Below are 71415 nucleotides of genomic sequence, written 5' to 3'. Positions count from 1 at the left end.
GAAATTAGGAACCGAGAGTGGTCTCCCTGCTGTAAAGAGCAGGACTAAGTAAACATCACATATCTCGTCTCTGGAGAAGCATCTAAAGCTAGACTATCACGCCCATAGCTGGGTGTTTTCTCCTTCACTTAGGATGACATCATTTCCTCCGTGATGAAAAGTAATCAATGCAAAAACATCCAGAAAGATGCTCAAGCTCGCTAATAATAAAAGATGCATATTAAAATATCAAGAGACCATTTTTCACATAACACGCTGGCAGAGATTCAAAAGAGAGATGATGTTCAGTGTTGGTGAGGGAAACAGGCTTCTTATATATAAACACTGTGGGTGGAAATATTAATTGATACAATATTTCTAGAAGACAATATGGCAAGACAGACCAAAAATTATATACATGTATACGTATATACACACACATACAGTATATATATATAGGAAATAATTCATACTTACAGAATACTGTACAAAAATGTTTATTGCTGCACTCCTTAAAATGGATAAAAATTGGGAATAGCCTAAACGTTCTTTAACTGGAGGCCGGCTAAATAAATAATGCCATGTCCATTTATTAGGATATAGGCAGTCATTACAAAACATGAAATAGAGCTACATGCAGTCTCGTGGAAAGATGTTTGGATTAAATTACTAAGTGATAAACAGAAAATTATTGGACGGTAGTAACTATGGTACATTCCCATTGTGGCAAAAAAATGAAAAGAGTTTATAGCTACCTGTCACAAGTCTGATAGAAAATATGCTAGATTCACCGGTTATCTACAAGAAAGAGACTAAGGGTTGGGGAAGAAAAGATTTTCAATTTATATCTAGAAGTGCATTATATTTTTTAAGATTTTATTGTTAAGTAGTCTCTACACTCAATGTGGGGCTCGAACTCACAACCCCGAGATCAAGAGTCTCATGCTCCACCGACTAAGCCAGCCAGTAGAGGTGCATTATGTTTAGAGATACATTCCACCTGAATTCTGAGAGGTCAAGGGTTAAAATTCAGTCAAAAAGGAGGCCAAACCCTATACATAATTTTCTATTAAAACTTTATCACAATTTTGGGGCGTCTGGGTAGCTCAGACAGTTAAGCGCCTGACTCTTGATCTCAGCTCAGGTCTTGATCTCCAGGTCATGAGTTTGGGCACCACATTGGGCTCGGCGCTGGGCATGGAGCCTACTTAATTAAAAAAAAAAAAATTATTAAACCAGAGTGAAATTTCGAGGGCTGCCATTGCGTGCAGAAACCCTTCTTCTGGACCATCAGCTCAGAGGGATGCCCACTGCCCCATCACTGGCCATTCATGTCGCTGAGATGGTCACTTTCAACCAAGGTAGGAGAGAAGCAGCATAGTCTGAAGGGAGTGTCTGATTTTTCTCTTTTTCTTTGTTCTCGTATTCTCTGTCATGTCTGAGTCAAGGATCATTTATCGTAGATGCTGTATGTGATTCTGGAGCGTTTCCTCCTTTTTGAAACGCTAAGGTGGTAAAGTTGACATCCTGTCTTTTGTTCATCCTCACAAGATGTGAAGCCTTCTCAGATGAGGCTTTTTCTTGAAAGACTCGTGGCCTAAATAGAAGTAAACATTTCAAAGTTAAAACCCGCTCTGAAAGATTGTTTTGTTTAATGTCATGAATGTTATTACAACAAATAATTCTGAAAAATGAGACTTAATGACAATCTAATTATCGTCATCAACTGCTATCACAAATTACCATAGACTTAAACAACAAACGTTTCTTTCTCACGTTCTGGAGACTGGAAGTCCAAGAGCAAGATGCCAGAAGATTCCACGTCTTGTAAGTCCCTCTTCCTGGCTTGCAGAAAGTGCCTTCTTGCTGTGTCCTCACTCAGCAGAAGGCGAGAGCTGGGTCGCTGGTCTCTTACAAGGGTAGTCATCCCAACATGGGGCCCCACCCTCATGACCCTAGGGACCCCCAAAGACCTAACCTGTAAATACCATCACATCGGGGCTGAGGGCCTCAAAGTGGGGGAATACAAACATTCAGGTCATAGCATTATTCTACTTTTTTGGTCTTGTTATTTTTCAGGATTCCATCAAACTGTTGATTCCTGAAAAGGATGTAGGGATATAATGTTTTCTTCCCAAAGTTGTCTAGCCAGCATAATGTTTCCCACCATTCATATTGTCAGCTAGCCCCCTATTTATTTAACAATTCCAAAGTTCATAAATGTGCGCTTAGAATGAACGGCTTTCATTCTCGTGGTTCCATAGCACATCGCTCTTACGATAATAAATGCACATTTGTACTTCAGCTGATTGATAACATTTTCAACATATAAACCACAACAGGGATTCCTGCTCCAAGTTACATCTAGAGGGCTTGCCTCTATTTCAAAATGGATGTTTAGCTATTAATAAATGTGAATGCCATGTCTTGTGCAGATCACCGCCATCGCTGTGATCGGATTCGATGCAATCCCACCACCGTGGATCACACACAGGTTCAGGGATGCCAGAAATGATGTTGAAGTCGGCATCGACTATCTGGCCTTCCAAAGGCCAAGCCCAAAGCTGAAGCAAAATATCAGATTTGCGCCAAATACCAAGGCCGAAGTTGGCCTTCAGCGCATCTCAAACTTATTCTAATCTACATTGTTTGATTTCCTTACACACACCAAAAAAACGAGCGCCCCATCCCTGAAAAAAAAAAAAAGTATGAGTAGGAACCCTGCATTGGACCTCTCAAGAGTTCCCAACCTCTTTGAATAGCGGTTGTTTGATTATTATTTGGTTGTGGGTACGATCTTAGGGTTCACAGCCTCCTCTGAGATCACCATGACCCAATGTGCCTCCCACTCAAAAGTCCCTCGCCGGGGCAGCTCTTTGCCCATCACCACTGTCCCTCACTCCCACACGCTGCAGAGGCAGCTGGCTCAACACAGATCCGACTACATCCAGCCCACGCAAAACTTTCTAGGACTTCTTTCACTGACAGAGTGGAACCTACTCCTTAGGGTGACAGCATCTCCCAAAAGATGACCCCACCTTACCTTTTCCAGGCCACCCTTCCCTCACAAACCATGTCCTGTTCTCTTCCCCTCAGTACTGTCTCTGGTGAATTTTTACTTGACCTTCAAGATCCAGTGTCATCATCACCCCACCCATGAAGTCCTTTTCTGCCTTCTGCCAGCAGAACCCGTCTGTCGTAGCTGCCAGCGTGGACAGAGTGCCCGCGCCACTAGTCTGAAAACAGGGGCCACATCATGGCCACCTTCAAGCCCCAGCCTCCTGCAGAACTGGAGCAAATAAGTCCTTCCAGCAAATAGAAGGATCTCAGCAAATGGGGAGAGAAAGGATGAATGAATAAGCACATAAAATTAGTCCCAAATCTTTCTGTGAATTTTACACCCACTCCTTCATATTAATGTGAATGTTCTGAAGAGATTGCCAAAGCCAGAGTTGGAAATCACTGGACCGTGGATTTTTAGACCTCATTCTCTAGAGACCTCAAGTTCACAGCAGAGATTAAGGGCCACTGTGGTTTCAGGAGAAGCAGGTGCCCTACTCATCCCCACTGTGCACAGAGCAGAACCTCTGGGCTCGGTACATCCAGGTTCCCAGTGACGATGTGTTGGCAAGGGGGGGGGGGGGTGGAATTTTGTGCTACCAGAAAGGGGCTGAGAACCACTCCGGTGAGCAGGCCCAGTCTGAGAAGTTCACCTATAACATGAGAATGTCATCGAAATAAAAGGTATTGGCTTGACAGTGGAACTGGACAGTGAAACCGACTGTGTGCCCTTGGATAAGCTTCTGCCTCAGTCTCCCCACCTATAAAGCAAGGCTCTGAAGCAATGCCTGGCTGTGTGCAACTGTGAGTGGGGGTCAGGGGGAAATGTCGAGGTATTACAAATACGAAGTTTGTAAACTGCACTAACCTTAAACTTACAGTGATGGATTTTACTTATGCATATGCCGTGTAATCTCCACTCAAATCAAGGTATAGAGCCATTCATTTCTAGCACACTGCAGGACTCCCGTGTTCTTTTCCGCTATGTCTACACACACACACACACACACACTCTGACAAAGGTAAGCACTATTCCAACTTCTTTCCCCATAGATCAGTTTCGCCTGCATTTTTTTTAATGTTTATTATTTCTAAGAGAGCGCAAGTGGGGGAGGGGCAGACAGAGGGGGACGGAGGATCTGCAGCATACTCTGCGTTGACAAGCTGACAGCAGCGAGCCCCATGCAGGGCTCGAACTCACGACCCGCTGGATCATGACCTGAGCGGAAGTCAGACGCTCAACCGACTGAGCCACCCGGGCGCCCCACGGTTTTGCCTGTTTTGAAACTTCATGGAAGTTGAATCCTATGGCATGTATTCTTTTGTGTCTGTCTCCTTTTATTTAACATAGTATCTGGAGTTTGAATCCATGCAGTTGTAGGTTTTCTTTAGTTGTCGAAGCAGCCAAATAAAATAGCAAAGGAGAAAAGAATTTAGGAAGCATAAAATACAAAAATATGCAAAGTGTAGTATTATTAGCTGAGTTTCAGACAGTCTGTAGACTGTAAGCTCCTTGAGAGTGAAAATGTCTTCTCCACTGTTTATACTTCCAGCCTTTAAAATTATGCCCAGCTCATAACAGGGGCCGGATAAATTTTGCTTGAATTGAAAATTGTTATTATTGCATGGACCATCTGGCCTTTTATATGCTGTGGGTTTTTTTACCCACAGCCCAATCCACTCCCCTCACTGGACTCTGCCTTTCGTCTTTCCTCTGTGGCCTGTGTGCAGAGTATGTCCTGTTTTCGGTTCAGTTGCTTTCCTCTCCAGACACTAGCATGAGTCACCGCGTGGAGAGAGAGAGCTGGGTGGGAGTGGGGATAAGTGGCTGAAAGATCTAGACAGAAAACTGTCAGGAGACGCTCTCTGGCCAGGCCAGGAACAGAGCTGGAAGCACAAGCCTGCATGCGGTGGTCAGACAGGAGACAGAGGCAGACCCAGAGGGGCCCCAGCCTGAGCTCGAGCCCCCGGAGCCTCGGAGGCCCCTGGTCTCCCTCTGAGGCCCACGACCTTCTCTCCTCCATGTGCGCACCGTGGCCAAGTTCAGAGCTCACCCCAGCTGTCGGGGCACACTGTCACTCCAGCTGTTACTGAGCAATGGATTCCTGTTGCCAAGATATGGATTTGGTTTTAATAACAGTTAGTGCAAACACTGTAAATTTACTGCTGCGAGAGAGAGTTTTTGAAAACGTCCACTCTGGCTATAATTTTTCAGCCGCCCAGCTGTTTGTGCTCAGCTCATACCTGACATGGTGCTTTGAAATAGCAATCACTGTATTTATAAGAAGGCAAGGACTCATAAATATGTCACAAGTGGAATATACAACGCCATATTTCACCATTTTCTATTTTAAAATTGTGAGTTATGGCTGCAGAAATGCACACCCATTAAAGGTGATATGATGTATTTTCTGCCCTGTTCAGGAGTCCATCCATCATCGAGACAATAAAGAAAACCGCACTTACTTTTTTCCTGTCGTCTGTAATTTATGATCCCCAAAAAGCTGTAACCTTTTGGCAGGCTTTGCAGAAACCACTGCACTGTTAGCAACTAAATAACCTTTTATAAGGTTTTAAATGTGTTGCTACAGTCTCAATGCACTTGCTGTATTGATCCAGAAGATCTTGGGGAAAGAAAAAAAAAAAGAAAGAAAGGTAGGGGAGGGATGGAAGATGATCTATAACAAGATCGATAACGGCATATAGATTGTTGAAAGATGCTTCTAATGATTTTTGCCAGCCATCATCTTTCAGCACGCCACGCCCTATCTCTTAGGCTTTGGTCTTGACTAGAATTGATTGACCTTGCTTTCCCGCTGCCTCCTCCCTCCCTCCCTTCTGTCGAGCAGCCAGACGGGGAGAAACAGAATGTATTGGCCACCACAGGCTATTTGCAGAAAAGCTCTGAGAATCACAGAGCTGGAAGGTGCCGGCAAGACTACCTCAGTGCACAGATGAGAAAACTGAGGCCCAGCAAGCATCTGTGACTTGCCCAAGGTCAAAAGGCAATTTGGGGGCAGTGCTCAGACTCAGATTCCTGGTTTTCGGTGCGCACCGTCCCCCAGTCTACCGCTCCACATCCCATGTTTGCCCCGAAGGAAGAGGGTATGCACCAACCCAGTGGATGCATTTCTGATGAGCTTTGCAGACCCAATAAATCTGCCTTGCAGTGAGGCGTGGCGGGAAGATGACAAGCTTGGGAATCAGATGGAACGACGCTGAATCTGGACCTCCCCCTTCCCACCCCCGTGGGCAGTAACTAACCTGTCTGGATCTCTGCTACTTCACCTGTAAGATGGCTATCATAATCCACCTTGTAAGGTGAAGAAGATTAGATCTGGTGTCTGGGTGACACAAAGTGCAGAGAGCAATAGGCTGCCATTCCGCCCCATTGCTAGCATTTTCTGGATTCTTCCTTGCCCTTTGCCTTCCCCTCCTGCCCCCTACCCTCCAGGACAACAGCAGTGGGAACTTTCAGCAAGAGCCAGCTATGGAGGAAAGTAGGACAGTGTTTTCAGCCACAAAATCTTTGGTGCAGAAGGCAGCTAAGGTGGATACAATTATTTCCCTTTCTGGACGCACAGGCTGAGCCAAGCTCTGGGAGGTGTAGAGACCAGGCCAGTGCAATTCCCTTTGGGAGTGCCCACAGGAGGCCATGGCTAATTGAGCTTTTAACACTATATTCTTGTTAGGGAAAATTTGCAGGTAAAAAAAAAAAAAATGTCCTTGTGAAACAACCAGACTGTGGTTCCGTGGATGTGTCTCGGGGGACTTTCCTCCCAGACAGCCCTCCGTACTTAAATTCAGTGCTCTTAGCCCTGGGAACATGCCGCTTTGAGGCAGGAGTTGACAAGTTACGACCTGCCGGACAAACCCAGCCACAGCCTGTGTTTGTAAATAAAGTTTCGTTAGAACATAGCCACACCCACTCGATTGTGTACCGTCAGTGGCTGCCTTCAGCTACACCTGCACAGGTGAGTCTTTCTGACAGAGACCGTGAGGCGCGCCAAGCCTAAAATCATTACTAACCGGCCCTTTCCCAAAAAAGTCACAAACCCCTTCTCTAGAGTCTACCCAACAACGCCACGTGCCAGAGAGGACTTCTCGGTAGAAAGCCATCAATAATTATGATATGTATGACAGCTCGTAGTGCACAAAATCTTTCACAAACATGACCTTGGGTACATCACCCAGCCAATCCTGTGAGATGGAGAGTCTGATTTGCCCAGTGATCCAGAGGAGCATCCTGAGACTCAGAGAAGCAAACTAATTTGCCCAGGGTCACACAGTCAGAGACAGGGCTGGGAACGGAGCCCAGGCTGGACAGATCTAAGAGGCCAAGCTTCCCCACAATCCCACCCTGAAGTGGGAGTGCTATGCCCCCACCCCCGTGCTATAGCTCACCAGCCGGTCACCTGGGAAGGTCACCTGGCCCCTCTGAACTTCTTTTTCTCCTATCCAGAATGAGGAGTCACTAAAACACTCATTTGGAAAGACGCTAAGGGACTTTCCAGCAACACAGGTGCCCTATAAAACATTTCCTGGGGGCAAAACCACTGTTTCCTTCCCCCAACCTGGCACCCATTCCACCCACGGACAGGCCATAGGAAATGCTAGGGAGGCGCGTCTGAGGTGGGAAGGAGGAGGAGCCTACTGTGTGAACGGGCCCTCCTAGAGCCCACCAAATGCCCCGGGAGCCCACATGCCACTTCAGAGCGTGGAGACAGTGACAGCAGGCCCAGAGAGACTGCCCGACACATGTGGGACTCCTCTCTGGCTCCTGGCCATTCGGCCCCCAGAGAAAGAACAGTGGGCAAGCCCAAAAAAGCCGCGCTGCCTGGGGTGGGGATTGGCGGGGCGTGGGGGGGGGTTACCCTTCACACCTGTTAGGTGGGTGGGCAGGGGCAGGATAATAGGGCTGAGAGCAGTCATCCCTCAGCCCCATGTCATGTCCTGCCATCTCTGTGTCAAAGTCCCTTTCTCTCTCTCTCGATCTCTCCCTCTCTTTCCTGCACTCTCCCAGAGCACCCCCCCCAATCATTATTAACATTATAAATAACAACGAGAGGCAAGTTATTAAATGTAAAATATGCAGTTCCTCCCAGAACTCGCCGGGCAGTTCATAAACGTGACGGCTTAATTTTGCTGCTGATCCAGGCAGCTGATGAAGCATCTGCAGCTCATGGGCTAATTGAAGCTGTTAACGAGGTGGAGGCAACAGGGAGAGTGGGTGGCTTCTGTCCTGCCTCCCGGGGATCAGAAGAGCGGCCGTGGACGCAGATGGAGCCCACAGCCTCCACCGTGTCACAGCCATCCACACCAGGGACCTAGGAATTCCCGACAGGGGAGCCCGCTCACTGCATTCACACCTCTGCTCCTCAACTGAGCTCTCAGAATCTCCACCTAGCCCGGGTTAAGAGCCAAGGGGAGTTCTTCCTTCTCACCTAGAGAAAAGTCTTTTCAAATAGAGACTGGGATAGGAGCCAGATAAGGTTGCTTATTCGAGCAACCAGAGTGATTCTGGCTCTAGGGGCCCTTGCCCTCAAAACCCAGGCTGAGCGGCAACCATCCAAATGGCCATCAACAGACAAATGGATGAATAAATTGTGGTATATCCATACAATGGAATATTATTCAGGCATAAAAAGGAATAAAATACTGACACATACTACAACACGGATAATTTGAAAACATTGTGCTAAATGAATGAAGCCCAACATGAAGTCACATACTGTGTGACTTCACGTACATGAAAAATCCAGAAGTAAATCCATAGAGTCAGAAAGGAGATATATACAGGTTTTATTTGAGAGTGATGAAAACGTTTTGGAATTAGATAGAAGTGGTAATTGCACAATACTGTGAATTCCTAAATGCTGTAGAATTGGGAGTTTTTAAAAGATTGATGTTGGGGCGCCTGGGTGGCGCAGTCGGTTAAGCGTCCGACTTCAGCCAGGTCACGATCTCGCGCTCCATGAGTTCGAGCCCCGCGTCGGGCTCTGGGCTGATGGCTCAGAGCCTGGAGCCTGTTTCCAATTCTGTGTCTCCCTCTCTCTCTGCCCCTCCCCCGTTCATGCTCTGTCTCTCTCTGTCCCAAAAATAAATAAATGTTGAAAAAAATAAATAAATAAAAGATTGATGTTATGGTATACGAATTTTACCTCAATTTTAAAAATGGGGGAGGGAGGGGCGCCTGGGTGGCTCAGTCGGTTAGGCAACCAACTCTTGATTTCAGCTCCCCAAGTCAGGCTCAGGGCACAGCCTGCTTGGGATTCTTTCTCTCTGCCTTTCCCCCGCTCATGCTCACTTGCACTCTCTCTCTGAGTAAATAAACTTCAAAACTAAACTAAACTAAACTAAACTAAAATAAAATAAAATAAAATAAAATAAAATAAAATAAAAATGGAAAAAGAAAGCAAACTCAGGCTGAGTTTAACTGGATGGTTCGACATCATGAAATTGGCTCCTCTCCATGGGTTTCAGATTTTCAAATCCAGAAACTGAGTCAAGACCCAGCTCCACGATCCTGGCTCCCTGTATGAAAAGGGTGAGCAGAAGGCCTCGGGGTTCCAGCTCTTCAACCCACCCAAGCATCAAAATCAACAGTCACCCTTTTGTCCCAGGAAGGCCTTGTAGGGCAGGAGCAAGGGAGCCTATGGGAGAAAGAGCTTGGTATAGCAGACAGGACCAAGAGTCTGAAGTCAAAAAACTTTACCACAGTTCTGATTCTGCCGTGGCCTCGCTTGAACACCCTTAAATTCCCTGACCCTCCACTTCCTCATCTATAAAACAGGGCTGATGATGTGGGCCTTGCCTTCTCCACAGAGCTGTTGTGAGCATCCCATGAGATAGTTTGTATTATTATTGGTAACTCCTTAAAAACCAATGTATCAACGAACAAAGTATGTATTAAACAACTCCCAGACTCCCAGCAGTGAGCTAAGTAATGTGCAAGAAACAGGGGAAGTGAGTTGGGCGGGAACCAGATGGGGTAGAGAACAGGTGCAAGAAACAGCCCCCGCCCTCCATGTAGGAAGGCCAAACCAACACAAATGACAACCTTGGAAAGCAAAGAACAGCGATACACAATCATTAGATCATCCCCGAAGGAAACATTGAGAGCCCGGAGCCCTCATTTCTAGGCACGCTCTGCTTCCGACCCTTTGGGCCATTGGAGAATCACTTACATATTTTGGTTTTCGTTTCCTAGTTTTTAAGATGAGAATTAAAACCCTCAAAGATATGGCTTTCGAGTTCTGATACTAAGCAAAATTAAAGACAAAACACACACAAGAAATATACTTTTAGTACCTATGTCAGAAGATGGATGCTCTTAATATGTAAAGGGGCTTTAAAAAATCAATAAGAAAAGATGAATACCCCAAAAGGAAAAACAAAAAATAAGCAAATAACACGCAACTTTGTACAGAGATTTTCCCGTTAATTATAACGGAGAAAAATTGGAAACAGTCTAAATCCAAAGCAATTATGACTAGTTTTCATTTTAATCGTGGTACAGTCATATTATAAGTCACTGGTAATCATATTTTTCATAATATATGATGATAAAGTATTCAAAATAAAAGAGGAAAAAAGAATTAAGCTCTCAGGATGCCAATTTAATGTTTTGTTTTTTCCAGGAAAAAAAAAAAAGACACTTGTAGATAGATGACAAATAGGCTAGAAGAGCATACACCAAAAGGGTAATGGTAGTTATCTCTGAGTATAGGTTAATAATTTTATTTCTCCTTTATACTTTTATGTTTTTCTGAATTTCTATAATGAGCACATTATTTTCTAATTTCAAAAAAATACGTTTAATCTATGATGCAACAGAATAGCAAATTCAGGGGTTTATATTCAGCTCCATTAAAATTTTATTCTAGCACCAACGTGATAAAACCTTCACTAAAATAAATTTTCAAAGGTTAATAAAAACGGCCTTTATTATTCTGCGACTGTTTTTCTGTAACAGCATCTATCTTACTTAATTGTTGATTAACCTACCTATATTCTCCACTATTCATAAAATTTCTTGAGGACAGAAACCTAGTCAAATTTATTCATAGCACCAAATACTATATTAGGTGCTCAATAAATGTGTGTTGAATAAAGACTAAGAAAAATTGAGAGCTCATTGGTCTGGAAGAAATCGGGCAAGAGGCAACAGTAAGTGAGGTGGGACTTAAAGAATGGAAACAAGATTATTTATAAATCTGTCCATCTATTCAGTGAGCCCGCTGGGCCCCAAGTACTGTGCTGGACACAGAGCGTCTCTGGAAGGAACTCACAGCTTAGGAATAGAGGCAGATGCATGAAACAAAAAAAAAAAAAAAAGATGGCAATAAAAATAATAAAGTTAGAACAGGAGGCACAAAGGAAGAAGCTGTCCATGCTGCTGGTGCTGAAGGACAGGGGGAGAAGAGACAAGGCTGTGAGGACAGTGTTTGAGGGACAGGGAGAAGGAGGACAGCCATCAAGACCAAGGCTGGGATGCTGGGGACAGGAGCATGTGTGAGAGACAGCACACTTCAGAACACCTCCTAATTCCGCATCCTCCCCTCACCCATGTCCACACGAAGTTCACAGGTGGGAAGCCAAGGCATTAGACACACGCACACCTTCTCAGGAGGGCTTGCCCACGTATCTGGACCCGGGGTGGTGTCCCAGGGACCCAACCCAGCGAGCTCTTCCTGTGACTAACTCTGCAGGAATCCTGTTTCCCCACATGCTGGTCTAGGGATATGGGTCCAACTCTATGTGGAAAATGATTTTAACTTTGAGAAGGGGCAGTCTTTAAACCGGGGAGCCCATAGCCACACTGTTTGCATCACAATGCCATCACTTTATGGAGGGAGAAAGGAGGGTAGAAGGATCTTCCTTTCATGGCTGGCTCCCTGGTCCTAAATGGGTTTACCCAACCAGGTGAGCTGGAGGAACAGTCCCCTGCACACAGGAAGGCAGGTTCTTCCAGCCAGGACATGCCTACCTCAGTGTCTGATCTGAGGCTGTATCTGTAATGCATGGTCTGAACACAGGCAAATGGAAATTAATGTAGTCTTCAAGCTGGGCTTCTCAGCAAGGTAACAAAATGTTGACATCAGCCTGAAAGTCAAATTAGGCTTTGCATTATGTGGTGTGACCTGAGGTGTTGACACCCTGGCCGTCTGCCTTCCGTGCTTCAGGAAGGCATGTGATCGGGAACAGAGCTCATGACTTCAACTGCTTCCCAGAATGCCCCTAGACGGTGAAGAATCCTTGGTGAGCAAACCTGTGATGTTGCTTCAGCCTCTTCCAGGAAATGTGCATCATGCATTTGGTCATTCTTCACACCATTAGGGAATGTCTACTATGTGTCTGATACTGTGATAGGTACTGGGGGGCAGCACATGACCTCCAGAGGTAGAACAGATATAGATCCAGCCCACAAAATCTTCCCAGGACCATGATGCTCTCTAGCCACCACCCCATAGCTCTCCTCCCTTTCCTGGCCAAGTTGGTTTTCCCATGTGTCCTCCCGGCCCCACCCCCAACCACCCTTCCGTCCACCTCGGGCTGCCTGTGCCCCCACCTGTCCGTGAAAACTGCTCCCACTAAAGACATCATAAATCTCCTCACTGTCACACCCACTGATGGGACTCTTTCCTCGGGTCACCCGACCTCTTTTGAATGTTCACTGTTGACACACCACGCCTTTTTGAAATTCTTCCCTCTCTTGTCTTGTGTGTCACTGCTCCCTTATGGTTTTCCTACGACCCTTCGGACATAATTCTCCTTAAGCCCTCGAAACTCTCCCCATCTCCTACAGCTATAGAACCCATGCTTGGTGGTAGAATACCTCTTGTGCTCCAGCTGCTGTCGGCTTCTCCAGACTCGTCTCCACCTTGCTCACCCTTTTTCCCCATCCCCAATGCTACAGCAACCCAAGACCACACATGATAGCCCTCCCAGCCTCATGCTGCCTCCTGCTGCATGTAGGATGAGTGCCTCCCGCCCCGGGGAAGTCTTTCTCCTCCCCACGTAGCCATCCACCCAAGGAACCTGGGCCGTTCTTCAGACCCTAACCATTGACCACTTCCTCGGTGAGGTCTTCCCTGACCAGCCCCCACCCCCATTTGCTCAAGAAAGAGTCAACTACCCCCTCTCTGGACCACCTCAGCTCCCCTGCACTCATTTCCACTATTGTGCTTGTCCCGTTGTATTGTCACTGTTTCCGTGTGTGTCTTACCCACGGTTTCCAAAGTTCCTGAGGGTAGAGATTATATCTCACTCCTCTCTGCCTCTCTAGTTCCTTGCACACTGCCTGGCATTTAATTGAATTTTGAGAAATATTCATGGAGCAACTTTAAGGAGCTTTTTGTATAAGGGAAAAGATGCCCTTAGAGCTGCATTTTTGAAGGATTTGGATTTTAGACATGAAGGAAATGGGGGATCCAAGTGCTGTAGCCAGAGAGAAAAACAAGGAGAAAAGTACAGAGGCTTGAGGTCCTGAGAACAGATGGATGTGGGCTAGTCAGCTTCTCTCTGGTGTGGAGGGTGCAGGGAGTGTGTGGCAAACAGAAGAGAGCACTTCCTTGTTCCCAGGCTCCTCAGCCCCTCCCCAGCTGAGGGTGCATCCCATTCCTCAGAAAGGCTGGCCCTTCCCCAGCCCCCACTCTCATCCCATAACCAGACTCTGATTTTCTCCCATGAATTCACTCCCTCTTCAGCACCGCGAGCCCCTGGATGGAGGTTGGCATTTATAGCCTGGCTGCTCAGACAAGGCTTACCCACAGGAAATAATTAGAGAACACAAGACAATACACAGTATAAGAGCTAACTGGCATATCACTGAGTGCCAAATGTATATTTTAAGTAATAACTGCAATAGGAGACCAATGAAAGGCATCACTGTTGGCTGTTTTTTCAGGGCAAGTTTATAGAGGAGGTGAGACTCCAGGGGTGCTCTGAAGAAGGGGAAAGCTTCAGAAACAGGCAGAAGGCATCCAAGCAGGGGATCCACATGGACCAAGGGACAGAGGAGGAAGAGGCTCAGCACCATAGTCCCTTCAGGTGTGTAAGTAGATGGAGTGTGGTTTCCTCAGCCAGGAAAGTCCCTCCAACACCTCCCGCTGTTGAAACGGATGCTACTGTCATTCCTTCAGCTTCTGCCTAGAAGCAATGGTGTGAGATCTCTTGCTAAACCCACTTAGAACTCTTGCTGTTGGCAATGTCTGGAGGTGAAGAGGAAAACCTGAAATAGAAATGATATCTACCTTCCATGGAGCCCGTTAGGCAAAATGAAGACTGTGGGAAAGCATCTCTTCTGAGCTGTGGGCAGCCACCTCTGTGATGCTAATCCACTTGGAGCATGTTCCTCTGTTTCAGTGCGGGAAGCACCACAGTCAGGGGAGAGGCCCGATCACCGGCACTCAAGTGGCCCTTCCCATCTCTGCTCAGATGCCAAAACAGGAAACAAACCAGAGGACCACACCACGGCATGTCTAGGGAGCACTCAGGATTTCTTCCTCTGGTCTTGTGTCTCAGCCTATTTGGAGAGGACAAAGGGGGACCCTGAGGTCCAAGAAAAAAGTACAATTACCCAGGAAGTGAGTTAGTTGATGAGCAAGGAGTCCATCCCAAGCCCTAAAATATCTGAGCAGAAATGGGGAGTATGGGTTACAGATTTCTTTGGCATGGCGGTCATAGGTCCTTGCACAAGATGGAAGGCCAAACGTTGGTCAAGTTATAACAAAGAATGCATAGTTTGTCTTCATTTCTATTTTCTATCTTGATGAAAATTTTGTTTGTTCGTTTGGTTTTTTACTCTGTCACAAGCTAAACAGAGCCATAGGGGCACCTGGGTGGCTCATTGGATTAAGTGTCCAACTCTTGACTTCAGCTCAGGTCATGATCTCACTGTCTGTGAGATCGAACCTCGGGTTGGGCTCTGTGCTGACAGCTCAGAGCCTGCTTGGGATTCTCTCTCTCCCTCTCTCTCTGCCCCTTCCCTGTGCATGCTGCTGCTCTCTCTCTCTCTCCCTGTCTCTCTCTGTCAAAGGTAATTAAATAAACTTTAAAAAAGATAACTAGAACCATGACTCATATTTCACAACTTGTACAGTGATTTTATGTGCATTTGAGAGTTGGCGCATGTATCCTGTGGCTGTAATTTTTTTCCCATCTGGAAAGATGGCGGGGGTTTGTGTTCATGCACCCTGCAATGGTGGCTCCCCAATGTAATGTCTATGCCATGCTTGCTCTCCCACCCACCTCCCAGCCCACTAAAGGACATAAATCTTAGAGGCTAAGCACCATTTTCACGTCAGTCCCTGTCCATTCCCTTGGGGCGGGAACCATTAAGAAATAAAACCAGCTGTGCTCAAAAGCCCCCATGTACGGAAGGATGAACCCTCTTGCCTTGGTCACACTAACGCATCCTTTTTCAAACCTCCTTGAAAGGGTAAAACCTTGAGCTCTGCAAAGAGGCCAGATAAGTCGAGACATGAAGAAGGGCTTCTCAAAAGTGGCATGGGAAGTGGGGGTGGGTGGAGGGGAAGTGTAAGAGCCCAGTGCATAATGTTATGTTTTAAACCACATGCCTTTTTCCGGACTGGGTTATTAAATTAATTCAGAACTTATGCTCACACTTAAAAGATTTCTGTCATATTTTATGAACACGATGATCTCAGAGTAATTTGCACTGGAAATGTGTCATATTAAATCAGGGGCACTAATAAACTTTATTACTGAAACTCCACACGGATCAGACGTGGCAGATAAACCATCCTACTTTTGCACTCATATTCATGCCATTGAAATATGGCTCTTCCTATGGGAAAACATAAATAAAGTTGATAATATTCTCTCTGCTGCACCATAAATGTACCTATTCTAACCAGAGGGGTCATTGGCCAGTCTCGCCCTCCCACACGGGAGCTTATTCTAGGAGTGGGACAGATTGACCCAGGTGGAGATATTTCTTTGGGATTTTAAAACACTTTGACTTCTGCGACTTTATCACCTTCCATTCACACTGGCATGGCCCTTATGCCGGACCGTGTATAACTGCTAAGAATTGTTTTACAGGTACAAGTGCGGTATAAAAAGTATGGAGTGGTGACTTATGACACCTGAGTTCTTCTGGGTCTGCTACCAGCCGGCTCCACAATCTGAGCACACATCAGAGAGGGCGGTGTAATAGGGAGAGCTTAGGCACTGGGACCGGAGCTTTATGTCCATTCTACAGATGCTTTTTGAAAGCTTAACGTGATCCAGGCCCTGTATAAGGCACCAGAGATGCAAGAATGAATAGGAATTCACTTAGAATCCCAACAGGATTATTTGAGAAACCAAATTAAATTATTATAAAATATGTACAGGTTTGTACAACTCTGTAGGAAGACTGATTTTTCTAAAAATCCCTATAAAACAATTAACATCTAGGAATAGCCAAGTAAATTCAGAAGGGTGGGAGAAAGCTCGCCACACCAGACAATACAAAGCCAAAATGTTCAAAATGATGTGGCGTTGGCCAACTCGTGTGCAAACTTTCAATGAACAAAGCCATGGATGTCAGAATCAGGGTGGAAAGAAGGGACGCAATTGGAAGTCTGTGTCGGGAGGATATGGACAAGTGGTGAAACATCTAGCTTCCCTACTACTGGGAAACCAGAAGTCTTTCCTCTGAAAAAAAAAAAAATTAACCAACTAGGTCTGAAATCGGGCAGATGAGGCCATCATAGGACAGGAGCTAGGGACAGAGTAAAAATAGGGAAATTCAGTGATGGTCTACTCTTTACATGGTAAGGCATAAGACCTTCCACCCGCCCTATTTCTAGACCGTAAGTGGCCAAGTACACCCTCACACGCATCAACAGAATTTTGAAGCGGGACACTGGATGACACTTCTCGAGTAGGGGGAAAAAGACCTCCCAAATACTGACCCTAGAGGGATGAGGTGCCAAGGGTCACTGCAACCTGATCTGCACCCGCCCGGGTGCAGCCCCTCCCCCTACCCACAAACAGCCTCCACTTAAGTGCGAACAGAGAGCCAAAGATCATCAGACCCTTAAGGAAGTCCTTTTCATGGAAGATACGATCAAACACAAACATGAAAAAAAAGAATTTCGAAGAAAAGCAGACCAAACGATAATATCCACAGGAGAGAAGATGATTTTCCAACCATAAAGCAAGAGTCAAATGCTATTCAAAACACTCAACCTGAAAATAAGAAAGAGGGACCCCTGGGTAGCTCAGTTGGTAAAGCGTGAGACTTCAGTTCAAGTCATGATCTCACGGTTCATGAGTTCAAGCCCTGCATCAGTCTCTCTGCTCCAGCACAGAATCCAAATCCTCTGTCTCCGTCTCTCTCTGCCTCTACCCTGCTCACGCACACACCCTCTCTCTCAAAAATAAATAAACATTTTAAAAGATGATGGTGGATCAAGGTCTTAAAAGTTAGAAGGGGAATACAAAAATCAGTTGGATCTCCATACTCTAACAACAAAAACTCCAAACAAGAAACTAAGAAAATAATTTTATTTACAATGACATTAAAAAGAGTAAAATACTGGGGCGCCTGGGTGGCTCAGTCGGTTGGGCGTCCGACTTCGGCTCAGGTCATGATTTCGTGGTCCGTGAGTTCAAGCCCCGCATCGGGCTCTGTGCTGACCGCTCAGAGCCTGGAGCCTGTTTCAGATTCTGTGTCTCCCTCTGTCTCTGACCCTCCCCCGTTCGTGCTCTGTCTCTGTCTCAAAAATAAATAAAGGTTAAAAAAATTTAAAAAAAAAAGAAAAGAAAAAAAAAGAGTAAAATACTTAAGAATAAATTTAACCAAGGAGGCAAAAGACTTATACACAGAAAGCTACAAAACGTTGCTAAAAGAAAGTAGAGACAAGGGCACCTGGCTGGCTCAGTCAGTAAAGCATGCAACTCTTGATCTCAGGGTTGTGAGTTCAAGCTCCACATTAAGTGCAGAGATTACTTATTTAAAAAAAAATGTTTAAGGGGCGCCTGGGTGGCTCAGTCAATTAAGTGTCCAACTTCGGCTAAGGTCATGATCTCACAGTCTGTGAGTTTGAGCCCCATGTCGGGCTCTGTGCTGACAGCTCAGAGCCTGGAGCCTGCTTCAGATTCTGTCTACATAATCTACACCCTCTCTCTACACCCCTACCCTGCTAGCACTCTGTCTCTCTCTCAAAGATAAATAATAAACATAAAAAAATTAACTCAAAATATATTAATGACCTAAAGAAAAGATCTAAAACTATAAAACTCTGAGAAGAAAACATAGAGGGAAAGCTTTATGACACTGGATTTGGCAATTATTCTTGGCTATGACACCAAAAATAGGCAACAAAAGAAAAAATAGATAAGTTTAATTCATCAGAATTAAAGCTTTGTGCATCAATAGACACTATTAAAAGAGTGAAAAGAGAACCTACAGAATGGGAGAAAACATTAGCAAATCTTATATTTGATAAGAGATTGATATTCAAAATATATGTAAAGAACTCTGACAACTCAACAACAAATCCAGTTCAAAATGAGCAAAGGACTTGAATAGACATTTCTCCATAGAAGATCTACAAAGAGTCAATAAGCACATGAAAAAATGCCCGACATCACTCATCAGTAGAGAAATTCAAATCAAACACAATGAGATACCACTTTACACCCATTTGGGTCGCTATTATTTTTTTTTAAGTTTTTGAAAAAACAGACAACAGCAAGTGTTAGCAAGGACAGAGGGCAATCAGAACCTTTGTGCACTGCTGTAGAAAATGGTACAGCAATTCCTCAAAAACATTAAACACATAATCACCACGTGAGCCATCAATTCCACTTCTAAGTATATACCCCAAAGAAGTGAGAGCAGGCACTCAAACAGACATTTGTACACCCAGGTTCACTGCAGCATTATTGACTGTAGCCCGAAGGCAGAAGAAAGCCAACTGTCCATCAACAAATGAATGGAGAAACAAAACATGGTACAGCCATATAATGGAATAGTCTTATTCAGCAATAAAAAGGAACAAACTCCTGTTACCTGAAACAATATGGATGAATCTCAAAAAAGTCAGGCTAAATTAAAGAAGCCAGCCATAAGAGAGTAAATAGTGTATGATCCCCTTTATGTGGTATTTCTAATGAGGGAAAATCTGTAGAAACAAAGTCGAGCAGCAATTGATGGGACTAAAAGTGGCAACGGAGACTGACTTTCACTGGGCACCAGGAGACTTTGGGGGTGATGGACATGTTCTAAAACTGAGTGTGGGGATGGTTGTACAACTGTATAAGTTTACTGAACTCATTAAACTGTACAATGAAAATGGACGCATTTTATGGTATAGAAATTGTGTCTCAATAAATTTGTTTTTGAAAAAAAGTAGTGTTATTCTTCCCAATGCTTACTGTATTAGCTAACAAGCTTTGTTCTGAAATTCTGAAAGTGAGCAGGGAGGGGTTGCCAGGGCAAGGCAGGCAAAATGAAAAAGATCAAACTGTCCCCCTGAAGTACTTTATGACACCCAAAAGAAAGGCGTTGGGGAGCCGCTCTGTCCTAAGACGGCCAGGAGCCAGGGTGGAGCCAGAATTCCTCTTGGTACAATGGGAACAGGCACAGCCTACCCTGAGAAACTCCCAGGTGCTTCTCTCAACCTCTACTTGGGACATTAGAACGCTGGTGCAAAGTGAAGTGAGCCCTGGGGACAGGGACAGTGTGCTTCTCCTCACTCCCTCACTGCCAATTTGCAGCCTGAAAGAGAAAGAAGAGAGTGTTTATCATAATAGTCACAAGAGGAAAAGAGAGGAGCTGAATGTGTATGTGTGTGTGAGTGTGTGTGAGTGTGTGTGTGCGTGCGCGTGCATGCAGGAGCACGCAGTGAAACCCATCTACAGAAACAGACTCGTTTGTGTGTATGACATAAAACACAAAGTTTCAACAAAATGATATTACATATTTTTAATTATAGGGAAAGGAAAAGATGGCAATACTCTCAAATACTATTCTTAGTTGTTAATTTTTAACTAGGAAATTAATGTTTAAAAAAATTTTTTTCCCTTTCTACTTGGCCCACATGCAAATCCAAGCTTTTGTGTAATGAAATGAATGCTAATGTAAATAAGATTTTTAAGATAAAAAGAGCCTAGAATGTTACTTTCAAAATGAGCACTGTTGGGGCACCTGGGTAGCTCAGTCGGTTGAGCGTCTGACTTCGGCTCAGGTCATGAGCTCGCGGTTCCTGAGTTCGAGCCCCAAGTCAGGCTCTGTGCTGACAGCTCAGAGCCTGGAGCCTGCTTTGGATTCTGTGTCTCCTTCTCTCTCTGCCCCTCGGCTGCTCACAGTCTGTCTCTCTCTTTCTCTCAATAATAAATAAATGTTTTTTAATTTTTTTTTAATTTTTTTTAAATGAGCCCTGTTGTTGAAAGAACGGACATACTAGAAAAAGAGGAAACAAATTACAATCATTGGGTTAAAACAAAAACCTTCACTAGCTTCATTAGTTCGGAAATCAATGTTCTCTAACACACCCAGGGCTGTATGGTTGCTACTGTCCTTGTCACTAGTTCGCGTGCAAGAAGATGAGGAAGACCAAGGAGGCGGAAATAAACTCTGTGTGGATGAAACGCCCAACGAACGTGGGTCGCCAAAGATCATTCTTGTGCTTGTATTTCCAGAGTGGCCAGTTCCATGATCAGATGAGGCAAATATTTATAGAATTTCTACTTTCCCATCATGCTTTACAGACATAACAAACGGTGCGATTCGTTTCTATGGAAAAGTTCATTGAAAGCAAATGTAGAAACTATGCTTGACTCTGTGGCTCACCGGCCGTCAACCTATGCATGTCCTGGTTCATGCGTGTTGGAAATACGAAGAATGATTCTTACCTCTCAGGATTGTCAACAATCAAACGGTGCAGTTGCCACAAAGAAGCCATCCAGTAAGTGGCAAATCTTTCTCCGTTCGGTCCCACCTCTCGCCCACTGCTCACCATCCTGCGTGTTCGCGTGCGCACACCCACTGCACACGTCTTACCCTGAGAAGCTTTGCAAGCATTTCCCCAGGGGAGACAGAAAGGGATCATTTTTAAGAAGGCCAAGCAAACGCACACAAGATTAACACTGTAAAGGGCAGTTCTGCTCCCAGGAAAGAAGTGCCGGTTGCTGGAGGCAGCAGAAGGGATGACTTATTAGTCCCCTGCCCTGTCCCAGTTGCGATAGGAACAGGATAAGGGGGCGCCAGACCACCCAAATGTGGCCAGGCATCTGCTGAGTGAAAGGCAGTGCCTGGTAAACGGGGCTGATTATGAGGCCAAGGTTTCATATTCAAGCCCCATCAGGAGATTTATCCTGGCAACAACCTTCCTCCTGGCCCTGACCCGGGCATACATGTGTCCCATTGGATGGAGAACTATGTCTGGGCGTTGGGAGGAGAAGCCACTAAAATGCAGTCTGTTCCCATTATCAGGAAGGAAAACAACAACAACGACGACAACAACAAACTCAAAACAGTGGTCCTATGGACAGTAAAGCCAGATATCCTTTTCAAATATCAATATCTGACGGGGGCTGTAACAAAGGAGGACTCTGGAATATAGAGAACTGTGTTCCTTGGAGAAAATATTCAGCTGCTCTAGTAAAAGTCAAAATAATAGTGACTTAAGCATGATAGTTCATTTTCCTTGCACCTAAGAATCAAAGTGTAAATAATCCGGGACAATAAGGCAGAGTCACATTATCAGGAACCCAGGTTCCTTCGAGCATGTGGCCCTGACAGCCTCAACGTGTGGTTTGCGTTTTGCAGTCTAAGCTGGCTACTGTACCTCCATCATTCTGCATACATTCCGGCCAGAAGAAAGGGGAGAGAACAAGGCAAGGCACATTTTCCCCTCGTGGTTAAAGGCACAGCTAGAAAGCTTTGCCCATTACTTGAGTTACATCCCAATGACAAGAACCAAGTAACAATGTCATGAACAGTTCAATCCTGCACCACAAATCTGACTAACCCCCCAAATACATTTCATCCCACACTAGTCCAATCTATTATTTCCTGATGCATTTAGTTTCCGCTCATCAACATATTTGCTAGGATGACTGACTCATCCTCGGTTGCCCAGAACCTTTGTGGTTTGGTCACTGAAACTCATGCATCCCACAAAACCCCTCAGTCTCAGGAAAACCGGGACAGTCGGTCAACCCATAATGATATCTAAGTGTCATCATCTTCTGCTGACATTTATGTGTTTAGACCAACAAGATGCAAAACGCTGAAAACAATTTTAAAGTAGCCATTGTAGTTCTGGAAAGTTCAAGTGGAGAGTCCAATGCTACAGCTCAGCAAGATGTACCCAAGCAGTAAATGTGGCCAAACCAGGTCCCCCTGGCTTTCATGGCATCTTCAGTGTGGAAAGGAATGGGTATGAGTCAGCTCCCTCTTTTCTGGGCTCCCTGGAACAGTCTCTTCCAGAAATATTTTAGATGAATTGCCAAAGGAAAAAAAGGGATTTGGGCTGTGGTTCTCAAACCACAGTGCACTTAAGAACAACCTGAGGAACTTGTTAAAAGTATGCTTTCCTGAGCTCTCTCCCCAGAAAGTTTAGCTTGGGATAGTCCAAAAAGCAGTCTTTGTAACAAGAACCCCAGGCAATGCCGATGCATGTAGTTAGTGGGTGGACCGCACTTTTCCAAACTCTGGAGTGGGGGGGTGAGCCCCGAGAGTTGCCCTCCGCTGTCTTCGCAAGTAAAGCAGAACCGTGCGGTAATGAAAAGGGAAGCACTTAGTGGCAGGACTGCTGTTATCTAAAAAGATTATCTAAAATGTAAAAGATTTACATTCCTGTAAATCTTGAGATTGTTGGAGTACCTAAGACAGAGCACAGCTCGGCTAATCAAGACAACTATGCTTTACATACATACATGTGCTGTGTCATACATTTAGCTAAAATGTACACAGGCGATGGCATAAATGAGGTAACAGCCACTAACGTGACAGTATATAACAGGCGTTCAATAAGCATGTATTCATGTGTATACCACAGGTGGTACGTTTACCATATATATATATGTTAACAAACCCACAGTCCCATTTTGACCATGTTAAATCTGAGATGGCCATAAAATAACCAAATACAGTTGACAAATGGGACATTGGATATAGGAGCTTACAGCTCTGGAATTTGGTCAGGAGTCAGGTCAGGGCTAAAGATACAGATTTAGAAAGTGATCCACATAAAGCTTCCAGAGTTTCAATAAAGCACAAGCCATGGGGGCTGGGGTTTTAATGCCAAGTCAAGGTCAAAGGCCCCATGGCCTCACTAGCATGAGCCAGGCTCTCTACATGAAACCAGGAACCAGTAAAACTTAGGCTATCCATAAACAGAAATTAGAATGTCTGTTTATCAGCTCAGGATATAGTTCCAAGGCCATGTGTGGAAGTCCTTTGCCTCTTGAGGTAAAAACCCTAATTCATTATCCCTCAGTACAGAAACGCATAGGCCTCAGGCACAGCCAAGCACGGGATTATCCTATAACCTAAGACATCAACAGGAAAAACAATTCTCACAGACAACATCACCAGGGGAAGATGCACTCAGACCAAAATCATGAAACGTGTAAGGAAGGCCGAAACCAGGGTAAGCAATCTATAAACCCCACACTGCCACACCCATCACAAAAAAAGAGGGAAGAAATTACATCTGCAGAGCCAGAGATAATAGAACAATCTGAAAGGGACTTTGAAATTGGCTCAGTGGAAAATAGAAAATCATTTAAGGGTTTTGAGAAAAACCTGGTCATGCTGAAAGTAGTGTTTTAGAATGACTAGGGTGGCAGTGACATGGAGAAGTTTGAGCCTAGAGCAGCAGGAATAGCGAAGTGGATTTATAACATCTACCGACAGGTAGTGTTCTCTTCCTCTTCTGAACTCTCCTGAAATTAACTGGCATATCTCTTATGACCCTATGACCTCACCACTTTATTCTGTGTTTTTATAGCTACTTTCACATATATAAACCACATAAAGGAACTCAAAGCTCCTTGTAGCAAGATACATAAATAGAGAGTTACATAGATAGAGAAGTAGATCATAGATAGATGATAGATAGATAGATAGATAGATAGATAGATAGACGCCTTTGTATATACCTCATAGCACTTAACATAGTGTTCTGGGCACAAGGGAGATGTTCACAATGTTTCATTAATAAACAATCTGAAAATGAACAAGAGCTATGTTAGAAACCGATTGATCAGAACCTTGCTCTAACAGCAGCTGGAGCATAAAACCAAGCTGATGGCACATGATTGGTTCACCTCCCTAGGACCTGATAGGCTCCTAAACTTGTTCTCTTCTTAGCCTATGTGTACATCATCTGTCAATGTATTCAAAAGTCAGCTGAATTCAGTGACAGCTTTAAGCCCTGTAGCACTGATGAAAATCTTTTGCTATGTGTGGATTTCCCTGGTGCAGATTGCTATGTAACCTGTCTTCCTCTTGAAATTGATTGTCAGTCCATAGACATTCGACTAATCATTGTAGTAGGCCTTGCCCTAAATCTGACTACCCCTTTCCTAATTAGTTAGAACACTTCTCCTTCCCTCTTTGAGGAAAAGGTCCTCTGTAATGCCCAAGCCCTGGAAAACAGCAAAAACTTAAGAACTTGCATAGGGACACAAACCTGCCACATTGACTAGCATAATACCAAAGATTTTAGGACCTCTTGTGAGGCCCAGAGTTATGCTCATTTCCAAAGCTTTCCTCATTATGGTGGTGATGATAATAATGATGATGACTGTGATGCCAAAGACACAAAGCTATCTTTTATTGAACACCTGACATTTCCAGGCATGATACTAGGCATCTTTAATACAATTGGCATGTAATCCTCACTAGAATCCAGTTAGGAAGGTACTGGCATGTCCATCTTACAGATGAGAAAATTGAAGATAGACAGGTTAAATGAAGTCACTTTTTGTAAAAATCTAGTAGGCATCAAAGCCAGGATTCAAACCGAAGTCAGTCTGAATGTAGTTTGCATTCTTTCCACTTCCCCACACTGCTTCCACTATAGATGCCCATGCTCCAACAAAACACCCAGGGGCATCCAGACACTTTGAATAATTATCTCAAGGACTTCAGACGATGTACATGTGTTTTAGAGTTGGAACTGTTTCCCATGAGACTGGAAACATGAATAGGCTCCAGCTTTGTGAGTTTTTATTCCAATTCCATTCATGGCTCCTTCAAGAGAATGATAAATAAATCTGGTCTTATTGTGCTCCTTCCATTTTGCTCCACAAAGAATGAGCTGATCCAGTCCAGCTCTTGATTTTTGTGTTCCAGTTTTTTAAAAAAATTTCTAATGTTTATCTTTAAGAGAGACCACACACATGGGGGGAGAGGCAGAGGAGGGGAGACAGAGAGTCCAAAGCAGGCTCCATGCTGTCAGCACAAAGCACATCACAGGGCTTGAACCCATAAACCAGGAGATCATGACCTGAGCCACAGTCAGCCACTCAACCAACTCAGCCATCGAGGTGCCCCTGTGTTCCCATTTTAAAGCCAGTTACCCACCCACATAGCCAAAACAACTGCAAACAAATAGTTCTGAAATGTTAATGGACTTCTTTGGGGATACAGAGTAAGGCCATAATAGAAAAATCATATTCATGGCACATTCTAGTACTTTCATCATTGAAATGGTGCACTGCCAATGTGGTCCAAACACATTGTATTGGCTTGCTTTCTAGACTCAAAGTAACTGCAGAATTAATTATTTTAAATGGTTTCAAGAATCTTCAAAAGAGCAATTTTTTAAATTATTCTACTAACCACATGACCATCAATAAGACAAAGGAGAAATAAACTGTGGTCAATTCACACTGCAATATTATAAATTAGTAAAAATGGATGAATTACAGCTACTTCCAACAACACGGATGAATCTTAGAAACAAAATTACCAGGTATGCCAAGAAACAAGATCAAGTGACTCGAAATCCAAAGGGGAAAAAAAAAAGCAAATGATAGAAAAAATAGTGATGTAGATTAATTAGTTATTGAATAGCAAATTTAAAATAACTATTTTTAATATGTTCAAGAAATTAAGGAAAAGATAGAAAATTTTACCAAAGACCTGCAATCTGTTAAGGGAAGAGTCAAACGGAAATCCTAGAACTAAAACAATAAAATTATTGAAATCAAGAATTAACAGATGGGTTCAAAAGTAGATTAGATAGAGCTAAAGAGAGGATAATAAAGCACAGAGGGAAAATAATGAAAAATGAGGGACAAGGGGGGAGCATAAGAGGTCTAGAGACATGGTAAATACATCCAGCATATTTGTCACTGGAATCCCAGATGTAGAGGAGAGAAATAATGGGATAGAAGCAATTTTCAAAGAAATACTGGCTGAAATTTTTCAAAAAAATGATGAAAGACATCAAGCCACAGAATAAAGAATTTCTACAAACCCCAAATAAGATTAATACAAGGAAGACCGCATTTACATAATCACAGGAAAACTGCTAAAAACCAAAGCCAAAGAGAAAAATCTTAAAAGTAGCCACAAAGGGAGAAAAAAAAAAACCACATTTTTTTTCAAAAGGATAAAAATAAAACTGACAACTAAGCAATAGAAAAAATGGAAACCATAAGATAGTTAAAGGAAATGTTTAAAGTGCTGAAAGAAAGTAATTGCTAGCCTAAAATTCTATACTCAGTGAAAATATCCTTCACATGTAAGACATAATAAAGACATTTTTAGACAAAAACTCAGAGAATTTACCATTAGCATATCTGCATTAAAAGAAACACTAAAAGGATTTTTTCAGGCAGAAGATAAATACTTCCAGATGGAAACGCAGTAATGCAAGAAAGGAGAACAGCACCTTTTCTAAAATTTACGGATAAATCTAAAATTTACGGAAACATTGTATATTGTATAAAACAATAATACTAATTCTGTGGAGTTCAAACTATATAGAGAATTAAATATATATTAACAATAGCACAAAAGACTGGGGAGGAGTAAATGGAGTTAAAGTGTTATAAGGTTCTTACATTGTCCAGGTGAAAGAAGTACTCATTTAAGGTAGGTTATAACAAAACAATGATACATGATGCAATATCTGAATAATAAAGAATAATAAAAGAATGTACAAATAACAAACTAATAGAGTAGGGAAATGCAATAATTTTTTTTTTTAATTTTTTTTCAACATTTTTATTTATTTTTGGGACAGAGAGAGACAGAGCATGAACAGGGGAGGGGCAGAGAGAGAGGGAGACACAGAATCGGAAACAGGCTCCAGGCTCTGAGCCATCAGCCCAGAGCCCGACGCGGGGCTCGAACTCACGGACCGCGAGATCGTGACCTGGCTGAAGTCGGACGCTCAACCGACTGCGCCACCCAGGCGCCCCTGCAATAATTTTTTTAATTGCCTGATTCATCCAAAGAGAAAAAAAAGGAGAACAAAATTAACAAAAAACACATGGAACAAATACAAAGTAAATAGTAAGAAGATAGGTTGAAACCTTACTATCAGCAATTACTTTAAATATAAATGGACCAAATTCTCCAGTTAAAAGACAAGGATTCTGAGACTGGATAAAAATAAATAAAATCCACCTATATGTTATAGGCATACCTCAGAGATATTGAGGGTTTGGTTCCAGACCAATGCAATAATACAAATATCACAAAGAAAAAAAAAAATCAGATGGATTTTTGGGTTTCCCAGTACATATAAAAGTTATGTCTACACTGTACTATAGTGTATTAAGTATGCAATGACATTGTCTAAAAAAACCAATGTACATATCTTGATTTAAAAAACACTTTATTGTTGGGGCACCTGGGTGGCTCAGTCGGTTAAGCGTCCGACTTTAGCTCAACTCATGATCTCACAGTTCATGAGTTCGAGCCCCACATCGGGCACTGACAGTGCAGAGCCTAGAGTTTGCTTTGGATTCTGTGGTCTTCCTCTCTCTCTCTGCCCCTCCCCCATTCATGCTCTGTCTCTCTCTCAAAAATAAATAAACATTAAAAAAATACTTTATTGCAAAAAATGTTACCCATCATCTGAGCTTTCAGTGGTCACAAATCAACAAATATAATGGTATATGATAAAGTTTACGTGATAAACTTTGTATGATAAAGTTTAATGATAATGATAAAGTTTAAAATATTGTGAGAATTGCCAAAATGTGACACAAAACATGAAGTGAGCAAATGTTGTTGGAAAAAAATGTTGCTTTTAGCCTTGCTCATCACAGGTTGCCATGAACTTTCAATCTGTAAAAAATGCAATATCTGCAAAGTGCACTAAAGAGTAATGTAATGAGATATTCCTGTGTAGTACTTGCAAGTAATACATCTTAACCATAAAGATACAGAAAGAAAGCTATGTGGCCTGTTCAAAACATGGCCACAAATCCTTTGATTCTCCTCATTAAGAGGTAGTGGTTTAACTCCCCTCCCCAATCTGGACAGGTTTATGACTCTTTCAATCAATAGAGCATGACAGAAGTAACACTATGTGATTTTTAAGGCTAAGTCATAAAGGCTATGCAACTTATACCTTGCTTGAAGAAGCACTCACTCGTGGAGCTCTGAGCCTCTTTGTAAGAAGTATGACTACCCTAAGGTTTCCATGCTGTAAGAAAGCCCAAGCTACATAGAAAGGACATGGGCAATCACTCTAGCAACAGTCCTAGCTGAGCTCAGTCACCAGTTACCCTGGTCCAAGAACCAGACATGTGTGTGAAAAAAATCTCCAGATGATTCTAGCCCCCAACCATTCAAGTCTTTCCAACCACAATTCCAGACATTGTGAAGCAAAGATAAGTCATCTCTGCTAAGCTCTGTTCAAACTCCTGACACGTAAAACCTCTGAGTTGATGATTTGTGCCACTGTTTTGGGGTGCTTTTTTATGGCAACAGATAAGTGGAAAAATTTGAAACTAAAAGGATGGATGGAAAACAATATACAAGTAGAGATTATTCAAAAGAACAATGGTGTACCTAGACAAGTATTAAAGTTTATTTTATTTTTTTTTTAATTTTTTTTCAACATTTATTTATTTTTGGGACAGAGAGAGACAGAGCATGAACGGGGAAGGGGCAGAGAGAGAGGGAGACACAGAATCGGGAACAGGCTCCAGGCTCTGAGCCATCAGCCCAGAGCCTGACGCGGGGCTCGAACTCACGGACTGCGAGATCGTGACCTGGCTGAAGTCGGACGCTTAACCGACTGCGCCACCCAGGCGCCCCTCAAAGTTTACTTTAAAGCAAGCAGTTATAGGGGCGCCTGGGTGGCGCAGTCGGTTAAGCGTCCGACTTCGGCCAGGTCACGATCTCGCGCTCCGTGAGTTCGAGCCCCGCGTTGGGCTCTGGGCTGATGGCTCAGAGCCTGGAGCCTGTTTCCAATTCTGTGTCTCCCTCTCTCTCTGCCCCTCCCCCGTTCATGCTCTGTCTCTCTCTGTCCCAAAAATAAATAAATGTTGAAAAAAAATTTAAAAAAAAAAAAAAAAAAGCAAGCAGTTATATTACATTCCCTAATGATAAAGCAATTGGTTCAATAGAAAAATATAGCAATATTAAATCTGTGCACACGTAGTAACATAGCTTCAAAATGTATAAATAAAAAACTGACAGAAATAAGGGAGAAAAATACAGATCTACGAATATAGTTGGAGATTTTAACATATGTCTTTGAGTATATTTTAAAGGTTTGACATATTCAGAATCTATTCTCTGATAACACTGAAATTGAACAAGAGATCCAAAATAGAAAGATAACTAGGAAATCCCTAGATGTTAAAAATTAAGGAATATACTTTTCTAATTAACCCATATGTCAATGTAAAAACAAAAACCTACCTTAAAATATCAAGCTTTTAGCCAGCAACAGCAACAAATACCATTAATACCATTAATAAAGAGAAAAGTCATGTCACAGAACGGTATCAGATATTTGCAATACATATGGACATTAGAAAATATTTTTAACTGTATGACAATAAAAATAACATCAAAAATTATTGGACACAACTAAAATAGATATAAAGAGAAACAACCCACTACATCCACCATAGTGACTAAAAAAACTTTTTTAACTGACAATAGCAAGTGTTGGCAAGGATATGGAGGAACTAGAATTTTCACACACTGCTGGTGGATATGTAGATTGGTACAGACATTTTGGAAAATTCTTTGGAAGTATTTATTATAACACGTACATAACCTAAGACATAACAATTACACTCCTATTACACCCAATACAAATGTCCGTTAACAGTAGAATGAATGGACTCTCTGCTCCTCCCTGTTCAACAGACAGCCACTTCTGGTTCATTGCCAGCCACATCCCTGAGACATGATGGGGAAGGTTGGAGTAAACAGATTTGGCCATATTGGGCACCTGCTCACCGGGGCTGCTTTTAACTCTGGCAAAGTGGTTATTGTCATCATCAATGACCCCTTCATTGACTTCAACTACATGGTCTACATGTTCTGATATGATTCCACCCATGGCAAATTCAACAGCACAGTCAAAGCTGAGAACAGGAAACTTGTCATCAATGGAAATCCCATCTCCATCTTCCAGGAGTGAGATTCGTCCAACATCAAATGGGGTAATATTGGTGCTAAGTATCTTGTGGAGTCCACTGAGGTCTTCACCACCATGGAGAAGGCTGGGGCTCAGTCAAAGGGTGGGGCCAAAAGGATCATCATCTCTGTTCTTTCTTATGATGCCCCCATGTTTGTGATGGGTGTGAACCACAACAATCCCTCAAGATTGTCAGCAATGCCTCCTGCACCACCAACTGCTTGGCCCCTCTGGCCAAGGTCATCCAGGACAAATTTGGCATCTTGGAAGGACTCACGACCACAGTCCATGACATTACTGCCACCCAGAAGACCATGGATGGCCCCTCTGGGAAGCTGTGATGTGATTGCCAAGGGGCTTCCAAGAACATCATCCCTGCTTCTACTGGCACCACCAAGGCTATAGGTGAGGTCACCCCTGAGCTGAATGGGAAACTCACTGGCATGGCTTTTCATGTCCCCACCTTCAACTTGTCAGTCATGGATTTGACCTGCCACCTGGAAAGAGCTGCCAAATATGATGACATCAAGACAGTGAAGCAGGCATCAGAGGGCCACCCCAAGGGCATTCTGAGCTACACTGAGGACCAAGTTGTCTCCTGAGACTTTAACAGTGACATCCACTCTTCCACCTTCAATGCTGGGGTTGGAATAGCCCTCAATGAACACTTTACTTGGTCAAGCTTATTTCCTGGTATGACAATGAATTTGGCTATGGCAACCAGGTGCTGTGCCTTATGATCCACATGGCCTCCAAGGAGTAAGAGCCCCCTCGACCACCATCCCTAGCAAGAGCAAGAGAAGAGAGAGGCCCTCAGCTTCTGGGGAGTCCTTGCCCCAACTCATCCCCCAACACAGTGAGAGTCTCCCGACCTCTACACAGTTTCCATCCCAGACCCCCTGAAGAATGGGAAGGGCTTGGGGAGCCCTACCTCATCATGTACTATCAATAAAATACCAAGCCAAAAGAAAAAAACCACATAGAATGAATGAATAAATTGTGTGTTTTATTCATACAATGGGATACTACTCAACCATGAAAACAAAATGAACCACCAAGGCATATAACATCATGGGTGAACCTTACAAATATAATGCTGACTAAAAGAAAGCAGACACAGGAATACATACTTAATAATTCCAAAACTAATCTATAGTGATGGAAGTCAGAACAGTAGTTACTTTGCAATGGGACTGGGGAAAGAATTGACTGGGAAGGGACAATGAGGGAAGCTTCTAGAATACCATATCTAGAGTGCCATATCTTGATCTAGGTGTGGTTACATAAGTGTATGCTTTGTAAAAATCAGTCAAGCTATACACTTAAGATTTGTGTGTTTTACTATGATTTATATTATACTTTAATTTTTTTAGTTTTTTTAAAAAACAAAGGGATAACAAACACAAAATTCAGGATAGTGGCCACTTTGAAGGAGAGGTCATGGGGTGGGATAGGAAAGAAGTACACAGACACTCTAAGTTTACATTCATGATGTACACAAATACTCTTTTGTATCAAATATTACATTAGATATGAATAAAAATTATTTTAGTAAAAACAAATTATTCAAATACTTTACTTTTTTTTCCTAAATGTTTATTTATTTTTTGAGAGAAAGTGGGGGAGGGGCAGAGGATCCTAAGTGGGATCCTCATGGACAGCAGAGAGCTCTATGTGGGGCTTGAACTCATGAACCGTAAGATCATGACCTGAGCTGAAGTCGAACGCTTAACAGACTGAGCCACACAGGCACTCCGCAAATATCCTAAATTCATGTGCTGAACTCAGAAGATTTTCTTTTTTTTTTTTTTTTATTATTTCTTAATGTTTATTTTTGAGAGAGAGACACAGACAGACAGAGTGTGAGCAGGGGAGGGGCAGAGAGGGGGAGAGACAGAATCCGAAGCAGGCTCCAGGCTCTGAGCTGTCAGCACAGAGCCCGACGCGGGCTCAAACCCATGAACCATGAGATCATGACCTGAGCCAAGGCTGGATGCTTAACTGACTGAGCCACCCAGGTGCCCCTGAACTCAGATTTTCTAAAGTGAAATTAATATAAATGACTTTCAGTGATACTTAAATACAGAAAGACAATGCATTAATATAACAAGTGTCCTCCTAGCATTGTGCTGGTTGTACCTTCAAGAGATCACCTTGTATGAGGTAGAGCAGTAAGAATGGCAGGCATTACTGAGAATATATACTCTCAGTTGGGCACTGTTGTGAATGCTTTGTATGCATCTAATTGTCACATAACCCTGTGAAGCCGGTACTGTTATCACCCCAATGTAACAGTTGGGGAAACACACACAGGGAGTTCAAGTGCTTTGCCCATGGCCTCACAGCAGGCAGGCCGGAGGGCCAGCATGTGAAGGCTGGTTTTGAACTGCCCTCAGGTTTCAGAGCCTGTTCCTTTAAGCTCTGCACTGCTCTGCCTCTTGTAAGAGGCGCCCGTCTCTGATTTCTGGAAGTTCTCAACCATACCCAACTCCCGACAAGACCTGAAATGGAGTTCCAGAGTTCTATAACACCTGCCTCATCGGGAGGGGTGTTGTGATGTGTCCATAATTACAAAGACAATGAATTACAATGTCATTAAAGCCAATAACAATAACAATAAACATTAAGCCCGCACTGTGCTACATTACAGAATAGATTTTAAAGTTGCCATCATTGAACAGTTAACGTGTTTCTTAATTCCAGACCTCCACTAAGAAAGAGGTAACCTGGATAAATTATCTTTCCTTTCTGCATTCTCTCCTGTCCTTTCCTGGCTTATGGCACCTTCCACTTTAAACAATGCATCCAATTTATTCAAGATGTGTGCCTCACCTCTCCTCTGGGAGGATAGGATTTGTTTCTGATTCTTCCTCGCCTCCTTGTGGTGCGTGCTACTTAGACATAGTAGGTGCTTAGCAAAAATCTGTGTAATAAGTGTATACATAACATATAAATAAAGATTAGTTCAAACACCCCAGTTCCTTGTTAAAGTTTCTATGTATCTCTTGACCTTGTCCATCATATTCACTGCTGTGTCCCCAGGGCTTAGAGAGGAACCTGTAAACTCTAAATACTAAATACCTGTAAATTGGCAAATACTAAACACCAAATTTTGATTGAATGGATGAAAGTATGAAGGACAGACGCTTCTCCCACATTGTAAAGTATCTGTATACCATTCCCCATCTCTGGGAAAGGTCTCACTGACACTCCGGGTGGGTCGACATGTCTATCAGCTCAGAGGAATAAGGAATATACTGCTGCACTTCTGGGTCTTGGTGATGGAATGAATGAGTTTACAACACAGCGATGGGTAGCTGACCTGAGAGAAAACCTGGCACACTGGCCCAACCACGTGTAGTGATGGAGGTGGCCTGTCTTCAGGAAGTGCAGTGGGCAGTTCTTATCAGGCAGGCTTGGGGAAGGCTTGTAAATGCCTTGAGTATCTTTGAGAATTGGGTTTGTCTTCAGCTTGATTGAGATATAATTAGCATACCACATTGTATAAGTTTAAGGTGATAGACATATACTGCAAAATGCAACATTTACCACCAATGTAATGGTGTGGTGAGCTAACCCCTCCATCTTATCACATAACTGCCATATATTTTTTGTGGGGAGACCATTTAAGATCACGCTCGTAGCAAAGTTCAAATATACGATACAGCATCTTAATTAACTGTAGTAACAACAGTTAACTAACGGCATTTTAATGTGCTATAAATTTGATCCTTGAAACGTGTCCATCTTATAACCTGAAGTTTATACTCTTTGACCAACGTCTCCCCAATTCCCCCAGCTCCCCAGCACCTGGTTACCACCATTCTGTTTTTAGGAACTCAACCTTTTTTAGATTCCACCTATACATGGTTATGAAACATTATTTGTCTTCTCTGATTTATTTCATTTAGTATAATGCCCTCAAGGTCTATCCATGCTGTCCCAAATGGCAGGACCTCCTTCTTTCTTGTGGGTCAATCATATTCCATTGTACATATATACACCACATCTTCTTTATCCATTCATCCATTGACGGTCACTGGTTTCCACATCTTGGCTACTGTGAATAAGGCCGCAATGAATATGAGAATGCAGATTTTTTGGGTTTTTTGGAGATCCTGTTGTTGTTGTTTTTCTTTTGCATCCGTACCCAGAAGTGGAATTGCTGGATCATCTGGTAGCTCAATTTTTAATTTTTGAGGAACCTCCACAGTGTTTCCCATAGTGGCTGCACAAATTGATACCCTCCCAACAGTGCACAAGGCTTCCCTTTTCTCCACATCCTTCCTAACACGTTATCTCTTGTCTTGTTGATGCCAGCTTATTCTAATAAGCGTGAGGTAGTATCTCTTCCTTGTGGTTTTGGTTTGCATTTCCCTAATGATCAGTGATGTTGAACATCTTTTCATGTACCTGTTGGTCATTTGTTTGTCTTTGTAAAAAATATCCATTCGGTTCCTCTGCCAATTTTTTAATTGGATTGTTTAGAGGTTTTTATTGGTGGTGGTGGTTTTGTTCTGCTTGTTGCAGGGAGGGGGGAGGTTCTGTGATTGAGTTGTATGAATTCTTTATATATCTTGAATACTAACCCCTTACATGATTTGCAAATATCTTCTCCCATTCCACAGGTTGCCCTTTCATTTCACTGGCGGTTCCCTTTACTGTGCAGAAGCTTTTTAGTTTGATGGAGTCCCACTTGCTTATTTTAGCTTTTATTCCCTTTGCTTTCGGTGTCAAATCCAAAAAATCATCGCCAAGACCAGAGTCATGGAGCTTACTCCCTATGTTTTCTTAAGGAGTTTTAAGGTTTCAGGTCTTACATTTAGGTCTTTAATCCATTTTGAGTTGACCTTTGTGTATGGTGTAAGATAGAGGTCCAGCTTCATTCTTTAGAATTTTCTTTCTTTGTCTAGTTAAGAAGTCCGGGAGCCTGGGCATCAAGCTCCACCATAGGGTCTGGGAGGAAGTTCCCTCTGCCCTCGCTCCTGCTCCACATCCATCTCTTGATTCCTTTGGTGTATTATTCTATCGCTGGGGAAAGCATGTGAGGGCCCTTTTTACACATGCAACATCACAAGTCAGGGGAAGCTATGCCTTGGGGCAGCTCTGAACAGCCATTTGAGGAAAGACTGTTCTTTCCTCCCTTCAAAAGCAGGCCTTGTTCTTCTCTTCCGGCTGTTAGCTGGACCTTGTTCCCCACTCAGCTCCTCCTTCCAGCCCAAAATACAGCTGTCTTGTCTCCTCTGCTCCCTACCCCGCCTTTCTTTCTGGTCTGCAGTGGGGGTAAAGCCAGAGCTTGCTCTCAGGAGCAGGAACAATCCACAAAACCACCCCCAGAACCTAGGAGAAAGGCGACGGGACCAAGTGTTTCTTAGGGATTTGCTCAGCAGAACTATCAGAACCTGACACTCTGGTCCAGCTTGTCTGTTCATATCCTTATATTGCAGAAGACCGAGTTCTGGACATCACCTATTTTGATGTCCCATACAAGGCTGGCTTAGCAAAGCCCCGAGCTTCTGTGTCCTCCCCACACCATTCCCTTGGCTAAGTGACATTTGGGGGCAGACAGTGGGAACAGGCGGGGAGCTGCGGAGACTGCAGCCTAAACCGCCCTCGCTCTCTGACTCTGAGACTGAAACCCCAGCGTCTGAGAAATATCATCCAGACACCTCCTTGTCTTCTAGAAGCATCTATCCGTTCTTAACACTCTGGGTGAGTTTTCATGGCACCTGTCTCCACCACTTTGGGCCTCTTCTTCCAGTGATCTCCATCTCGGCCTATTTTCTCAGGCTCTGTCTCCCCACCTCTGCGCACTCTGTCTCCTTGGGCTGCTGTCTGCGTCTAGGTCTTTGTGCGTCCGTCGGGCGTGGGTCCCGCGGCGCCGCCCCGTCCGCGCTCCGGGGGCCACGGTGGAAAGGCCTGGGTGCGCCCCGCCGGCCGCGCCAGCGCTTTCATCCCGATCCAGGTGGCTGCAATCCAGTACAGGATTTACGGTGCCCTGACCCTGAGCCGTCAAGAAGGAACAGCCAGATTAATGGGGTGGGCGGGCTGGGGTAATAATCGTTTGTTTGATGTGACAAGCCTGATAGGCGTTGATTTACTTACAGACTGATGGGCTTTTAATTGAGCACCTCCATCCCAGTCACTTCAAAGGCAGGGGAAGTTGACAAGGGGCCCCTTTCACGGAGGGTGCGCGGTGACTGACAGCCCCCCTCTGCCGACGCTCCGCGCGGCCCACGATCGGGCCCGGCGGCCTCTACCCGGCCCTCTGGCAAAGTAACACATTTTCTGTGTAACTCAGAAATGGCCTTTTGTCTGCTGCCAGTGGGGGCAGGCCCTGCTGGAGGGCGGCGCGGCTCGCGGAAGGGCGACGGCCGGGAGCGGCGGGTGCGCGCGGGGCGGGTGCGCGCTCGGCCAGGGCGCGGGCTGGGCACCCCCAGCCTCCCTCCGGCGGCCGCTCGGTGCTCACGGCTCCTCGCGCGCCCGCTTCCCCCCCCCCCTCCTCCTCCTCCTCCCCCCCCCTTTCTCTCCCCCTCCTCCTCCCCCTCCTCCTTCCACTCCCGCTCCTCCTCCTTCTCCCCCCACCTCCTCCTCCCCCTCCTCCTCTCCCCTCCTCCTTTCCCTCCTCCTCCTCCCCTTCCCTCCCCTCACTTCCTCTCCCTTCCCAAACCCCAGCTCGCATCACCCTTCCCGCCTCCTCCCACTCCTCCCCTTTCTCCTCCCACTTCCTCCTTCCTTCTCCCTCTCGAGAAGGACCCGAAAAGCTGGAGTCGGCTTCTGCTGTCCCTGGAGTGGCCTGTGCACACCAGTCCCCTCCCTGCCCCTGGACAGCCACCCTGCTCCTGCCGGGCTGCAAGCTGCGAGGCCTTCAGATCGGGGCACCCTTGGACCTGGCCTCCTTCAAGAGGCAGGGGCACAGACCTCCGCGACTAAGGTCCAGCGGGACTTGTATCCCGTCCTCGTCTAGACGGTCTAGAAGAGGCTTCCGTAATATAGGCTTTATTCTGTTCGAAGTAATAGGAAATATCCTTTATCAGGGAAGTTCTGTCAAAATGGATTTGGGGTTTGTTTGCTTTGGGTTAAGTTCTGATTGACTGGCTGCTGAACTTGACTTAGGCGGGGAGGAAGACATGCCCAAAGCTCTCTGGGCACCTGCTGCTGGCCTGGCTGGGGTGGAGGGAATGGGGAGCAAAGAGTTGTGAAGGCTAGGACCCCACCTCCCCCCACAGGGCAAAGTCCCGGAACTCTTAAGGGGTGGGGGCCTCCAAGCTTCCTCACTAGGTTGGGGAGGGGGGTGAGACCCCTGCCTGGAGGAGCTTCAAGCTCTAAGTCAAGCCTACATTAGTAGTGACTGCCCCAGATGGCGGGCTAGGCCCATCCCCTGTGTTTTTCTCTTTTTCCCCTGTAGTAACATGTCCCAGCTCATGCAGCCAGGAAGGAAATGAGAGAGCAAGCACCTGGCTAGAAAGACAACAACAATAACTCACGTTTGCATAGCATTATTTAGTTTGGAAAGCACTTTCACATGTATTATCTTAATTGGTCTTTTAACTGTGTGAAGTAATAAGTATGTTGTCCTTATGCCCATTTAGACAGATGATAAAATTGAGATTCAAAGGATAACATGCTCCCAAGAGGCAAAATCAAGTCTCAAATTCAGGTTTTCTCGCTCCAAGTCAGCTCCTTCCTTCCTTCCAGGAACCTCACTGCATCCCAGAGACTATTGCCCCGTTCCTTTTGAAGCTGCATTTTCTTACACCAAACAGGTGGTTAATCCCTGTTTCCTCCTTGTTTTCTCTCTGCAGGCCCTTCCCTGGCTCTCCACTCTCCTGCTTTGGGTGTCCAAGGACAGGACCTCCAGCCTAGCTTCCCGAGGCCAAACCTCTCCCTCTCTCTCTGCCCCAAAAGCCACCTCCCAGTCTTCCTGAGAGGCTGATGCTCCCTTAAAATCTGCTGCCCCCAGCTCTCCACTGTCCATTGTGAATCGGCCACAGGTGAGGCACCCGTTCTCAGCTATTAGGACATGTTCACTGAAGTTGTCCCCTGCCTACCATTTGAAGGTCCACTCAACAGACTCCTCTCAAAGCCAAGAAAACATGTGCTTCTCCTGACCTGCTGGAGGGGGAGTTTCTACCACAGGGCTGAGCACTAGGACAGAGGCTTCACAGAAGCTAATCATCTCTCCCTTCTCTCCCTCTGTGCCTTGGATGTGTTTCCACTGATGCACTTAAAACCTCAAGATGTGGTTTGTTTACCTGTCGGTCTCCTCACTGGAGTCCAGTCCTTTAGGGCGTATCTTTTCATCTGACATCCCCAGGGCCCAACACTGAAATTTCGTGGAAATGAGTGTTGCTGGGACGGTCGTTGAAAGGCAGTGTAGCGTAGGGGTGAAGTCAGAGGGCCTAGGATCACATTCCCAGCTCCACTGCTTGCCAGCTATATAGCCTTTGGAGGAGTCGTTTAAATGTGGTATGCCTCAGTTTCCTCATCTGTAAAACGGGACAAAAACAGCACCCACCTCATAAAGTTACGTGAGGACTGAATGAGTTAACAACCTATCTCCTCTCACCTACGGTGCGCCATGATTTTAGATCCCACAAAGAAAGAAGGAAAGGCTGCGACACAGTCTGTGACACAGTGCTTTTTAAGCAGTGTCAGAGATGATAAAAAAAAAAATGTTTAAAATGTCTGCATAAAACAGGAGAGTAACTACATACAATACATGCTATCTACGTGACAGCTACTGTCACTGTTGTTGAACTGCTTTCTCACAAAAGCCCCATGATGAGTGACTTAATCCTCACTTCACAGATGAGGAAACAGAGATTTGGAGAGATGAAGGCTCTTGGGGCCAGTGAACCCTCAGCAGGCATTTAAACCTGCCTTTGAGGTGCAATAATCTACAGTTATTACAATAGCTGGCAGTCGCCCACCAAGCTACCAGGGAGTTAGGAGCTGGGTTTTGTTCTCAATTGCATTAGCTTTCCTTAATCTAAGTTTCTTCCCCCTCTGGTATAATAACTCTGCTTCTTCCTCCCCCTCCTCCCTTGTACTTGGCTCTGATCTTGTTACTTTTCTGTTAATGGCTCCGGGTTTTACTGTATCTGCTATTTGAATGGTAAAGCGACCTCGAATCTCTTATGGAGGTAGGAGGGGTATAAATAAATAGAAAGGTCAAAATTCGCTTTTAAAGATGACGCATCGCAAGAAAAAGTGAGAGAGAATATGCCCACGGTCGCACATGGGGATGTATATACGTGGACACCCTAAGTATCCACACCCGCAGTGCTCCCTCCAGTGCTACCGCCGAGAGACTCTGATGCTAGGTGTCCCGACACAGTGCAGAACTCGGCTTGCCCCTCAAGCTGACTTATCTGTCACCCCAGACTCAGTTTTTTTCCCATAACCCAGTGAGACGCTATAGAGTAAAGAGGTAGAGAGGAGCTTGAGAGGTTATGGGGGCTGGAGATAGCGAACTCTTCTAGGACCTTCTCTGGGGGCTGGAGGTAGCGAACTCTTCTAGGTCCTTCTCTGGCTCTCCTTGGTACCTACCCCCCAAAAGAAGTATCCGCCTGAACAAGTGTTAAGTTTCTAGCTCACTATTGCAATGAGTCTGAGGCAAAGGAGAGCATCCCATTAGCTCCAAACTAAAGCAGTGTAAAAGGTATCACTGTTTTTAACATCAGAAAGGGATCCACCAAGATGTATTTTGTTTAGGGTTTTGCGGTCTCCCCACAACTGAGGCAGCCGAGGACCCATGGCTGTCAAGATCACAGAAGGATTCCACTTGCCACTTCTGCCCATCGCTTCACCAAGTGAGGAACCCCAGTTTTCTACCTCTTCCGCCAAGCTTGTAATGTTCATGTTAAAAGATAACCAACAGAACAGGGCACAGTATTGTCCTGGGTTTTTGCCTCCCAAGTAGGGAAGCCACGGGCTGGCCAGAGAGTTGTATTTTGTGAATTCGCGTAGGTTTTTCGGGAAGGGATCAGGGTGGAAGGGGTCTTTCCAAAACCTCTCTCAACCCTCCCACATGACCTGAGACCAGAGAGGGGCTGCAAGCTGGGTGAGGAAGGGAGTTTGAGAAGGGCGATTGCACAGAGAGCTTTGCCACGGGAAGCAGTGAGAACATGCCATCCCTCAGTACCCCTGAATGAAGCCTACTGTTCTTCCTCCAAGACTGAATAAAAATGTATTCTACGCTCAGATCCACCAGACAAAGAAGGAATATAGCAACAAAGCAGGGGAGTGATGAAAATGGGCAGTCGGCTGTTCATTCACATACGTGTAGTTCATCTGCAAGGCTTCCAAGAAAGCAGCCGCACACCAAATCCTTTCCGACGCTGCTGTATCTGAGCCTCCTGTGAGATAATCCTCTTAATGGAATATTTAAGAAATCGGATATAAATCACCAACCTTTTATCTCACCTGAAGATCCATACTCCATTGGACGGATGGTGTATATGTCTCTCTCCATACGGATGGGTGCAGGTGACTTTTCGAGCGGAGGTGGCAATCTCTGCTTTTTTTATTTTGAAGATAGGGTTGTAAAGTTATAAATTTTAGAGATCAGAGCCCAGAAAACAGCTGCACCTAGAGACAATTAAAACACACATCCCTTGGAAAAAACCTTTTTTGTCATTTGCAACCAACAAAAATGCCTGTTATTGTGATGTGCTCATAAATAACTTGATTTTGGCATATGCTTTTGTACCAAACAGAAGATGAATAAATTAAATTTGATTTACAACCTTTTTCATTTTTATTAGCACTGCTCTGAAGAGTTTATGTAAGGGACGTGCCAGAGCAGTTATGCCAAATGTTTTAAGGCGTTGGTATTGATATTATATAAATTAAGGTGTTTTAATTTGCATTCTTTAATTAACTAAATACTGGCAGAAAAATAAAACACAAGGGCAGCCCTGACTTATTGCCTCTGTTAAACTGCTGACGTCTCTGAAAAGATGCTTTAAGTAATCCAATTCATGCAGAGTGCGGGAGGAAGGGGTATTAACACTCTCTTATTTGGCAAAACACATTGGAGTTGAAGAAACCAATATCCTGCTTTGTTTGCACAGTGGTTGAGGTGGTGGGTGTGTTTTTAGACAGCCTGCGTTCGTGTCCCCAAGGAAGAAGTTGACCAAATGTCTTAACTATGCACCCTGCCCAGGTCTGAGCGGAGGGGCCAAAGGGGAGCCCAGCCCTGCCACTGGGTATAAGCAGGTTCCTGGGTGCAGGGTCCTGCAGACCTGGGCTATATCACTGCCATTCTAAAAAGAGACAAGCTGGTTGAATTAATCCAGTAGATCCCATGTCAACATGATCATGTCCAGAAACTAAGGAGAGAAATCGTCAGATTCTTCAGCACAATGAGCTGCTTCTGATCAATGCTTCCAGTCACACATAGGCCTCAAACTAAAAAAAAAAAAAAAAAAAAAAAAAAAAAGTTTTCTAAAAATATATGCTGGGAGTACTTCAATTCTTTTCCATACCCTGGGTCCTGTCGTCAGCTCCAGAGACTTTCTTTTTTTTTAATTTTTTTTTTTTTAACGTTTACTCATTTTTGACAGGGAGAGAGAGAGCGCGCATGAGCAGGGGAGGGGCAGAGAGAGGGAGACACAGAATCCGAAGCAGACTCCAGGCTCTGAGCTGTCAGCACAGAGCCCAACCTGGGGCTCGAACTCACAAACTGTGAGATCGTGACCTGAGCCAAAGTCGGACGCCCAACCGACTGAGCCACCCAGGCACTCTTACAGAGACTTTCTTAAAACTCACTCTTACAGTGAGGACGGTAGCTTCTTTCTCATCAGAGTTAGGATAAATTTTTCCCTTCTTTACTCTTCATTTTTGCTCTCTGTTTCTTCTCTCCTGGAGGATCAGATCAACCCTGGTAAGGTTTCACCTCCTCTGATTCTCCCTCCAGACTTGAAGAGAGGGGGATCACAATTTCCCATGTCAGCCGTAGGAAAGAGATTTCTCCCAAAACACAGGTGTAGAACATGTTATTTCTCTTCCCTAAAGCCACAGGAGAAAGAGCCATCTGCAAAACAGCCAATACCGTTCTGTCGACATTTTTAGGGTGTCCAACTTGCATTCTCTGCCTGGACCACGAGTCATCATGTCAAGGCTGGAGGTCTCGGGGTCTCACAGACACCTGTTGAGTTGGCGGGAGACATCATAAAGGGAGAGGGGGGGCTGGGGAGCAGGGCTCACCTCTCTCCTGGTCCCCACAGTGCACACTCACATACAGCATAATGTCTTTTGAGGAGCAGGTCAAGGGCAACCCCCAGCCCAACTATCCCGGCCTCCAAGCACTGTCGTTAGGCAATGTCCCCACCCTAGTTTTCTTCCTGATGCTTTTTCTTGACTTGCTCCAGAAATAAAGGATGAGTTCCAACTTTGAGGAAGGAAACTCCTGTTCTCCTTTGCCAGCATCCTATCCCCCCCGGCCCACCCCCTCCAAAAAAAATCGCACTTTCTTGTCATTTCCCATCTTGCAGCTCTGTCAGTTGTTTTAAAACAACTGTTTTAAAACATGTCTCCTGTCATAAATAAGATTGTCATTATGCATTTTGACTGCAGTGGTGAAAAATTCACCCAGCTTCGAGAGAGGGGAGGGACCTCCGAGAGCCCCTTCAAGCCTGACGCAGAAGAGAAGGAACAAAAAAGGAAAAGGACACAGTCTGCTCATCGTTTTGAACTATGGTCATTTTTTTCTGGGTTTGGCTGTTTGGGTTGGTTTGTTGATTTGGGTTTTGTTTAATCATGTGTTTGTTTGTTTGTTTGTTTATGGAAATTAATGAGAAAAACAAAGACAGCCTGGAGGAAAGGGGTTGTGTTGAACCTATAAATGACAGGCCCTGGGAGATCTGGAAGAGCTGCCTTGGGATGCCTGAGGGAAGTTCTTCAAGATGTTAGAATTCTAGGGGCTCCTGGGTGGCTCAGTCCATTAAGCATCCAACTTCAACTCAGGCCATGATCTCACGGTTCGTGAGCTCAAGCCCCACATCGGGCTCTGTGCTGTCAGCACGGAGCCCACCGCAGGTCCTCTGACCCCCCCCCCCCCCCCGTCCTCTCTCTCACTGGCTCCCCCCCCTCAAAAATCAATAAACATTAACAAAAAGAGAGAGATGTTAGAATTCTACTTTAGACATCCCGAAATGTAAATGTATCCTGATTCTAAGAGCTTATCAACGGTCTGGTCCCGATGGTTCTTCCTATTGCCACCATTGCCATACGGTCAAGGTTACTAACAAAAAGTGAGCTTTGACTCAGCCACCCAAAGGAGCCCAGGCCCAAGACAGGAAGTAAGGAGACCAGACTAGGGCTCACTCTGTGAGCCTTTGCAATGAAAAGCTGCACCCCTTGTTGAGAAATCACATATACATACCCTTCTGTACCTCTGAATTTGGCAGGTAATACCTATTCAGAGACACAAACAAAAAATAAGAATAAAATGAAGATTACCTATCTGCCTTGGTGAGCACTTGACTAACAGTGATTGATTTCATGATTCGATTTCCTCCGACGCGTCACGGGGCTCATTCTGGAAATTCATGGTTGAGACTGGAGATAAATCTTTACTGATGTTACCAAAACCATTTCATGTATTGTCTTGGACACAGACCTGTGCTTTTCAGTGAGCATAAACAAGAAAGGTCTAGACGATACAGAGCTCTTAGTAGGGCTCACTTACTGGAAAGTTTGCTGTATTAAAGACATATTGGTCAATGCCTTGGACTCTTTTAGGCCGGAGTTGAATATCCTGCTCCCCCTTTTTCTCCTACTAAATGAGGGAGCAGGTGAGAACAGGAGAAGGCAGAGTCACAAGAAGCATGAACGTTTTCTTAAATCCAAAGATGGAAACGAGCCTTTCAAGTTCTCCAAATGAATGTAAGCAGAAGGTCGGGGGAGTGTCCCCCACATTTTCTTGCCTCAGCTGAACTTCTAATTCACTACAAGTCTGTCCGAGCCTTCTTAGAGGGAGCTTGGTTTCAATGCATGTAGCAACTCTACTCCTAGGAATTCTGCACTATAGTTATATTAGCACACATGGAAAGTGATATATATTGTATACATGGTAATTCACGACAGCAGCAAGACTAGAATCCATCCACATGTCCACCAGTAGGGGACCAGTCACATAAACTGTGGCACATCCATGTAACAATGCCAGGAAACTAAAAAATAAATAGATGTGAGGCAATCTCCAAAATATATTAATTAAAAAAAAAAAAAAAAAGGCGGGGCACCTGGGTGGCTTAGTTGGTTAAGCGTCTAACTTTGGCTCAGGTCATGATCTCACGGTTCGTGAGTTCAAGCCCCTCATCGGGCTCTGTGCTGACAGCTTAGAGCCTAGTGCCTGCTTCAGATTCTGTGTCTCCCTCTCTCTCTGCTCCTCCCCTGCTCACACTCTGTCTGTCTCTATCTCTCAAAAATAAATAAACATTAAAAATTAAAAAACAAAAAGCAAAGGTGGAACGGTTTTTTAATAGGTCACCATTTGTGTATAAGAGAAGGAAGGAATATGCAAGTATTTGCTAATATACATACAAAATATCTCCGGAAGGATGGACCATAAACTCATAGCACTGATACACTGGGAAGAGAAATCAGATGGGGGGGGGGGGGGGTACATTTTCACTGCACGTTCTCATAGCTTTGGAATTTGGTGCCATGCTTCATCGTAAATAAATAAATGCATTTTTCAATAAAATAAAAAATAATTTAAGTCGCTTTTAAAGGGAGTTCATTATGTAAATCCCCACTCTGAATGGACCACTATACTTGGATACTTCTGGCCACGGGCTCAGTGGGGACCCCGCCTCTCAAGTTTCCTTCTCTGAGCTGAGGCTGGCAGAGGGCCATGGAAATAAACACTCCTTGAAATTGTTCTGACATCTTGGAATTTGGTTTCATCAAATACAACCAGTGATAATTGAGCCACTGCCTGAGCGGCTCTCCCCTTTTCTCTAATTGTATTTGCTGAAATGAGTTTGAAGCAGCACATCCGCCAGCTGGGAGACCAGCTTAGAGAGGGGCATGCTTTGGGCACGTTTAAAGGCTTACCTTCCAGAAGTGGGGGCCCGTAGAAGCATCATCACCTTCATGGCTGAAGCACAGGGAAGGGTCAGAAGCAGGTGTGACACCAGAAGCTGTGCAACCAAAATTCTCACAGTCAGCTACTTACCAAGCAAGACCTTCTGGAGGGCCTGAGGTGCCCATTGGTTCCAGTCAGGGGAAATTCCGCACATAGCACTAGGACGTGTGGGTGAGCATAGTCCCTGCTTCCCTTTCTGGGGGCTTTGCTGTCCTCTCAAACTCCCCTTATACCTAAATAAGTACACGAACATTCCCAGGATGGTGTATACTGAGTGCTGGTGCTCAGTAAATGTTAGTGGATCTGAATTTAACTGAGCAAACGCACTTAAGAACAGTGGGTAACTAAACTATGGGGTCCTAAGCAAGATTTAAGGTCAGCCCTCCTGACTTTTTTTTTTAATCTTCAAAAGAAGCACACAGATGCTTCCCTTCCCTTGCTCTGGTCCTTACCCACCTGGGGATCACCACAGGCCTGTGCCTACCAAGTGGTTAGTAAACAGCCATTGAATGAATTAATTCAATCCAATTTGATTAATCGAATGAATGTTCCCCTCACTTCTTTCTCTGCCTCAGTTCCCTCTCCACCCGATTCTCCTTCCCAGAGATGAAAGGAAAATCCTCTTTAAGAAGACCAGCACTCCGGAAAGTAAGTAGTCACTGGTTTTCAGTTTCACCCTGCTATAGGCCTCCTTCTCCCTCAGTTCTGCACATAGATTGGCTCAGGAAACGACTACTTGGGTTTGAATCCTGTTCTACCACGTTCTAGCTGTGTAATTTGAACAGATTACTTCACCTCTCTGGGCCTCAGTGCCTCGCCTATAAAACAGGCCCGCCTAAATGAGTTACTACCTGTAAGGAGCTCAGCTCAGTGTCTGGCACACGGTGAGGGCTCAGTAAATGTTATTACCCTGGTTGGTACACTCACTGTCTGCTGATCATAACTGAGGCTTTGGCTGATTATTGAAATAGGATTCCTCTCAGCAGTATTTGCAGTTTGAGAGGAATCTCTAAGAAATCTGAAGGCCCAAAGGGTCAAAGTGGTCAAGGGTGAATGCCCAGGGCTGAGGCTGATGCCTGGGCGGGGCAGAGGAAGGGAGTGGAGCTTCAAAAGCACACCTACTCCCACTGCTCTCCCAGGCCAGCCCTGCCCATCTCCCCGGGGGCTGATAGCAGATAAATGAAACCACTTCTTCAAAGCACCCTGCTCAAGGACCCGGATCAAACACCAGTGCTTGAAGATAAGCTTCAACCTACATTTCCTTTTGTCCATTGCTTCCCACCACATCTCCAAAGGAAATTCTAGGGGGAGGAAAAGTCGTTAATTCCTCCTTTTATCAAAAGGAGTTACCTCCCCATCTACACCGCCATGGGCCCAGATAGGAGAACCGGGAGGCCTCTTCTCACGCCCTGCCAGCCTTCTCTGTATGACTCCGAGCCTCCCCCATAAAACTCTCGGAACCTGTTTCTTCATCAATCCAAAGGGATGAAAACACCTGCCCAAAACAACTCAGAAAATTGTTGGGGGGGGGGGAGGGGTGGATGAGGAGCACAAACACAGATTTGAGAAAAGATTCTTTCACACGTGTACATAGTTGACATTTTGAAAAACACCTTGAGGGGTGCCTGGGTGGCTCAGTCGGTTAAGTGGCCGACTTCGGCTCAGGTCATGATCTCACAGTTGGTGAGTTCGAGCCCCAGGTTGGGCTCTGTGCTGACAGCTCAGAGCCTGGAGCCTGTTTCGGATTCTGTGTCTCCCTCTCTCTGACCCTCCCCTGTTCATGCTCTGTCTCTCCCTGTCTCAAAAATAAATAAAACGTTAAGAAAAATTTTAAAAAAACCACCTTGAATCTTTTGGTGAGTCCAGTGAGGTGAGATGTAAAACATAGGCGCTCTATAGGTAAAATTCTCATCCATTCAGCAGCAAACATTCGCTGGGCACTTACGACCTTCAGACTGCCTAGATTCATATCTCAGTCCCACCTCTTACCAGCTGGACTTCGCAAGTTCCTTAACCCCCACATCCTCCGCTGTCATGAAACGGGAAAAGAGAGGGCTGCATAGTGCTTCTGGATTAGGATTAGGTGACAAACTGCGTGCAAAGTGCTTGCAACAGCGCTTGGCCCTCCGTGTTGGCTACCGTGAGGCTATTGCTAGGCAATAAGAATACAAAGAGGCTGCTGCAGACAACTCAGAAGCACTCACAGTCGCAGGGGACAATGGACAAGTAAACAAACAAGGGCAGATGCTATGTGATAAGAGTAATAATAGAACACAATAGGACTGTGAGGACACAGAGGAGGGAGCTACTTGCCTGGGCTCCTGGCAAGGCTGGCTGTTCTCACCCCTCGGGCCCTCTCTGGCCCCGGGCTGTGTCTGAAGCTGGGGACAGGGCAGACGGCGGAAGTGCCTCCTGGTGCCCTGAGTGGGGTGCTCTAAATTAGGGCTCCTGGCCAAGGCAGTAATTGCCAGCCGCTGAAAGATATTAAGCGCCAGGGAGGAAAACCAAGTTCTCTATGAGGCAGACTTCTCAGAGTTCTTACAGCTTGTAAAAAAAAAAAAAAAAAAAAAAAAAAAAGTAAATAGTTACCCAGTGAGATATTATTTCATATTGTTGCCATTAGGGTTTGAGTGTTATGCAGAGAGAGGCGATCATTCAGGCAATTCCGCCTCAGCGAGGACTGAAAACTTCACATTAACCCCACACAACAAATCCACCACCTCCAGCTCTCAACCTGACTCAGGCATTTTTTCCTGGGTGGCGAATGTTATGTAAATTGAAGGAGTGAACACAAGCCATAAATATTCAGAACTTCCTAAAGGATTTTCTTGATGGCTTCTGGGGGGTGGTTGTTTTTTTTTTTTTTTAAGACATGTTTGACAGGAGGCTGGGGGAGGGGTACTTTCATTTTGGTCGAATTCTGGAACAGTTGGGGTCTTCCGGGCAATCTCCAGTGCCTAGCCGCTGGGACTGCTCAAGGAATCAGTGGGTACACGGCCATCATTTACCTGGGACTCTCCTTTGTACCAAGCACTGAACACGTGACACACATTGTCCACTTTTGGCCTCCTGACCCCGAGGTGGCCACTCATATATTTTACATATGGGGAAACGGAGGGAGGTTGACTTGCCTTGACCTACCACAGTGCATAGCTCAAGAGAGACCTGGCTCTGAGAGACCTGATTCCAAGTGACCTCTCTGCCACTCAGACTTTGGGGAACGGACTAACCTCTCCAGCCTCACTCTCTTCTTTGGAAATGGGGATGAATGATAACCGTAGCACCTAATGCTTCTCCAGAGCCTGATGCACTGACAGTGGCAGGGGGCATTCCCCAGCGCCTTCCCCCCATCCTATCTTAATGGTGGATCCTGGAGACAGGGAGGCTCCTTAACCATGCATCAGCCACTTTTCTGCCAGGCAAGGACGGTGTGCCATATGTCCCGTCCAACATCTTGCATGGACTTTTCAACCGCTCGCACTTTTTTACAATGCTCTGCCCACAGCTGACCCTCAAGAAATATGGCGCAAATGAACACTGAGCCTTATTCTCTCCCAGGTGGCAAGCCATTCCTTTGAAAACTGTCCCTGCTTTAGGCCACTGGGGCCCCATTTAGGGCTCTATAGGCTAGCACTTCAGCCAAGTGAATGTCAAATACTGATCGTAATAGTCATCTAGTAGTGTTTTAATTAGGCCTCTGGCCTGGTTAAGTATGATTTTCCATTTTCTCTCCGAAGACAACTGGATGGATTCAGCCAGAGAAGCCATTCTGTGCCAGCACCCTGAAAGGGAGGGTGTCCCTCCTCCCTTGCTGGCTCTTTCTAGGAGAGGGAAATAGGCCTGGTCTGGCTTTAAAGCTGTCAGGCATCCACTGTTTCTATCTGTGATCACTGCTGTTAAGCTAAGGGCTTGGGTTGGTTTGTTTGGGTTTTCGTTTGTTTGTTCTGTTGTCTTGTTGTTATTGTTGTTTTTATGACAGTGTATTACTACCTAGGCAAAGGGCTCACCTTCCACCCTGAGCCTGGCCATTCTATCCTTGCCTCCTCCTTTCTCCTTTCCTTTCAATCACTCACTACCTTTTTCTTCTCTTGTCTTCTCCAAACAGAGTAAATATTCCTCTCCCCTCTCTCCTGTCTGCTGCCTTCTGCCCCTCTTTCCCTTCTAAATACCTCTTCTCCCTCCCCTCCCCTTTGCTCCCAACTGATTTCCCATTAATCATCCCTAACACACATCTGCTTGGGTCCTGGAAGGATTTCTTGGCTGGCTCTCACAGCTGGGCTGGTTACAATAATCAAGGAGTTTTTCATCTCTCTGCCTCCTAGGTCTCCTCTCTCCCCAGCCCAGCCTCCTCAGAGTGCCTATAGAGTCCCACCCCTTTCCCACCTTGCAAGGCTTTCTTCTGTTCTCGGTCTGTGTAGCAATCTCCCCAAGGCCAAACAGCCCCGTAGGTTACAGGAGCCTTGCAGCGGACTCTTAGATGTGGTATTGGCAGCAGCAGTGATGTCAGAAAGCACAGAAGCTGGCATGAGAAAGGAGGGAGGTGGCACAGAGACCACCACGCCAATGGGACTACCCCCCTTCCTGTCCCCCTCTTGCTGCAATACGAAATACACCTCCCAGCCAGGCCATCCCTTAGCATTCACTTCACCCTGATTCTACCAGGATTCAAACTGGGGTAGGAAGAGCCTGTGTCATTTCTAAGAGGTCTTAAACGTACTGCCCAATAAACAGCAGGGATGCAGGGAGTACATTTAGTTTAGCATGTGATTGATATGGCCTGGGAGTGGTGCCTGCTGTCTTCTTTACTGAGCATGATACATGTACGTGACTGCTATTTGTTATTTCCGTGAGAGTTATTTCATTCTGTTTGAAGAACCCCTTTGAAATCACCTATCCCCGTCTTGGGTTCTCATGTTGTCTCAAGGCGTAGATCAACGCGGCAGAGTCAGGGACGGGTAGTCCCGGAGCAATATGCCCCCACTGACAGGCCTGACAATCAGAGTGATGGATTGGGTCTAGGAAAGTGGTACTCGAAGGCAGGCAGTGACACCAGCGCGCCTCCACTGGCCGCTGAGAGCACGGAAAAGTGGTCTCCCCAGAGGCCGGCGCACAAAGGGCAGGCTTCACCTTCTGATGATCGGCCGACCGGGAACTTTAATGTCAGTACTATGACTATGTAAAATCTCTGCCAAGCGCGAAGCTGGCAACACACATTTTATCTAAAAGGCGGGGGGGGGGGGGAGGAAAGGAGTGTATTGTTATTTTTAACAAAAAGTTTTTATTCCAAAATGTCCCTGGGAAAAGCTAGTGCATTTTCCCCCACTAGAAGAAAAGATGGGAAGGCGCATCTCTGAATTCTGTATCGACGTACAGCACGTAGATTTTCCCCCTTCTCTGGGATACTGGCCTCTCCAGTGATCCTGGGTGTACCCCCAAAAATAGCAGCTAGGCACGGTGCAGCGAGAAAACGGTATGCCTCTAAACAGATACTATAAGAAACCTGAAACGCACCCAAGACCGAACCTATAAATCAGTGTGCAGGCAGCGCGCTCCAGGCGCGTCAGGGCAGCGAGCACAGCCTAGAATACCGCGCTTCGTCGCGACCATCTCACCCCGAAAGGGAGTCCTCAAACTTGCAGGCTTCGAACCGGACAGGCTCAAAGTAGTTGGAGCGGCTACGCCGCGTCCCGAGAGCCGTGGACGCCCGCAAGGCTCGGGCGCTTCCAAATGAGCACACCAGGGAGAAGCCACTTAGGGAAAGAGGGCTGGACCGGGGCAGTGCCGGAGCTGAGCCGGAGCAGAGCCCGAGCAGAGCCCGAGCAGGGCCGGAGCTAGGCCGGGGCTCAGGAGGCGCGGCCCGCCCCCAGGCGGCCTCCTAGAACGTCTGGGACTCGGCAGCGGCGGAGCCAGCGCCCGGCGCTCCTGCCCCCCACCCCACCTCAGTCCGCCCCACCCCAGACACTCTCGGCCGGCGGGTGACTGACCCGGCCAGCACCACCTCCCCCAACCCTGGCAGTGTGAAGGGAGGGGAGAGAGACAGGAAAGCCAGCGGAAGGTAGGGTGCAGAGCCCGGGGTCCCGGAGGAGTCTCGTCCTCTACGGGACCCCGGGGCAAGGGCGGTCCAGCCGGGGGAGGGGGGGTGGGGGTGGGGGGGAAGGGAGGAGTGCATCGGGAGGTAAAGGCCGAGGCGGCGGCAGCGCGCGGGCGAGGCCCCTTTAAGGCTCTCCCCTCCCACCGGCGGCGCCGGCCTCCGCCCGCCGCTCTCCCCGCCCCGGGGTCCCGGCGAGAGCTGCGATTGGGCGGGCGCGGCGATCCCTTTGAAGTGTGGCTGCCGATCGCGGCTATTTGACGTGCGACTCTGGGAAGGCGAAGGTTTTTGTGTTGCTCGCCGGGGCTAGCGGCGGCGGCGGCGGCTGCGGCGGCGTCGGTGGAGGAGGGGTGGAGGTGCAGCGGCTGCTGCACCGCGCTCGACGCTGCGGAGCGAGCCCACCCGCCCCGGGAGCTCTCCTCCCCGGTGCTCCCCCTCCCTCCCCGCCCCCCCAGTGGCGCTGCCTCCTCCAAATGAGCGATTCGCCCGCTGGATCTAACCCAAGGACACCCGAAAGCAGCGGCAGCGGCAGCGGCGGCGGCGGGAAGAGGCCGGCGGTGCCGGCGGCGGTGTCCCTCTTGCCCCCGGCGGACCCCCTGCGCCAGGCGAACCGGCTTCCAATCAGGGTCCTGAAGATGCTGAGCGCTCACACCGGCCACCTCCTGCACCCGGAGTACCTGCAGCCGCTGTCCTCCACCCCCGTCAGCCCCATTGAGGTCAGTTTCCTGGTCGCTGCCGGCCCCATTCCGCCCAACACTGCGGGGCCCACGGCCCTACTCCCTGCGCCCCGGGGCTCAGTGCGACGCCCAGGTCCGGCCACGCCGGCACACGGGGTGAGGAGGGACCGAGGGAACAGGGATCGGAGTCCACCCAGTTCTCCCCAGGCTTCTCCGTGGAAGGTTTCCCAGTCCACACTCGCCTTTCGGAGCTACGTATTTGGGACTGGGTTTGCTCTTGGAGTCTCCGCTGGGTCCTTTACTTTTCCTGTGGCACCCAGTTTTCAGGCTAGAGATGATCTCTGCCTTTCCTGCCCCCACCTCCCCGCGCCAACACACACACACACACACACACACACACACACACACACACACACACACACACCACCCGGATCTGGTGTCTTTGGAGCCGCATCGCCCCCGTCCCACTCCGCCTCTGTCCCATCCGGTTAGAGCGCTCTACGCCCAGGCACTCCCGATCCCAGGTCTTTCTTCCTCCCACTTCCCTGCGTGCCCTCCCCGGGAGGGAGGGGCTACAAGGAGAGCGCCAACGGCAGCCCCTAGCTTCAGAAGGCGCTTCGCCCGGCTCCTGCCTCGCGGCGCCACCGCCAGAAACCCGTCCCAAGCGAAGTTCCCCAAACTGAAGGAATAAGTTTTTTCCTGGGCACTGAGGAGGGGGAAATTAGAGGGTAGGGGGCGAGTCACAGCCCCTCCCCCAGCCCCGATTCCACAGCAGTCACCTGCTCCCGCGGCGGCCTCTGGTGGACCACTTCGACTGCCCCATTCCCCCCGGCCCGTGCCGCACTCTGGGACGCGGTGGATCGAGGGACCCCACCCCGGGCCCTGCGCGCGCAGTTCTGCTCAGCTGCCCCGCTCCGCCCCGCCCGCACTCTCAGACCCTCTCCCCAGGCCTTCCCGCCCCGTCGCGCCGCCGCCCGGGCCCTCCGCGCCCACCCTGCTCCCCAGGCACCCCGCTTGCTCCGTCAGTTTCGTAGTCTCACCCCCTTCTCCCTCCCCTTGCCGCTGTCTCCCACAGCTGGACGCCAAGAAGAGTCCATTGGCGCTGCTGGCCCAGACTTGCTCGCAGATCGGCAAGCCCGACCCGCCGCCCTCGTCCAAGCTCAACTCGGTAGCCGCGGCCGCCAACGGGCTGGGAGGGGAGAAGGACCCTGGCCGCTCCGCCACGGGTGCCGCCTCCGCGTCTGCGGCCCTCAAGCAGCTGGGGGACTCCCCAGCCGAGGACAAGTCCAGCTTCAAGCCCTACTCCAAGGGCTCCGGCGGCGGCGACTCCCGCAAAGACAGCGGCTCCTCCTCCGTGTCCTCCACCTCTTCCTCATCTTCCTTGTCCCCGGGAGACAAGGCGGGCTTCAGGGTCCCCAGCGCCGCCTGCACGCCCTTTCCCCCGCATGGAGCGCCCGTCTCTGCGTCGTCGTCCTCGTCCTCGCCCGGTGGCTCCCGGGGCGGCTCCCCACACCATTCTGACTGCAAGAACGGCGGCGGGGGTGGCGGCGGGGAGCTGGACAAGAAAGACCAGGAGCCCAAGCCCAGCCCGGAGGCTGCGGCTGTGAGCCGTGGCAGCGGTGGGGAGCCCGGCGCACACGGGGGTGGCGCGGAGGCTGGGGCCTCCGGGCGCAAGTCCGAGCCGCCCTCGGCGCTGGTGGGGGCCGGCCACGTGGCGCCGGTGTCACCCTACAAACCGGGCCACTCGGTGTTCCCGCTGCCACCCTCCAGCATCGGCTACCACGGCTCAATCGTGGGCGCCTACGCCGGCTACCCGTCTCAGTTCGTGCCTGGCCTGGATCCCAGCAAGTCTGGCCTCGTGGGAGGCCAGCTGTCGGGGGGCCTGGGCTTGCCACCCGGCAAGCCCCCCAGCTCCAGCCCGCTCACCGGGGCCTCCCCGCCCTCCTTCCTGCAGGGATTATGCCGTGACCCCTACTGCCTGGGAGGTTACCACAGCGCCTCGCACCTCGGCGGCTCCAGCTGCTCCACTTGCAGCGCGCACGACCCCACCGGGCCCAGCCTGAAGGCCGGGGGCTACCCACTGGTGTACCCCGGGCACCCGCTACAGCCCGCTGCGCTCTCCTCCAGCGCCGCTCAGGCCGCGCTCCCCGGCCACCCGCTCTACACCTACGGCTTCATGCTGCAGAACGAACCGCTGCCACACAGCTGCAACTGGGTGGCGGCCAGCGGGCCGTGTGACAAGCGCTTCGCCACCTCGGAGGAGCTGCTCAGCCACCTACGGACTCACACGGCCCTGCCCGGCGCGGAGAAACTTCTGGCCGCCTACCCCGGGGCTTCCGGCCTGGGCAGCGCCGCCGCAGCCGCCGCAGCTGCAGCCTCCTGCCATCTGCACCTCCCCCCGCCCACCGCCCCGGGCAGCCCCGGGTCGCTGTCCTTGCGGAGTCCACACACTTTGGGGCTAAGCCGGTACCACCCCTATGGCAAGAGCCACTTATCCACAGCCGGGGGGCTGGCCGTGCCGTCCCTCCCCACAGCCGGACCCTACTACTCACCGTATGCGCTGTACGGACAGAGACTAGCCTCAGCCTCCGCACTCGGATACCAGTAACTACAGCTCTTGCTCCCACCCAACCCTCCTCTCCTCCCCCCCCCCCCACCTCCGCCTCCCTTCCCCCCCGGCCGCCTCGCCGCTGCAACCTCCACTACTGCTTGTCCCTGCCGGGATTCCCCGCCCAGACCCTCCCCACCGGACTGTGTATTTATTTACTATAATGTTAGCTTACAAGCTGGGAATATAAGTGCATTAACGGCCCACACGAGTCAATGGTATGCAAAAAGTCTGTGTTCCCCAAATAATAATATTAATCACACAAATAACTACATGTTCCCCGCCCCTCTTCCTTTCTTTTATTTTTCTTTCCTTTTTCTTAGATGTAAGTGGTTTATTTTCCTTTTGCTTTTTTTTTTTTTTTTTTTTTTTTTTGGATTGGTTTGGTTTTAGGGGGAGGAGGGAGAGTTGGGGTTCTGGGGTTCTTCTATTTGTTTTCCCTTCGTGGGGAGTTTCTTGCATGCTTCCTAACCGTTAAAACGACATTTGCCCCTTCTCTTTTCCCCTCGTTCCCCTTCAGTTCTTGTTTGAGGTTCTGTTTTATCCTTTGTACAAGTAACAGAGAGGAGATATTTTTTGTAACGCGTTTGGGGGGGTCTAGGGATCCGCCTTAGTGGCAAGAGGTCTTGTGTTCTATTGACCCAGAACTCTGCTCTGTGATTCCTCCCCTGCAACCCTCTCCTCCTGGGGTCCTTGGTCTGCACCCTGGCCCCCAAAATTAGAGCCTTGCTCCTCTAGCTTGCTCTGAGCACTGAGAGCCCTGACCCCACCAGCAGGCTCTGCCCTGAAAGAGAGGCCCTAAGGCCTCTGACAGCCTTTTTACCTTTCAGATGCTTTGTGGCCCCAAACACCCAGTAGTCCCACTGCCTGCTGGTGGGGGACTTGTACGGCTAGTCTTATTCAATCAAAAGTCCTAGAAGGCCCTGCTGGTGTAAAACGTTGCTCTTTATATTTTGCAAAGTGCATTTATAGTCTTGTTTTTCTCTCCATTGTTGGGATCCCTCTCCTGATAGGGGTAGGGTCAGTGATGCTTGCTAGATCCCTCCAAAGCAGACCAGTGGCAATATCAGAGGGCAGTACAACCTTGTTAGCTCCATTGGGGGGACAGTTGGGGAGGCAGGGAGTACACAGATCACAGTAGCCCCATCACCCCCTTCCCAGGCCTGACCCAACAGAATCCCCAAAGTTGGCCGTGGGCTTCCGTGGGCTCCCTCAGTGACTGGGATTGAAGACTCCGCCCCTGGGTCTTCTCCCCACACCTACCCTCCCTCCTGGTCTTATGCAGCAGTGCGGGGGCTGTGGGGCCTGTTGGGGATGAATAGAGCTCTCCCTTGGTAAGACTTATTTTGTTAATAAATGGAATACTTGGCTATATTCACACCGTGGTGTGTTTCTCTCTTGCCTCACCCACTGTCCTGCTTCCAGACACCTAAGCAGATGTCCTTTTATTCTTGCTTAAATACCTTATGGTTTCCTTCTGAAATTTCCGTTCAAGGACGAATTTAATGCCTTTCCTCAAGAAAGGGGGAGGGGAGGGGGGAAAAAAAACTTATGCCAACGCATTACAAATAACATGCAGTCGTCTTTATGGGTTTGTTTGTTTCTCCCACTTGGTTGTTGAGCTCCCAGCCTCGCTTCAAAGTCCTTGATATTTCCTGGGGACAGGGTGAAGGGAGTGTGTAAATGCGGTTTTTCCTCTGGGCCTAGATTCGAGGTACAAGGGGCTGAGCAGGGAACCAGGACGCGGGGCTCAGACTTGGCAGCACCGTCCCCAGAGCCCTGTAGGTATGCAAAGTCGACGTGCCTCTGGCGCCACCTAGTGGCAGAAAGACAGGTGACTGGCGCCGGCCCCGACGACACCTTCCTCGCTTCCCACTGGAAATGCGAATGATTTCCTCCTCTTGACTGCCTTTTCTACTCCTTGAAACCAAATGCACCTGCTGACATGGGTGCTTTGCAGAGCTTGGGGGCTCCCCGAGGCCAGCGCTGAGTTGCCGACCCGAGTCATTTGCGCCCCCAGAGACTTCTCTGGAGGGGTTTCGGTTTTGCTGAGAAGACGCGGTGTTTACTCAAGACTTTGAGACCACTCTTCGGTCCCTGTTGTCTTGAGCTCACACGACTGACACCCGCTGGGGCATCCCCCGGGCAGGCGATGATGGGGTGCCCTTTGCCAGGATGGTGGGACCAGGGTCGGGCACCTCCCACTGCCCGGGTTTTCCGCGAGGCCGGAGGAGAGGACGGACGGCCCTCACGTCTACCCTGGGCGGTGAGCGGCCAAGGCCGCTGGCTCCCCGGTGCACCCGGCCAGGGCGCGCGGGCGCTCGGCCTGCTCCTCTTGGATGCGACGGGCCTCCTGTTGGGCGCACTTCAAAGTGGTCTGCCTCGCCCCCTCCTGGCCGCTCTCCTCTGCGTTGGCCCCGCGCCGCTTTGGGGATCTGCTGTTGGCGCTGCTGTTTTGCTTTGCTTTCTCTGTGAGGATCGTGACTTAACTAGGCAGTTCGTGCTCCACAAGCTTCGTGCGTCTGAAACGTCCGTCCGTAGACCCGAGGTCAAGGGCGGAAGGTGGGGTGGGAGGGATGCCTTCTCTGTTCGTCCGCACTGTTTGGGAAGACACCACACCCCGCTAGAGAATCACGGGGGGGGGGGGGGGGGGGGGGCCTCCCTCACCCGGTGTCACGCTCTCTGGACTTGACAAAGCCTCAACGTTAGATGTTCTTGGGAGGTGGCGGGGGGGCTTGTTGATTAGGGTTCTTTGAAGCTTTGCCACTATATCTTTGTTTCTGGCCAAAATTCCTGTCTCTGTCAAGAGGACCTCAGGCTTCTTCTGCAGAAAATGTCCGTGCTGGCCACCAAAAGAACTTAGGTGTGTCCCAGGGGAAGGGACCTCCGCTGCTAGTGTCTTTGGGCACGTGGGGGAGGGCAAGTCCGGGAGAAGCTAAACAGGCTGCGGAAGTCACCCCGGGACCAACTCAGGACCTTCCTGGGGAGTCGTCATTATCTGGGTTCTCAAAGTTCAAACTGGTCAGAATCTTTAAATGACTTGAAACTGTAGGGACTTGCTTTGTTTTTCTTTCTCTCTGTTGTTTTGTCTGCTGTTGGTTATTTCCCACTTCCCTTCCTCTCAAGTCCTCTTTCCTTCAGATACCTTTTTTTTTTTTTTTTATGGCTGCTAAAACTTCTGGAAATTGCTCCCCCTGCAGGAAGACTTAAACTTTTCTCTTTTCTTTAAACTTCATGGGCTTCAGACCTCCCTAGCTAAGGACCACAGCGTTCCTCTTGTTGGGAAAGAGAAAGGAATAGACTCACTGTCTCCAATAGTGAACTCTCTGTATAGCAAAAGTCGTGTTTCTAAAGCTTCTTGGCTTATGCATGAGCTTAGAAACCCCCCAGACCATTGAGTTTCCCCAGAAAATGTATTTGTGGCCTTTGCAGACTGGGAAGGATGCCCTTTGCGTAGTTGGAATAAGCTGCCCCCAACTACCCTTGTGACATCAAAGGGCAAGCATTGTGGTCTGGAGTGTCCCAGTTCTCACCCTGAAATGTCAGCCCTCCCCACCATAAATGGGTGCCAGTTCCAAAGAAATGTGGCTGTTTTAATGAGCTGGTGGGGAGTTGCTTACTTTCAATAGCTAAATTCTCATTAGACAAAGTTGCTGTTTTAATAGAGATAATACTCCCCACCAACTGCTTATTTGCATAATTAATTCATCTAGCCACTCTTTTCTTTGAGAATCACCTCTACCTTCTATTTCTCCACCTCATTCTCTTCCTAGCCCTCCTCCCCCTTTTCCTCCTAATCTCTCCCAGGCGCCAGAAATGGGGCCTGTGTTCCCAAGGCACCAGGAAGGGTGGAAGCAAAGAGCTGGAACTTGAGACACTGGACGTTCCTGGCCCCAGGTCAGATTTTCACACCTCTTGCCTAGTTATTTTTGTGGCCTCGTGGGCAGCTGCGGGAGGAAGGGAGGAGGAGAGGGAGGGGAAAGGCTCCTTCTCAGATACAGGGTTGACACGAACAGAGTGGCATGGCGTTGGGTTTTTAACTTGCCAGTCGTCCCCCCCGCCTCCCCTCCGCTAACCCACCTCCAGAGAAATTGGGGAGCTCAGGAGGTGTGGCGCCCTTCTTTAGGCAGCCACAATTGCCTTGCCCTACCCGGCGTACTGGGACGTGCCTCTCGATATATGAGGTAACTCCTGCCTGATGTATGTCTGGGTTACCGTGGAATTCGTCTTGCAATAATCCTGAGGCTCTGTACTTTATTAATCATTCTGTAGGGGAAGCTGCACTCCAGTTTTCTGTTTGATTTGATTTCATTCGTCCTGTCTTTTTGCAAAATAGATGGTTGAGTGCATCCGATAATGTATGGTTTAATTTGGAGCACTATGGGTTTGAATTACCATTTTCATAATGTGCTGTGCATTAATGTGTTACATCATTTATAGAGAGGAATGTGCTGGGTTTCAAAGTTTCTCCTGAAAGCCAAAGTCACCTAAAGGAAGCAAAGCCAGATCACATCGACCCATCTTCTTACCTTGCTGCCAGAGAAACTCCTGCCTCCCAGCCTGTGGTTAAATCTGCCAAAGCTCATAAAACCCAACATGAGGCTTTTGTGTTTCACATAATGCAGGTGGGTGTCCAGGTTTGGGGGGGAACTTGCACATGGCTGCCCGGGAGCCATCGATGGCAGTACAAAGCTCCCTCTCATTATTGCATAACAACGGCTTTTGCAGCCGACCCGGTTTGAGGAGACCGCCAGTGGATGGCTCTACGTAGACCCTAATCCCAGCCCTCCCTCCCCAATGGCTGTAATAACACCAGCTGTCTGTTACTCAAACTCTGACTGAGGAGGAAAAAGCACTGATTATCCAAATACAGTCATTAAAGGGGAAATGTGTTTTTAGGACTGTCAGAGTGATTAATGAGGGCTAGCCGTCTTTGCAAATGCACTTGTTTAGTCTAACTGGCAGCTTCTATTTTCCTATTGATTTATTGCAGCCGTTGCCGGGCCTTGGTGTGTGCGGAGTCAGGGCACTTCACAACTGCGCCCTGTTTAAACAGGAAAAGCATGCACCATTTTGTCCGGGAGGGAGGGAACAGCCTAAAGTCTCTCCCTTCAGTGCCGTCTCCAGGGGCCCAGACCAACAAAGGAGACATTAAAAACCTGCAGCCTGGAAAGGGAAGGAAGCTGCCTCCCCTCACTTGTCCCCGGCCACTCAGTTCCAAGGTCAGTGAAGACGCACCACGGCCCCTGGACAAAGCCTGTCCTATTGTAACACTCGGCATGCCCACGTTTTCTCCTCCAGTCCCCCCAAAACAGCTGTCAGCCACTGGGTCCAAGTACAGGAAAGGCACCCAGCAGAGGGGGAGGCTGCAGAGGCCAGAAACAGAGAACTGAAGCATCCTCCCACCCCAACACACACACACACACACATACACACACACACACACACACACACCTACCTCTGGCTGGGTCCGGGATGGGAGCCAGGCCAGGGGATTCATGGGGAATCAATGGAGCCCAACAGTTGATTTCCACTTTTAAAAAGAGGTAGGGGGACCACAAAAGTGATATCTACTTCTTTCCACTGATACAGCTAATGTTTTGACAAATGATGCACCTGATGACAAAAATAGAGAAATGGCAGCTTGAAATTCGAGTGCTGGTATTTGGGGATTAATACTTCCAGGAGGTCAGTCATCAAAGGGACAGGATTTACAGAATTCCTGTTTATGTGCTGGATGCCATAAGACACAGGAGAAAACTCAGACGAAATTCTTGTCTGATTTAGTTGGGGGAGATAAGACACACCCGTGAGTCAGGGAGCAAGATAGCATTACATATAAGCGCGTTTATGCTGATCTAATAAAGTGCTAACTCGTACTGTGCAGACAGTGGAGGATAGGACAGGATGTAAGGAGGTGCTAATTGTGTGGACCAGATGGGTGGGCTGTGGGAGCCGGAGGGGGAGACCACTGGGGCTGATGGGGGGCACCCTGCCATGGAAGCTCCAATCTGTTGGGAGGCTCCTTGGAGGCCCATCCTTTTTCTGAAGGCTGAAGATGGATGAGGCCTTCATTCCATAGTGATAAGAGAGCTGGAACTTGAGCCCCTGAGCCCATAATTTCCATTTCTAAAGCAGATGAAGGAAGAGGCTTTACTGACACTGTATACGGCACGTCTGAATTTTCTTCCATTCCTTTCTTCCTAACCAACTTGCACCTGCCAGAGAGCGTTCGCGGCACAGAAATGGTTTGTACTCTTCCTAAATGAAGGGCCTTTCCAAGTCTTCCCAGGGTGCCTTCCCAAGACTTCCCAAGACTTCCAAGCACTATTAGCACTTACTAAAACAGGAAAAACTGTCAGTGGATTTGGATCACAGATGAACGGGGAAAACTCTCTCTTAAGAGAAAAGAAGTTGAACCTACTGGCTGAGAGAAATGAAGTGACTGTATTTTATAAACTTCAAAACGGAGATAAAAGTTTAAGTACACTTAAAGTGTACTTTAAGACTGTCCTGGAAAGTCCAGGATGTCTAGTCATTGCATATTGGGGAGAAAGAGCATAGAAATGGGAGCCAGAAAACTGGGATTTTCTTCTAGTTCTGAAACTTAATTGCTGTGTGACTTTGAACAAGTCACTTAATCTCTGAGTCTATTTTTCTATTTCTGAAATGAAGCTATTGGGCCCTCTAATCTTGAAGCCCTTTCTAACTGGAATATGAGTTTATAAAATGTTTAGAGTAAAGCATTATGGAGGTCAGAGCTGGTTAAAATGCTCCATCACTCATCCCCAGTCAAGCACGGTTCTAAAGTTCCTATCAAGACAGTGAGTGTGAAAGGTCCAGAAGAAGAAATGTCATGACTTTACCTCAGTAATGGCGGGGGGGGGGGGGGGGGGGGCGCGGAGAGCAGGGGAGCATACAGAAGAAAAATACTGTAATGTGGAATTTTCACCCAGAGAAGGGACTCTCTTTTCCATTTCAACAAAATGAATTATTAAAATATTTTTTTTTTTAATTTGATGAGATCCTGAGTGTAGTTTAGTTTTGATGCGGGTATTTCAAAGACTGATTGGGTACTTAAGTGGGTCAGAAATGATTGTTGAAAATAATGTTGAGAATCCCGTGAGGTTAAATCAAGGTCTACAGAAAGAATCATGTTTCATAACCTACCGCCAATTGCTTTTGGAAAATGGAACTGGCAAGAGAAGAAGTGAAAAGCAGATAAAAATCAAACCATGGAGGAGTTGGGGGGACCTTTGCTCTGAGTGGGCAGCGGGTATCTCCATAGCTCTTTGGAACATAAAATCAAGTGATCCTTCTGGAGTTTAAATCAGAGCCAGATTTTAGAGGGGAAACAGTAATTTGGAACCTGTCAGGGCACATTCCCTGTGTCCCGTTTGCTCTCCTGGGTGTGTGTATATATGAGCGTGTACATGTGTGTAGTGTGGGTTGCACACAGGTTTGTAGCCAGCCCATAAGGAAATGGGGTGACTACCTCAGTCCTGCCCCTCCCTTCCAAGAGCCAAGATGCTGCTCGGTGCAGTGGGTTTGCAACTCGGTAAACATTAACAAAGTGCCCACTACATACTAGGTTCCACGGCCTTCTCTGGGACTAGAAAGACGGGAGAGACACGGACCTTGCCTCAGGGAGCTTCCAGTCCAGTAGGAGGCAGACGTGTGAGCTGAAATATATGATGGACCAACAGTTCTAGTCGTGTTGCGATGGTCAGTACAGGCCAGAGTATGCTGTGGTCACAAATGAGCCCCACCATCTCAGGGGCTTAACAACAAAGGCTTATTTCTCGTTTATACTACATCTCCATCATTGACAAAGATCTCTGTATCTGTCAGGGTTTGAACAGAGAAGCAGAACCAGTAATATAGTAAGGCGTTTATTGCAAAGCATCAGCTTATGCGATTGTGGTGGCTAGCTAAGCAAGTCTGTAGGACATGCAGGCAGGGAAGATCCAAGGCTGGAAATACTGGCATGAGCCCTTTGGAGTCTCTACATTCAGGGAAGGCCTGAGCCCTCTTTCAAAGGGCTTGCCTGGTTAGGTCAGGCCCACCCCAGACAACCTCCCTTTTGATCTACTTAAAGTCAACTGATTAAGAACTTGAATCATATCTGCAAAATTCCTTCACAGAAGCACCTAGATTCATGTTTGGTTAGCTAACCGGGAACTGTCACTCAGTCTAACCAAGGTGACCCATCATCAGAAAGCATCACAGTGTTGCACATAATTTACCAGGCCCACTGACTAACAGGAACATCCTTGGCGGTCAGCGGGGGAAGAACTGAAGAATCTTGTACAAACAACATTTCAGGCCAAAATGACATATGTCACTTCTGTTCATCTGTTCATACTCCTCTGGCTAGAACTGATCACCCAGCCTCTCCTAACTGCCAAGGGCAGGACACTGACCCTCCCGGGAAGGAGAGGAGAATTGGAGAGGGTGCTGTCTGGGCACTCTGACCAGCTTCCACCCCGCCCTCCCCATGCTTGTTTTACACAGGGGGAAACTGAGTTTTCGGTGCGATGAAGGCATGCGTGACTGTCCACGGCCACAGTAAGTGAGGCAGAACTCTCCTCTCCCTCCGTCCAGCTCACCTCCACCCTGCTTCCTCGGGCCTCAACAAACAGAAACTCCTTCCAAACCCACTGAGCCCTGTTTACCTGGAGAAAGTTTACACTTGAAATCACAGGAAACAGGTGCCTCTGGGGATGGAATGCTCTAGCCAGACAAGCCTGGCCTCGCAGTTAGGGCGGACATCTCAGAGCTATGAGACCCTGAAGTTCAAAGAGATTTGTGACCTTCTGCATACCTTGTAGTCCCGAGATCTCCACCAGGTGGCTTGCAAAGAACCTCCTCTCGGGTCATCGAGGCAGTGTATTAACAAGCCCTCCTTACAAGAAGGGTGGAGACCTCCCATGTATTGGATTCTAGGAATGCTTTCATCCATGAAACTTACAAAAAGGTTCAGGATGGACCGAAAGTGATAGTGATCAATGGTCACTGACAAACAAGTGCCATCAACAGTATGTACTCTCATTTGAGACGAGAAAGGTCTGGGCAACAGGGATCAGACGTGGCTTCTTTTCCTTCTCTAACATTTACGGAGCGCTTGCTGTGTGCCAGGCACCGTGCTAAGCACTTTCCATACAAGACTTCATTTCATCCTGACAGCAAGTCTCTGCAGTGAGTCTATTATTGAACACTTTTTGCCCAGGGACACAAAGCCAGTAAACAGTAGAAGCAAGATCCCTGTCAAGTCTCTCTGATTCCAAAAACCTATACTCCTGCCACAGGAGCCACCACGTACTGTGGTGAGGCTCCTGCCTTGCACGAGAGCATCTGGCCAAGCGGAGTGCGTGGGGTCTCCATGGCGGCCCCAGGACACCTAGCCTGGGCCGCATCCGTGTCCAAGAGGGCCTTTCTCTAAATCTCCCAAGGCTCTAAATGGGTTGGGGCAGGATAGGCGGAGCCTTGTCAACCTCAGACCCTCTCCTCTAAAGACTGGGTCAGAAAAGAACTTTAAATCCCCTGATCCCCGGCTCACCCCCTGCTGGTCACAGCTGAACTTTGCAGTGTATTCGTACTTGTGGGAATGTTTCCTGAGAACCTGCTACCTGTGCGAAATGCTGTCAAAGAAGAGAAGATGCATAAGACATGGCCCCTCACATCAAACTGTTTAAAATCTCTTAGGGAAGACCGTATAAACACCTACTAACAATGTGAAATAAAGTTTGACATTAACACGGGACTCCTAAAAAGTGCCGGGCGTTCAGAGCACCCTGGGAGTTGGAGGGATGCATTCATTCACCCAGTCCCCCACTGGAAGGAGGAGAGAGGTCTTTGAGGCCAGTGGGACAGCCTGAGCAAAGCCCAAAGCCAGAGTGTGTTGGAGGATGTCCCTCCGGTGCACACCAACCAGCTTCCACCTGCAGGGAGAATGAAGGCAAGAGTCACTTAAGGGAGCCAGGGCTTTGGGGCCACCAGCGCAGGTGTGGGCAAGCAGTCAAAGGAGGACAACAGCCTCACTGCGGACACAGCACAGTGAAGGGGTTGCTTCCGAGGGAAGGAAGGCTCTTTGCAAAATTCAGCTCAAGGCTTGGAATTGAAACATGCATCACCTGTGCTGGCCTTGCTCTCCCAGTCACGGCCATCCACCCTGGGCTCTCTCACCCCCAGGGCCCACCTTCCTGGCTCCAGTTATACAGTGTCAGGACCCAGAGCACAGAGAGGGTCTCAGGAGCCTCTTGATGGTGACAGTGATAGGTGGGACCTTCACGTCCATCCCCTTCCTGATACTCACCTGTCTTCCCTGACCCCTATTCCCTCTTCTGGGGGTGTTGGCCCAAATGCTCATGGAGAGCATCCTCCTTTGCACCCCTGCTCCCAACATCACCCTCCCCTGTCCTACCCCCAATGTCATTCCTCCCCCCAATACACATACACACACACACACACACACACACACACACACACACACACTCCCTCTCACCTCCCTTCCCTCCCCCACCCCTTCCCCTCCATTTGTTTCAATGAACAGCCCCTTTTATCTATTCTGTAGGTACAAATGAAGCTGTCAAATTTGATCAGGCGCTTGATATGACAGGCCGTGGGAGTCAGGACCCCTTGAACAGAGTGGGCCTTGTCTGTCACAGCCTGCCTGACACTTCCCATAATGCCTAGACTGATGAGATTCTGAGTAGGGCCCAGCACATTTTCAACTCTATTTTGGGTGAAAACCCTTCTTGAAAGATCTTGAAAGGAGCTGGCAGTTCAGCCGCCCGGATGATTAATGAGGGTTGGCTCCGCTGGATGGATTTCTCCTGGTGCCAACGGCCGTCCCCCCAACAGGCTAGAACGTGTTGCCGTTGACTTCCCCCAGCACTTCCCCCCACAAGGCGACACCCCCCAAAAAACTTCTCCCACCAACCCTTGGACATTCCCGCGGGCCGCCCCTCGCCTCCACCTGCAACCACTCTGACCGCGTATCTCTCCCCATCCTCCCTCGTCTGATGCAGGAGCAGCCCCGGCATATGGAAAAAGTTAACTGTCGCAGCTGAGGGAGGCCCGGCTTGAGCTAACAGGGCCCGCTGGACAGCTTTGCAGGTTTTTGAGGGGCATGGAGGGAGTGCTGAGAGGGGACCAAACAGGACAGTGACCCCTGAGTGCCACGTCACATGCTCCAGTGGGCAGGGTAGGCCTCTCCACTTTTTCTCCATGGACTTCAGGAACTCTGGGGACAGGACCCACGGGGCGTCTAATGCCCCAGAGAGATAAAGCCTTCAAGTCCTTGTTTTTCCTCATCTCACTGTTTCTCACGACTATTTTAACCAAGAGAGTTCTTTATTGGGCAGGACCCTCCGGTGTAGGGCAGAAGGTCTAGCATCCTTGGTCTCAAGACATGTCTTGCTTTTGGCATCCCCCCACCCCCCAGTCATGGAGACAACCAAAACTATCCCCTACACCTCCAAACAGCCCTGGGGTGGTCCAGCCCTGCTTGAGAACCACCATTAGAGGGACGAGTCTCCCCTCTCCCTCGTGCTTTGAGGGCCTTGTCCTCATCTCTGCCTCCTTCTGCTCTCACACCCTCAAGCTCGCTCAGTGGAGAGAGCACCTTGAAGGAGGGGAAAGAAGGAAAGAAGGAGGTTCTCCCACCCACCACAATACTAACTTTTCTCCTCCACTGCTTGCCCCAAACCAGCCCTGCTTTAACCTCTGTCCTCTTGCCTTCCTCTCCTGCTGTCCTATTTTTCCTAGCAGATTACAGCTTATGCATGCTTCAGGTGAAAAAAAAAATGTTGCCTGAAACTTCTTTGGGCTTTCCAAGCTCAGGATCCTTCAGGAACAGGCCAGTGAAAGGTAGTTGGGGTCAGAAAAGTGCTGTTCCTTTTTGGAACATGGAACATGGTTTTTTCCTATGGAACATCCATAGGGGTTGTTGTTGTTGTTGTTTTCAAGCCAGGCTCCAAGGTCTGGGGACTCTATCAGAGGAGAAGCAGGGTCCTAACCCCAACCCACCCACGATCTCCTGTGGAATAGGCTAAGCCAGTCCATGAGAGAGGGTTTCCAAGAATATCAAGCCATACGTACTCTCTTCACTCTATATTTTCTTCTCCCCCTTTCCTTCTGAAACAGAAAAAGAAAAAGGAAAAAACACCATAGTTTACCCACCCCAGGCCACTGGGTAGTTGCCCAATGAGCTCTGAGATCATCCAGCCCCTAGATGGACCTAGCACCATCTGTAGGATCCTTCAGTACCATCTACTAAGCATCTGTTACACGCCAGGAATTGGGCTCAACTCTCGGAGTAAAATAGTGAGCGAAAAGACACACAGCCCCTGCCTTCCTGAAGCTTATAGACTAATAAGGAGAACAAAATTAAACAATTCAATGTAGGATTATACATCGTGGTAGTAGCAATGAAGGAAAAGGAGAGTGTTCTACCGCGCATACAGAGAGGGTGTAACAAGGAACGCTCGTTTAGAACTAAGGTCAGAGAGAGCCTCTTTGGGACCATGACCGTGAAGCTGAGACCAGAAGGCTGAGCACGGCCAGCCAGATAAAGAAGGAAGAGTGTCTCAGGCTGGGGAAATTCGTGCCCGGGCATCAGCCAAATTCTCCTGTCATGGAGATCCTTTTCCCTTGCGGCTGTGCCTCCCTGGAAGGACAAAAGCTCAGTAACTCAGCCAGAGCCCCGGAGAAACCAGGAATGGGGAGGAGCTGGGAGGAGAAGGGCGGCGAAGGGGTGTGGAGGGAGAGCACTGACCACCCAGTCACCCCACAGTCCAGGGCACCACTAAGGTGGTTACCTCGGCAAGCAAGAGGGGGAACTGGAGACTGGTCTGGGGCTGACAGGACCTCTCAGGAGGGTTTCAGGGATGCTCTCAGGCCGAGCTTTGAGCTTCGCCAGCTCCTGGAGCTGTGATGTGGGCAACGGCTGATGGAGACAGAAATTAAATGAACGATGACACAAATTAATACATAATTACAAGATTCTTGCCCAAGAGGGAAGCTTGAGGGTGACTCAGCTTTCTCTCTTCCAGAAAGATAATATTTTAATGAAATACTGGAGAGTGTGTTACTTACTCTTGGAAACCCATAGGCCTTCCTTGGCTCCCCCGCTGAGCGGCCCCTCTCTAATCGAGGCCAAACCTTTAACCTAAAAATCAAGTCCTCCACGGAATGGCCCTGACACCTTTCCACCCGTCCCTGCTGGAAACTTCACAGGAGCCAAGCATGACGGCTCACTGTTTCCTAGACACCCAGCTCTTGCATCCAGTTGCTCCTTCCTCCTAAAAAGCCTACCCCCTCTCACAAATTCACTGGTCTCGTTTTCACCCCAACCGGTTGCCCTGAATCCTCTGAGCCCCTTGTTTTATCTCTCTGATAGTCTTTGTCTATGTGAGGACCCCTCACCACCCTCATTGGACCATGAGTACCTTAAAGGCAAGAAGGATCTCTTATGCATACTCATGCCCCCTGTGTGCCTAGGACAGTGCCAGGCACGAGGCAGGCCATCCATAAATGCTTGCCAAATTCCATTTAATCTGAAAAGAGCTAAAGAGCTTAAGCACTTGTCAACATCTTTAAACTGAAGTCACTACTTTGATGAGAGAAGAGACCCCCCGGGAGGTAAAACTCAAAGAAGGAACAAGAGAGACAAAAAAGGCAATCAGGCAAGAGAGAAAAGATGCACGTCCTTTACCAGTGGCTCAGTGGCCACTTGTGCCAGAAGTCTTCCCTTCTGTCCTCTGTCTCCCCATGCCCAGAACAGGAGAGGCGCTCCTGAGGACACAGGATTTGGGGTAGGGCGGAAAACCCTAGAGGCAGGCAGAGGAGACCCTCCTTCCTCTCCCAAGTTGCCATGGTGGCTGGCATTCCCCCACTCACCTCATTTCTTGGATTTAAGGAGCAAAGTCCTGGGGGGGAAAATCATAACAATGTTCTATGAATGGGGGAAAGAGAGAAGACACCCCCCCTTAATACATCAGTGTTCACCAAACCTGTTTGGGAGCAGCCCACACCTAAGTAGACAGAGAGCAGGGCTCCCGGGAATGAGACGTCAGAAGATAGAGGGGTGGGAAGGAGCCAGGTCCGAAAAGCTCTGCAACATGAACACTTCCCCACGAATGGCAGCTCCAGGATTGGTGTCCCTGGGGAGCACCCGGCAGCCAGAATGCTGCCAGAAGGCCTTCCCTTCCCTGTCTCAGTGCTGACCCACCCCGTGCTCACTGCTGTACCCACAGTGTCCAGTCCGTGCCTGGCACGCAACAGGCCCTCAACAGGTATTTCTTGAATCAACAAGTAAATTAATACGGCTGTAGGAAGGTGCTGGGGATGGGTCCCAAGGGGAAGCTGGTCCTTGCTCTCAATTCTGCAAAGGGATCCAGCAGACCTGTGGAAGTTCAGACCCACGTTGCGGGAAGCAATCCCTGAAATTAGCCAAGCACCCCCATCTAGCAGACAGAGGTCCACAGCTGAGCAGCCTGGAAAGGACGCATTTGCACACTTACCCCACCGGCTTTTGGAACAGAACCGACCTCCCTGCTGTCTTTCGGGATTTCTTCCGGGAGAAAGAGAATTTTCCTGGCCACTGGGCCAGAATATAAAAACAAGGCTACATAAAACAGGCCTAAGACGGAAAGAGTAGGCCAAAAACAATATGCTCCTCTCCCCCCCTGTTTCTTTAGGACCTCAACCTCTTTTCCCAGTGAGGAGGAGGAGGAGGAGAGGGGAGCAGAGCCTAATGACCCCGTGCCCCCTTGCCAGGACAGAGGTCCTCGCAGGCAGGGAGTCAAAGAAAACTTTTTCGAGACCGATTACCAAGAGGGTAACTAGGTACACAGAGCACATGTGAACAGGCTCCTCGTTTCCAATTCAGGACTGTCAGATGGTGATTAATGACTAACAGCCACAGAGCAGCCTTGATTGCCAAGTGCCGTATTGTTAATGCTGACATTTAATGAGGCCGGACACAAGTCCAGCACAATTCCACACCATCATCTGCAAATAGCGCTCAACAGATTTAATTGGTTAAGTATTTGTGTGTGGGGGGGGGGGGAGGGAGGTATAAAGGGCAGAAGAAAGGGATGAGATGTTGGTGGGTGAATCTGCCCTACAAGGACATCTCTATTTTAATACGTGTAGCGGTGCGATCGCCCAAGTCAGGTGGAGCGAGTCCACACGACTGTCTCCGCAGACCTGAAATGCAACCGCAGCCCCCAGCAGAAAAGTCTCTGATATGGTGGAACGGGCCACCACACCCTCCCCCACCCCGCCAACGCATCTGACTCCTGCTGCGGTCCCCCCACACCACCCACCACCATCACCGCTGTCTCTCAGGGGCAGCTGGGAACTGGCATGTTTGTGAAGTTAGAACACATGAAAGAGAGTTGAAAGAAGAAGTTGTCTAGAAGTGGGCCTGGATCCAGGGCTCCCGAGAAGCCACTTTTTCACTGGACTCAGATCAATGGCCCCTTGGCCCGCCTGCCTGGGCGGCTCCTCCCCTGCCAAGAGAGAACTGTTACCCCCATTCCGGAACTCAACACTCTCTTAGGAGAGGAACGGAATCCATCTTATTGTTCTGGAAAAAGAGTCCCCGGCAATGGGGACAGAGGGACTGGCCCAGCAAGGATGCTGTAGGCCAGCTGAGCAAGGTGACAACGGGTGTGGAAAAGGAGATGTTGGCTCCAAAAGGGCGGATCTAATGCAAGGCGTCTGCACTCATGGAATCCTGGCTACAGTCACGATGCTGTGGCTTGGACGGAGGGAAGTAGGTGGAACGCAGGTAGCCAGCACGCTAGCTGGGGAAATAACAAACATAAGAACAGCCCGGACAGTGGACGCTAAGGGCCAAAGGAGCGGCGGAGGGGGTCAGTGCCGCCAGCATGCAAAGCAGAAGTCGGTTCAGGGTCAGGCGGAGTCCGGGGCTGGAAATGTCTAGAAAAGGCAGGAAACATACCTACGATGTTTGAAAGATGGAAGTCCTCAGGCAGAAAGAGGTGGCAAGGCCACCATCCAGGTGAGGGCTTTGGAAATTTGAATTCTCATTAATTCCCCTTCAAAGCCTTATTCCTCGAAGTGTGACCCTAAAATCAGCAACATCACCATGGCCTTGGAGCCTGTTAGAAATGCAGAATCTCAGGCCCCAGGCCTGACCTATGGCTCTCAGTCTGCATTAGGACAAGACCCCAGGTAGTTGCATGCATGTTGAAGTTTGATAAGCAAAGCTCTAAATGCCCTGGGCAGGAAGCCACACACAGAAGCAGCCCTGGCCCCAGAACCCGATATGCCCG

General features: G+C 47.6%; 1 protein-coding gene, 2 long non-coding RNA genes and 1 pseudogene across 4 annotated transcripts; 3 read left to right on the top strand and 1 right to left on the bottom strand.

The window, feature by feature from the left end:
• Nucleotides 1-30374: 30374 nt before the first annotated feature.
• On the top strand, nt 30375-31410 carry LOC112858082 (glyceraldehyde-3-phosphate dehydrogenase pseudogene; annotated as a pseudogene).
• Nucleotides 31411-37221: 5811 nt separating this feature from the next.
• LOC147581614 (uncharacterized) lies at nt 37222-41385 on the top strand. Of its 2 annotated transcripts, none has more exons than XR_015250088.1 (3): nt 37222-37622; nt 38441-38629; nt 40353-41385. It is a non-coding gene; the product is annotated as an uncharacterized LOC147581614 (long non-coding RNA). The 2 variants fall into 2 exon arrangements; XR_015250087.1 differs by having other exon boundaries at nt 37224-37569.
• On the bottom strand, nt 38119-41166 carry LOC147581615 (uncharacterized). Its single transcript, XR_015250089.1, has 2 exons — nt 41064-41166; nt 38119-39124 (listed from the first exon to the last, which is right to left on the bottom strand). It is a non-coding gene; the product is annotated as an uncharacterized LOC147581615 (long non-coding RNA).
• Nucleotides 41386-52016: 10631 nt separating the features above from the next.
• On the top strand, nt 52017-56486 carry ZNF703 (zinc finger protein 703). Its single transcript, XM_086703722.1, has 2 exons — nt 52017-52539; nt 53576-56486. The coding sequence occupies exons 1-2, from the start codon at nt 52297-52299 to the stop codon at nt 55106-55108; spliced, it is 1776 nt and encodes a 591-aa protein (XP_086559848.1). The 5' UTR covers nt 52017-52296; the 3' UTR covers nt 55109-56486.
• Nucleotides 56487-71415: the final 14929 nt, after the last annotated feature.

The sequence above is a fragment of the Puma concolor genome, chromosome B1, assembly GCF_028749965.1.
Source record: "Puma concolor isolate L17-30 chromosome B1, mPumCon1.1.hap2, whole genome shotgun sequence".
Taxonomy (NCBI): domain Eukaryota; kingdom Metazoa; phylum Chordata; class Mammalia; order Carnivora; family Felidae; genus Puma; species Puma concolor.
The sequence above is the reverse complement of the archived record's forward strand: the minus strand, read 5'-3'. Positions and strand labels throughout refer to the sequence as shown.

Bases quoted from the DNA above. Each gene is read 5' to 3' on its own strand.
- ZNF703 (XM_086703722.1), top strand. From the start codon at position 52,297: ATGAGCGATTCGCCCGCTGGATCTAACCCAAGGACACCCGAAAGCAGC. The intron at 52,540-53,575 runs GTCAGTTTCCTG...TGTCTCCCACAG, and splicing joins CCCCCGTCAGCCCCATTGAG to CTGGACGCCAAGAAGAGTCC.